This window comes from Onychomys torridus, chromosome 8, assembly GCF_903995425.1.
Source record: "Onychomys torridus chromosome 8, mOncTor1.1, whole genome shotgun sequence".
Classification (NCBI taxonomy): domain Eukaryota; kingdom Metazoa; phylum Chordata; class Mammalia; order Rodentia; family Cricetidae; genus Onychomys; species Onychomys torridus.
The window spans coordinates 97,594,528-97,666,616 of NC_050450.1; the positions used below are offsets into that span (position 1 = coordinate 97,594,528).

Genomic DNA, 72,089 nt, shown 5'->3' on the forward strand with positions numbered 1-72,089 from the left:
TGGGGTCGAACCCAGGGCTCTGCACCTGCTAGGCAAGCACTCAGTCAACTGTGTGAGCCACACAACTTCTTGGTTACCAGCTCCTCATTTGATATCTTGTCAGATTGAAGTGTCCCTTAGCAAATTTACCTTTAGTATTTCCAAGAAGCAGCTGGAGAATGGTGGGGGTTATTGTATTCAAATAGTGTTAGGGACTGGAATGTCAGTACAAAGGGTGATGATGATGATTATTATTATTATTTATTTTTATTTTACATCAACTTGAGATTTATAGATTTTAGGTTTGCTTGGGAGATGTGAGGTGTTTTTTTTTTTTTTTTTTTTTTTTTAATGTGGACCAGGAAGTATACTGTACCTGCATATACAGTAAGGACTTGGAAGAAACCAGTTATCCACTTGATGTTCCTTTATTTACATGGTATAGTAAAAACTTCCTGGGAATAGGGCCTCCACACCTTCCAAGCCTGGCCCAGATCCAGGTTTCACAGTGTGCTCAGAAGGTAGTCTGTGGCCTTGACGGAGCCAGAGCTTGCTAAGAAGATAGAGCCCCAGGCAGTGCACTGTTAAAACAGTGACCTCCATCCAAGGGTAAAGATAAGGCTTGGTAGATCCCACTTGCTCTTTCGAAGCATTCCTGCCTCCTCCCTGAGCTCATGACTTGGCCTCCAGCACCCCAGGGTGCAATGGGGCAGCAGGGGCCTACACACCAGTACCCACTGCTGGCTCCAGTTGTGTGTTCTGAGGTTTCACCCTTGGAGCTAGCCGTTAGCTTGTGAGATTAGCCTGGCCTGAGTCTGGAGCTGACTGCTGTGCTGGGCTATCAGCTATGACTCTCTGTTCCCCATGGGCCTCTATGCAGTCCTCTACTGTCTTAAGGATGATTTGGAGTCTGCGGTCCAGGGCCAACAGATGAGGTTCTGTGAGGACAGGGGCAAGGTGGTCTTCCTGTAGTGACTCCCGCATCACATCACTGAGTCTGTATTCAGCCTGAGCCAGCAGCTGAAGGTGCTTAAGTGTTTTCTTTTTTATCCTGAAGAGACAAAGCCAGTGGAACCAGATCAGCAAATTAAGGAAAGTAGCTTAGCCTGCACTTGCCCAGTACCCACAAACAGCTTTTGCAGCTGGTATTCTTGGGAGATTTTATTTCCAGGCAAACACATTTCAGTGAAAGCCACGTAGAAAAAGAATTAATAGTGGGTAACAGCCTTCATCCAATTGTCTTTAGTCAAGAGTTGCCAAGCTATTTGCACTTGTGTGTGTGTGTGTGTGTGTGTGTGTGTGTAGGGCAGAGGGCAACTTGGACTTGGTTCTTTATACCATGTGGTTCCTGGAGATCAACTCTAGTCTCTCTCCAACTCTATGGAGAACCCTAGTAATTGTAGTGTTATCCATGGTGATGCCAAGCTGTATGCAGTTACTCTGACAGTGATAACAGAGTCAAATGAATGTCACTTAAGTTTTTTAAGATTTAAAGTTGATGGAAGAAGCTTCCAGTAGGTGAATGAAGTTGTCTGTTGTCTCAAAGTCCAACCTCCATGTGCCAACTTCGGAATGTGTCGGGTTCTAAAAGCACAGGGATGACAAGTGACTAGGTCCATTTTGACTTTAGAGTTTGGACTTCTTTCAGACTCGTACAAGCAGTGTAACAGCAGATTTTTGATACAAATGACTGCTCATCCTGTCCGGGAGGAGAGACACTTAAATTAAAGCAGTTGACTTAGGCCACTCACATTCCAAGGGAACAAATGGGATGGTTTTGTTAGGTCTGAATCACATCTTTATAATTAGCGGTAGCTAAGAGGAACCTAATGTCACAAACCTGGCTGAAATGCCAGAGATGCAGAAGTAGGTGTTCTTTAGAGAAGGAGCCAGAGTTGCAGTCTGACCCAGCTTTCCAGACTTTAGTCAGGGTTTGGCTTAGATGGTGATGAAATAGCAATTTTTAAGAGCTTGCAAGAGGGCCAGGAAAAGTGAAGGGCTGATTATTAATATCAAAGAGCATTGATATCTGCAAAAGTGGGTGATTATTTGAGTGGGTTAAGGGTTCAAGTTGGCAACTTTAAAAGATCAGATCTTAACTTGTTTTCTGCTACAGGAGATGTCACTGGGAAATGGCTTCGCCGTGGGAAGCAAGGCAGCTCACACCATTCTGTCCATAATGTCCTTGACCAGGGAAAGCTGACGAAGGCTTTCAGAGTTGGGTTGCAAGCAGGATGAAATGTCTGAATGGCCCTGAATACTTCATAGCATGGAAACTTACATGCAACACTGTGAGAGAGGGGCCAGGATGGAGATTTCGTCCTGGGAATGTCGTCCGAACCTAGGAGAAGAAATGGGCTTCAGCAAGCCTAGAGTCTTTAACACTCTGGATGCTCTCTTCACTAACCCTTCTTTGAATCAGTTGGGATAAGGTGCCAGACAGACTTTGCAGCAGCTGTCTCAATAGCTCCCTCAGTCAGGTCACAGAAGCCTCTTAAGTTACAACCAAGTTCCTCCTGCCTCTGCAGGCCAGCCGCTGAAGCTAAGCCATGCTCTCTGTACCTAGGAAAGTAACAACTAGTGAAAAGACATGGGGAGTTTCAGCCACTGGTGAGCACAAGAGCGCTCTTACACTAGAGAATCAGTGGTACTTAGCAAAGAAGAAGGTTTGTGGAAAATAGGGTAAGATGGAGACAGGTCTGGGCAGTGCAGGTCCTCCTCAGGGCCTCCAGTGTCCAAAGCAGCCACAGGAAACATGGCTGGAGATGGGGAGAACTGGGACATGGGCACTGGTGCTTACCCTCTGGCATTATCAAGATGAATAAGGTACCCATCATCCCCAAACTTGGTGAACATCTCATAATGGTGGCGGTCCATGTTTCCTGCAGTGGAAGGGAAAGATGAGAGCAAGGGTCTGAAGACCAAGGATACAAAAGATCCTGACCTGCCTTCTGGGGATGGAACACAGGAGCCTCAGCATGGGTCACAACCAGCATTTCTAGGTTTTTTACTTCCCTCCCTTCCCCCAGCTTCAGCCTGGCAGCCTACTGAGCAGAACTACGCCATTGTACCTCTTGTACATATCAATGTTGGGCTTTCTCAGCCCACACAGCCTCTAACATGGAGCCTCCTTGCCTGGTCACAATGTGATTAGATGGTAGAATTACTAGCTTGTGGAGCTGTGGCCTTGCTACATACTTATTTCTCACCTTCATACTGGCTTCCTCTCACTGAGTGAAGAGAACAGCTTCAGATCTGATGCCCGTTTGGGCCTTATGGCAGGGTGGTGTATCTGCCTCGCCAGTGGCAACCCCTCCAGCACCTGTGCCACCCACCCCCTTCCAAGAAACCAGGGCATGTTAACTTTGTTTCCTTGGACTTCATTCCCTGAGTATAAGGGAGATGCAGGGCTATTCACCCTCCTGATCTGGGCTGCAATTTTGCTAAGGTCTCCCAGAATCCTAGGCAAAGAAGAGAGTGCAGTTCCGCCAGTTGCCCTGCGTGGGGTACCTACCGATCAAGAAGTCAAAGATGGCCATGTCGATGATGCCGAGCAGCCTGTTGCTGCTGTTGTATGGGTAGATCTGCTTTACTGTGTCACAGTAAAGGGGGTTGAGCTCCCACCTGAGGGGGAGAAGAAGTCCTGGGGCTGGAAAAGCCAAGATGCCAGGGTGTTGGGGGCCCTCTCCATACCATCCCCACCCTCCCAAATCCCTACTTCTCCAAGCCTGCCCTGAGCTAGTGATCTCAGGATGCCAGGTGGTAGCTGGCTCCCCTCAGGAGGACCCTGAGCAAGGGCATCTGGGAAGGGAGGTTGCAGATTCCAGGTGGTGGGAAGGTTCAGAGTCCTTTGACTTTGCTGAATGCTAAGTGGAAGGCTGGGGTGCCACATGCTAGGGGGTGTTGCAGAGCAGGTGGAAGGAAGGAAGGCACCACACCTGGTTGCTCTTGGTTGTCCAGAACTACCACACCCCCCACAACCCCCCCCCCCCCCTACAGACTGGCCTCTGCTACACATGCCCTGCCTTCACACAGTCTCACAGAGCCATGTCTGCCAGAAATTCTGTCAACTTTTCTTCCCATCAGACTGTTGACTTGCCAATGGACCTGTTCATTGAGTCCACTCATTTGGCGTGTCTACTCTGTTAGATATGCTAGGCCCTGGGCATACAGTCAAAGGGTCTTGCTTTGGGTTTCACTCCCTCAGCTCTTGTGTTTTGTTTTGTTTTTTTAATTCTTTTTTAAATTTTTTTATTTTTTAAAGATTTATTATGTATAGTGTTCTGCCTACATGTGTCCCTGCAGGCCAGAAGAGGGCACCAGATCTCATTACCAATGGTTGTGAGCCACCATGTGGTTGCTGGGAATTGAACTCAGGACCTCTGGAAGAACAGCTAGTGCTCTTAACTGCTGAGCCATCTCTCCAGCCCTCTTGTGTGCTTCTTTATTGAGATATGTGATATGTATGTGTATATGTATATATGTTCATGTGTGTGTGTTCACATGTATGCGGGGCCTGAAGTTGATGTCCAGTATCTTTTTCTATCCCTCCCCACTATTTATTGAAGCAATGTCTTTGCTGAACCCAGAACCTGCCAGTTCTCACTGGTCTATCTAACCACTGTATGGTGGGGATCCAGTGTCTCTGTCTCTTGCATGCTCAGATTATAGATGGCTGCCATGCCTGCCTGGCTTTAAGTTTTGGGTATCTGAACTCTGTTCATGCTTATATGGCAAGCACCTCCCCAGCCCCTCTATGTGGTACTTTGTTATAGAATAAACACCTTACAACCTAATATATGAGCTACAGGGAGGAACATTTGATCTGTTGGTCCTAGCATTGCTAAGAGGATGGAGGTAGCTGTTAGGGTTTAGTTGTGGCAACTCTGAAGAGCTGGACTGCAGGGTCCTGGGCATGGTGTTCTGGTCAGCAAGCCAACTCACTCCTCTTTTCCTGACAGTGAGTAGGAGCGTATCCAAGGGTTGGGCACAGACAATCTGGGGGCCAGGTTGAGGGACGGCAGGAAGGCAGAGAGGGAACCCTCCAGCAGGTGCGGGTTACCGCAGACAGCATACTCAGTCTTGCACATATACGGACACTTGGCGAAGAAGCACACGTTGTTAGCTGGAAGTTAAGGGAGGAGAAAGAAGTAAAGTGGGGGCTCATAGGTATGCCATCTTCTGCCCTAAGAAACCCTTAAAGGTAGGATGGGAATTTTGAACTCCCTTCTTGGGAAAAGGCTGTTTGGCCTAGAAGATGCTACTAAATGGAACATCTTGGGTACCAAGTTTCAAATGTCTCAGAGCATCCTATCATGTGATGAACATTCTTTGATAGGCTAGATGGATAATCTCTGAGTCCTGAGAGGCCAGCAGTCCTGGGGATGTGTCTCACACACCTTTTTACTGCCGTAGTTTACGTTTTAGCAGACATGGGTGGGAGTGTTGGATGGCAGCACCCTCCTGCTCCAATAACACCTGTGTTAATGGCAGAGCTCAGACCACTGTTGCACACAACAGTAGACAGGATGCCTTCCTATATACTTAACACCTAGACTATGGCTCTCGCTGATACTGCACCTGGAGAGACAAAGAAAACACTCTGCAGGATTTCATTCTTGGTGACCTCTAGGATTTCCTTGGTGACATTCACTAGCCTCCCCACTGTTGGCGGCACCCGTCGAAAGTCCAGAATCCTGGAAGAGAAGAAGCCTTGTTCAGATTTGAGGGGTAGTCAGGGACTGCGGAAAAGCCCTATATCTGTGCCAACACGTTAGAACCTGACAGTGTGTCTGAATATAGCAGTGGTGTAGCAGCTAAGGACGTTTCTGCTGTGTGGACCCAATCAAGACCAGGGCAAATCCTACCCTGAAAGTTATGCAGGAAGGGATCCTTCTTCCATTGAGCTCCTGGGTGAATGCTCCCACCAACCACATGGTGTCCTGGTCAATATGTCTCAGACTTGAATGTGCATACTAGTCACTTGAGGAACTGGTCCGAATACAGGTTCTAATTTTGCGGCAAATAGTATTGCATTTCTCCAGATCAGGAGTAGGACAAAGGTGATGTCATATCTACCATGACAATGTGATTGTCTTCTAAGTTGTCTCATTTTTCCAGGTGTAGGGGTGTATATCTGTACTCTCAGCATTCAGGAAGCAGAGACCGGAGGATCAGGAGTTCATATCTGTCCTTAGCTATGGAGTGAATGAGAGGCCAAGCTGGGCTACATTACAGTCCATCTCAGCAACATATATATACACACACTATAGTATATATAGTATAGTAAAACTATATAAATTGTTCATTACATTAAAAGGCCTTATGTTTTTAACCTAATAGGCGTAGAAGGAGAAATTAGTTCTGAAGACCCTACACTTGAGGTGAAGAGATGAAAAGCCAAGAGTAAGTACTTCTGAGTTCTTCCCAAAGGTCTGGGAAGCATCCCCTCCCCGGGGGATTGGCCCTTGCAGTCTGTCATCTCCAGAGGCCAGACCTACCTGTCCAGGTGGAAAGCTGCGATCTCAGCATTGTGTCTTTGAAAGTCTATGAAATAGAAGTAGTTCTCGGGCGTCTCTTCCTCTCGCTGCTGTCTGGAAGGAAGGAAGGAATCACGCCGTGGACTCAGCCTTCCAGGGTAAACCCGAGGAGAAAGCCTGTCTGATGCTTTTCATGTGGGTGTAGATGGTGGACCCACAAATTAGGGCTGGGCCTCTCCCTTCCTGAGCGGGGAGGAGACATGCAAAGTAGGAAATGGCAGGCTTTTTATAGGCACCATTGTTGCCAAATTTCCTGTTTAAGCACTGGGGAGTAATGGCTGATTTGCCCCCCAAAAAAAACCAAGGGAAGAAAACCATGTATTCTTGTGTGTTAGTTGGGGCTTTATTAAAAGTGATGGTGGTGGGGTTTGAGATGCCCAAGTATGAAGAAAGGTGAGGTGTGAGCTAGAACGCGGCCAGAGAGTGCTAGAGAACTTAGTATGATTGTGAACAAGGACTGGAAAGGTATAGGTCTGAGGGTGAGATACAGGCGACAGAACTCCTAGAAACTCAGGTGTGGCTTGAGAATGGGCCCAGCTAGAGAGCTGAGGGAGGCCGACATAGATGAAATCGATCTGGTCCCATTTTCAAATCGCCAATGGATTCACCACCCTGCAGAGTGTGCTGGGAGGTGTGGTTCGATGTTAGGGAAGCACTTCTGGCATCCTGGGCTGACTTCCAGCCTCCGTACTGACTTCTTTTGTAATAATAGATGGGGAAGGATGATGATCTTCGAGTAATTTTATGGTACAGAGTGTGACTCTGTTCCAAAGACTGGAGAAGCAAAGGTAGGCATAAACAGAAGTAGAGCCACAAACAGCCAGCCTCCACGCGCCAAAGAGTAAGGCAGACTGCCAGAGGAGCACAAGCCAATTCTGCAGTGAGGCTGCGGGAAGTAGATCATAGAGATGCAGCCAGGTCTAGTATAGCATCCAGAACTGAGAGCATTGCTGGGTGCTGCGTGTCTGTCCCCATTCTCCCATAAGAATATAAATTTTCTCAAATTTTTCATGTGGGATATGATAGATTTGAAATTGGAAGGTTGCTGGGCAGTGGTGGCACATGCACGCCTTTAATCCCAGCACTCTTGAGTTCTAGACCAGCCTGGCCTACAGAGTGAGTTCCAGGACAGCCAGGGCTACACAGAGAAACCCTGTCTTGCAAAACAGAGCAAAACATAACAAAACATCAAAACCAACTAACAACCAAAAAAAAAATAAAAAATAAAAAATAAAGGCTATTTTTACTTGACATCACTGACTTTTCTATTTTGAGCACTAAAGAAAGTACGTTTCATGTGCAATATGTTGTACATTTTACAGTTTGAAGTATCTCCTGTATAGTTGTAAGTTTTCCTGTGTCCCAGCAGGCTGGCAGTTGGGACAAATCTCTCCCACTTGCGTCCCCCAAGTAAACACACAGAGGCTTATAGTAATAATAAATTAACCCATAATTCTTATCTATGTTTAGCCACATGGCTTGATACCTTTTCTTAGTTCTGTCTTGTCATCTTGCTTTCTCCATGTCTGGCTAGTGACTCCAACTCAAGCCTTCCTCTTTCCAGAATCCTCCTCATCTGCTCGCCCCACCTATACTTCCTGGCTACTGGCCAACCAGAGTTTTATTAAACCAGTACAAAAGCATTATCCCACAGCACTTCCCTTTTTCTGTCTAATCAAAAAGGAAGGTTTTAACTTTAACATAGTAAAATTACATATATAGAACAGTTATCAAGCAAGAATTACAGTTAGAATATCTAGTCTATTTGTATTTGGCAAAATTAAAATATTCTATCATCTATCCTAAATTTGTGAGTCTAAACTTTCATATCTAATTTATCTTTTATCATAACCAAGGAAAATTATAACTAGTCTTCAAAAGAAAAGGAAATGATGGGTGATACTGTTCTGTATGCTGTGAATATGTGTTGCTCTGATTGGTTGATAAATAAAGCTGTTTAGCCAATGGTGAGGCAGAATGAGGTTAGGCAGGACATTCTAACTAGGGGGAGAGGAAAAACCAGATCAGAGGAGACCCTGCCAGCCACTGCCAGGGAAAAGCAAGAGGTAAACGTACTGGTAAGCCACAAGCCACAAGCCACGTGGCAAAGTATAGATGTATAGAAACGGGTTAATTTAAGAAGTAAGAGCTAGCTAGTGAGAATCCTGAGCCATTAGGCCATACAGTTCATAATTAATATAAGTCTCTGTGTGTTCATTTGGGTCTGAGCAGCTGTGGGACTGTGGGCCTCGGGAGCCGGGTAGGACCAGAAAAACTTCAGCTCCACCTGGGAGTCAGTGAGATGGTTCAGTGGGTAAAGGCTCTGCCAACTAACCTGATGACCTGAGGTCTGCTCCTGGGTCCCACATAGTGGAGGAAAAGAGCTGACTGCTAGGAGTTATCTCTGACTTTCACACGGGTGCTATGGAGTTTGCACCCAGTCCCAAACAAATAAACAAACAAACAAATGTAAAAGTCTCACCCTCATGCTTAGAATGTATACTTTCCAAAGACAAATTTACATTCTTGTTGCAAGGGGACAAATGCTTTTCACTTTAACTTACTCAGAGGGAAGACATGCATACATTTTAAAAGAAAAAGCAATACGTTAAAAAATGATACTGTATTTGGATTTTGAACTAAATTTCATAGAATTATGGATGAAACTGTGGTGGTATTGTGTTCCCCAAAATATTGTGTCACCCTAATAAACTGATCTGGGGTCAGAGAACAGAACAGCCACTAGATACAGAGGCCAGAAAAATGGTGGCGCACACGCCTTTAATCCTACCACTTGGGAGGCCGAGATCCATTGGATCTCTGTGAGTTTAAAGCCACACTGGAAACAGACAGGCATGGTGACTCATGCCTTTAATCCCAGTAAGTGAGCCTTTAATCCCAAGAAGTGATAGCAGAAAGCAGAAACGTAATATAAGGCATGAGGGCCAGGAACTAGAGCTGCTTAAGCTTTTAGGCTTTGAGCAGCACAGTTCAGCTGAGATCCATTCTGAATGAGGACTCAGAGGCTTCAAGTCTGAGGAAACAGGATCAGCTGAGGAATTGGCAAGGTGAGGAGGCTGTGGCTTGTTCTGCTTCTCTGATCTTCCAGTATTCACCCCAATACCTGGCTCTCAGGTTTGATTTTAATTAATAAGACCACTTAAGATTCATGCTACATGAAACTTTGTGTTGTATCTTCTCTCCTCCTACCTTTTTGCATTGTTTCATTTATCAGTGTTCCTTAGGTGGCCAGCTCTAACTGGTATTCTCCTATGAGTACTCATAATTTAAAATTCTGCTGGCTAGAACCCCATTGATGGAGCTTGTTTAGGGGAGCATGATGTTAAAGAGTCACATGCCTGATGGGGTCTCTGCCCGTGACTGTATGCTCCCTGCTGTGGCTCTGACTTAAAAGCACAGCCATTTGGGAGGCTAAGACAGAAAGATGACTTGAGCCGAGGAGTTTGAGACCAGCCATGGAAAGACTGCATCTCTTAAAGATAAAGACTTAAGATGCAGGGCCTGGGGAGATAGCTCAGTCTGCAAGCAAGAGGACTGATGTTCAGTCAGAACCCATACTAAAAAGAAAGTCTGGCTTTGTCAGTGCTGGGGAGGCAGAGACACTCCTCTACTTGGTGAGTTCTAGGCCAGTGAGAGACTCTGCCTCAAAGAACAAACAAACAAACAGGACTTGAGGAACGATGCCCAAGGCTGTCCTCTGGCCTCCAGACACATGGAAACACCTGCAACCACACACACACACACACACACGCACACGCACACGCACACGCACATGCACACGCACACATGCACACGGGGGGGGGGGGAGAGAGAGAGAGAGAGAGAGTGTGTGTGTGTGTGTGTGAGAGAGAGAGAGAGAGTGTGTGTGTGTGTGTGTGAGAGAGAGAGAGAGAGAGAGAGAGAGAGAGAGAGAGTGTGTGTGTGTGTGTGTGAGAGAGAGAGAGAGAGAGAGAGAGAGAGAGAGAGAGAGAGAGAGAGAAAGAGAGAGATAACACATAGACACACACTTGCACATGTGCACACACATAATATGTTGACTTCGGTGCTCTGTATGTTTGGCTATGAGATTCTCCTCCTGAAACTGTCTTTTGGAAAAGGAATGTTTTTACATTCAATTTCTTGCAAAGTTTACTTTATCTGATGGAGGCAGGTTCATCAGCTTGTGGGATGGTTATGAGCCTCACTGGCAACTGGATTAGACTGAGAACAACCTAGGAGGTCAGCAAAACACGTCTTGGTGTGTGTATGATGGCCTTTCTAGAGCCAAGTAGATCCTAATATGATAGCATTTAGGGGAGGCAGTGCAAGGAAGAGGCAGGGGTAGGTCATTGGGCCCATCTTGTCTCGATCCCACCCACTGTGCCCTTTTCTCTGCCTGCTGAACACTATGGTAAGAACTGTTTTTGCTCCAACACCCCTTGCCACACACACAATGGACTGAACCCTTGAACAGATGATATTCAAATGTTTTATATCACTGAATGGTTGTATATTTAAAAATCAAGTAAACAACTTGGTTTCTGCATTTCTGATGGAAGAAACTCCTTATAGAAAGGGTTCTCAAGGTTACTTGGGCCTTGGGATCATGGGGTTGGGGCTAGAGCAAGCCCACTGGACTCAAAGAGTGGGACTGAGACATTTCATCTGTTCAAGGTTCCAAAGGGAATCCAACATGCAGCATGTTGACTCCAACCCTGTACTTAAAGAGGTGCTTTTGTTCCCTAATTCAGAAGACTGAGACACATTCAGTGCTCAGGTCGCTAGGCTCCACCACCACAACCAGTGACTGCTATTCAGCAGGCTTCTTGGTCGATTGGCTGCAAAGTGTGGATCTAAGTCAACACGAATAAACAGCACTGGAAGGCAGAAAGCTCTGGAGGAACACGTGACTTGAGCAACAGAACCCTTTATGGGGACATTCTTTCTTATGCATGTCATCCATAAGAGAACATTCTACTGGCCAAGACCTTGCACTCTACTCCAAGAAACCCAAACCTGTGGTCCGGAGACCCACTGGGGGCTGGTAGCACACACACATGCATACATTCATGAATGCATGCACATACCAAACTCTGCCATCATTTTACTCATGGACATGTACTATAAAGTCCAAAGACATGGACGCTGTTGTTATGAACAAAATATGTTAATGTGTACATGTACAGGACTTCATAGCAGCCTTTCTCATCATTTAGGTTTTCAGTCAAAGCAAGTATTGTCATGTGAAATAAACTTTGTAATGCCAAAAAGAGGGTGATTGTTGGTCCTTGGTGAAGGTGAGGATTCATTATAAGTAAGAGCAAGTCAGCTTAGCAGTCTGGCTGCTTGGCTGTAATTCTTGGGCCCACTGTTTGTGATGTGGAGTCTGGGGCGATCTGGCTTCTTAGAGGCTTGGTGTATTCACCTCAGTGTGGACATTATAGTTACACTTAGGTCAGGAGGTTTCATGAGACTGTTGATGTCCAAAACCACAATTCATGCAGCATGAGCAACATGGATGCTACTGAGGGCCCAAGTCAATAGTAGGAGTAGCTATTATTGTTTTTAATTATTATTATTGTCACCAAAATAGTTCCATGTGTGGGGCAGACGGGAATGAGGACACTAGGTTACCTTTACTACCTTTTGGTCAATGCTCCCCCAGGGTTGCCACCAGGGGCATGGTGGTGAGGAAGACTTCACTTACCTCATGGGTTTGAACATGGCTTTCCCAAAGTCTGAGAACCTCAGAACCAGCTTCAGGTGGACCCCACTGGGTTTCACAACTGTAAGGGGTAGAAGGATGATATCTAAGCCCAGGATTGTGGCACAATTCATAAATCCAGTCTTTTTCTGTTACTTAAGAAGACCCCCAAGACCACAAGCTTTGCAAAGCCTGAGGGGCAAACCCTGCCATGTCTGGCTGTGTTCAGAAGGCTCAGTTCAGCTTTTCTGCCACTTTGGGAAGAGGTTAGATATTTGGGGAACAGGATTCCCAAAACAGATGCTACTGAACACTCCCCATAGACTGTTTTCCTAAAAGGATCAGCCTCTCTTTGGGTTCCAGTTGTGATCTTAAGATTTCCTATATGTTGTCTGTGGTATCAGGCTTCTGTGTCCATAATGGCTTCCTATTTAAGATTCTATGCCTGGGCTGGGTCTAGGGTTTGTAACATTCTTGTATAAAAACAAGAATTTTTGTTTTGTGGTGCTTGGATCAAACCCAGGACCGTTTGCTTCCTGTTTTAAAACAGTGTTTTTGAGAATGTCATGTATGGACTTGAAAACTCTTGAGTTTGAAGTTTTATCAAGACACTTATGCTTCTTATCACCCTGTCATCTTCAATCCCCTTGTCCCTCCTCCTTCTCCTCTCTACTCTTCTTGCCTTTCATCTCTCTTCTGTATCCTTCTTTCTTCACCCGCTTCCTCCCCTCTCCTCTATTCCCCTCCTCTCCTTCCCCCTCTCCTCCCTTCCCCTCCTCTTCTCTCCTCTCCCCGTCACCCCCCAGCCTTTGGCCTTGGACTCATGATCCTCCTGCTTAAGCTCCTCAAGTTCTGGGATTACAGGCATGTGTCGTCTCATGTCTATGCAGAGATGTGTGTTCAGCACAGCTAGGCAAATAATTGAGGCCACTCAGGGCTGGGGGCAACTTGCAGGCTTCACTATTCAGACCTATCTGAAACGAGTTTGCAGCACCCAGAGGAGAGCCCTGATGTCTTTTTCTCCTGGCTTTCCCATTCTGTCTGACATTTACCCCTGTGCATGTCAACCTTGGTTGCATGAGAATCACCTGGGATACTTTTAAAACATTGCCGTGAGCCTCCCTCTCTGCAGTTGGGCCCAGACATCTGGAGGCAGAGCCAGGCAACAGCCCTCTCTAAAGCTCTCTGCGGAGATGCAGCATCAGGAACCATTGTCCTGTACAATTGCCTCTTGGATCTGCAATCCTACTCCAATCACCTGAGATTCTGTCAACATTCAGATTCTGAAAATCAGAGTAGAGAGGGGGATTCTGTGTTTCTAACAAGCTCCCTGATGATGCTGACCATATGCCCCCCTGCACTACATTTTAACCAGTTTGATGCTCCTTGGAGTTTCTGTGATGGATGCCTTTTACTGTGGGTGGCTGGGGTGAGTGTCGAGTTCTCAGGGACTGGGCAGGGAGAGCCCCTTTTGGAAGCTGGTTGGAGGTGGTGTTAGGTGCCTTACTCTGTGAGCAGTCACAGGCCCCCAGCAAGGCCTTTTCATCCTGGCTGTAATCTGCAAAAAAAGAAGAAGAAGGGGAATGAGGACTTCCTGCAGGCTCCCCAACAAAGACAGGCTCCCAGCTCTGACCCCACCCCACAGGAGGAGGGACTGATGTAGCTTGGGAATCTTAGCCATGAACTTTTAGAGCCCAGTGGCTACCGTCTCTTCCTGCTCCTTCCCAGACTCTGCTTTCTAGCCCTTCCCTCTATACCATTCTTGGTCTTCTGCTAATAACTCCCATGTCACATGTCCTATCATAGGTGCTTGAAAGCACAAACTTGGGGTTCACAGGCCTGTGTTTGAATCCTAGCTCCAGCACTGGCTTTGCCCAGCTTGCTGAACCCTATTTGTAAATGGCAGTGATAATGTTCATGCCAGAAGGATATAAGAAAGAACACATCACTGCTGTGGGATGTCTTTCTGTATGCTGCAAATATGTGTGACTCCCATTGGATAATAAAAAAAGCTGTTTTGGCCTATGGCAAGAAAGCTCACAGCCAGATGGGAAATCCAAGCAGAGATACAGAGAGAAGAAGGGCGGAGTCGAGAGAGAGGCCAGCTGCCGCCAAAGGAGCAACAAGATGTCAGCAGACTGGTAGTGCCACAGCCATGTGGCAACACATAGATTAGTAGGAACGGGTTAATTTAAGATGAAAGAGCTAGCTAGCAAGAAACTGAAGCCATAGGCCATACAGTTCATAATTAATATAAGCCTCTGAATGATTAATTTATAAAAGGCTGAGGGACCATGGGGCCAGGCAGAACTGAGAAACATCCAGCTACACATCACCTGGTACAAAGGATGCACTCAATAAACAATGACATCACTTTCCGTGAAGAGTACAGAACATCTAGGTCTCTGTTATGTCTTAGGTTTCTCTCTATGATGAGATTAATGCTGTAAGATCTCCTTCAAAAGGAGTGCAATTTGCTTCTTATTAATCTTGTATAATCATATATTGCTGGCAACCCTTGACTAGTTCCTGGAGCCTGGCCTGAGTTGGCCCAACTCAGCCTGTGGGAGAAAGTCAGTCCCTCCTGGCTAACCCCGTGAGCCTCACCAGCACTGATGGTAGGGAAGTGTCTCATGTCATGGAGGAGCTTGCTGACGACAGGACTGGACCTAGAGTATAGCCCATGGCTGTTGATCCCCAAGTGGAACTGGACCCAACTGGCCTCTGGTCGGAGCTGCAGTGGAGGATCCCAGGAGGTGAGGTTGAATTGTTCTTTGTATATCTTGTGCCGTCTGGAAGAGCCAGAAGAGTGATTTGGTTGTTAAATCGGTGGCATGAGAATGCAAAGACCAAGGAAGCACTTGTCTGGCCACCCCATTTGTGCTTCCACTCATTCAACAAGCACACCGAGTGTCTGTGACTGGCCGGGACTTATGCTGCGTTTGGGATACCATGGGAACAAAGCATCTCCTGCTCCTCCTTGCCCTCAGAGAGCTTCCAGTCTTAATGAGAAAAATCAAGTTACACAGTCACACACAAACACAAATACTGAATTGTGAGCTGTAACGGATCCTGTGAAAGAAAAGGCAGATGGCTAAGGAGTAGAAGTAGGCGTGTTCTGTATTTTGGGACCCTTGCTGCTCTTTGCCACTAAAACGTCTATTTCTTATATCCTACAATGTTTTATATCCCAAGGAGCAGGGGGGAAGTACAGAGAAGGTAACTGGAGGACAAAGGGAATGGAGGGTGTGGGTCCTGACAGCTAGGAAAAGGATGAAGAACTGTTCACCAACTGATCTTTCAACAGGGTTTTCTGCAAGGATAAAAGAAGAGACTTACAAGGCATTTACAGTCTCAGAGAGCCCCCCTTGGGAGGCAAGTGGTATGGCTGGGGAATGTAGAAAAACTCACCTTCCAACTCCAGTACATTGGGGGCTAAAGCTCCTACTTATGAATGAATTCTGAGTGTGCCAACAGTCAGCACATGACAATGTGCACTTTCACTGTCCACCTCTACCCATCTATGGTGAACACCAACTCACAAGGATGGACTGAACAGTTAATGATTTCTGTCAGCTTAGAAAATGCGGGCCGAAGACATTTCCTCACCTTTAAAGGTCATTTTATTTGTAGACACTGAGCTACTTTCAATCAGGTAAGAGAGCTTTAAAAAAATTCCTTTTAATTTTTTTTAGAATATTATACATGAGTATAAAGTATTTTCATCATATCCACCTCTCCTTTCCCACTCCTGATCCTTCACTATCCCCCAACACCTGACTTTCAAATTCATGTAATCTTCCTCTATAATAGTTACACACACACACATACATACACGCCCTCCCCCCCCCACCACCACCATATTGAGTACAATTAATTTGTGCATATGCACTTTGCTGTGTGGCTGACCATGTGGGCACGGGCAACCTATCACTTGGAGACTTGTCTTTGAATAAGACTGGCTCTCCTTTCCTCAGCAGCCATCAGCTGATGTTGTGGCCTTGAGGGCCCTTCCCTCATCCATGGCGCCATGTTGATTGGTATGATCTTGTGTAGGTCTTGCTCAGGTAACTGAACTGTTTCAAGTTCACGGTGGCAGCATCTTTGTCCTGTCCAGAGGACACTTTCACATCAGTCCTTTGGGTCCTCTGTTTCTTATGATTTTTCTGCTTTCTTTCTCAGTATTCCCAGGGACCTAGTCCTTTCGTGAAGGACATGTTAGAGTACTTCTTCAGCTAAGTGCACAAACGAAGCTCAATGATATGTGGAGAGTGGGTGAATTCCTGAGTAAATTTGTATTGTTGACATTGGTATGGCCATGTCAATGACCCCAGTGCCTTCAATCCATGGCAGTGGCAAGCCCTTCCTCAGGTGAGTCTCAGAGTAATGAGAAAGCCTTCCTCTGGTCCAGGTTTGAGTTTATGAATGATTGACCAGTGTGTGCAAAAACTAGCATGCTCAGCTTCCTCCTTCAAGATGACTACAACCTGAGACTGTTCTACTAACCAACCATGCCTGGCTACCCTGCTTTGTTGTACTGTACATAATAAATACGCTGAATTTCCTGGTTGCATAGTAGGTGCCCTCCATTGGAGTGAGCACAGCCCACCCAATCAGCTTTTTGGTGTGTGTATCTGTCATTTCTTCACTATCTGTTGTTTCTTCATCCCCATGTTGCCCCAGCCATGTTTCCAGGACCTATCCATGTAGGGCGTGGCAATGACACTGGCCAAGAAACCAAAAGTTGCCTTAAAACAGCAATCTGTACTTCCTCTTCCTGGATAAATGAGCCGCTAACTGAAAAGGAAGGCCACAAGAACAAAGACATTCACTATTGTCTTTCATGTTCATGAAAGTGATTTCCTTTCATATTTAAGAAGCCCAGAGGAGGCAATGATAAGTTCAATTTTTATCAGGCTTTCAAGCTGTCAAATGTAGATGACCGTGGAAATCTGGGGCATGATCAGATTGTTCATCTGGGCATGCTCTGACCCGTGAACCAGCCTTTTAGCATCTGGGTTTGGTTCTTCCAAAAGTCAATGATGAGTGACGTGGTTTCCAACTTGTTGACGTTGGATGAAGTTTTCCTTAGTCTTTGGGGGAAGTTCTTAACACCTGGCATTGATAGCCACTCTGACCGCTGTGGGTCTCAGCCACCTTTTGTTCTTGGAATTCACCGTCTGTTTGGTCTTCTGAGAGTTACTTTCCCACCCAGGGCTAAGTCAGGCTGCCTGCTTAGCTAGGTTTCAGTCTTGAGGCTTTGCCATCTTATCAAGACCAGGTCTGTAGATTTCCACTGGCTTTCCTACTACGGGTCTATTGCATCAATCTTGTTCCTTGTGTTCCATTTTCACTGGTGTTTATGACCCTGTGCTGTCCCCAGACATAGCCCGATAGACCTCCATCTTGCCTATATTTTGTCCTTCTGATTATCCTTGGTTTTAGCTCTTTTTTTTTTTCCAGAGTCTTTCCCCAGTGCTCACCCCTCAAAGCTCTGCTGACCCTGATACTTGTGCCTGTGCATTGTCTACCACTTTTTTTCTTTCTATCTACACTTTATATTTTCTGCTATTCAAACTTGATTGTGAAAATAGGCAACTGGAAAAGAGGACCAGGTGAAGCTTATTTTAGGCTGTAACATTTACCATCATGGTGGGGGACATGCAGAAAAAGGTGGAGGATTCGAACCAAAGAAGCGACTGTAGAAGAAGTGTTGTTGTCAAACAATGACATCAAGGTTGAAAAGAACCCAAGGGTGTGTGTGTGGGGCAGCTCAGTTCATGCGACGTTTGCTTAGCATGCATGAAAGCCCGGGTTTGGTCTCTAGCACCACATAAATTGATGTGATGACATGGGCTTGAAATTCCAGAACTCAGGAGGTAGAGGCAGGAGGATCAGAAGTTCAAGGTCATCCTCAGCTGTATCATAGCAAGTTCAGATGAAGTCAGATTTTTATTTGAGCTATGTCAAATTTTTATTTCTTTGTAAAAGGAAGGACAAAATGTGTGTATGTGGGTGCTTGGGAGATGGCTCAGTGGTTAAACCACTTGCTGAACAAGCAAGATGGCCAGAGTTTGGATCCCTGGAACCTGTATAAACACTGGGTAGGTGTGGTGGTTGTTCTATTCTTGCAAGGAAGAGACAGAGGATCTCTGAGGAGCAAGCCAGCTAGATAGACTAACTATGTGAGTGAGCTCTGGGTTTGATTGAGAGATCCTATCTGAAAGAATAAGGTGGGAGGGATCAAGGAAGACGCCTGATGTCAAGCTTGGGCCTCCACATGCACACGCAAAAACAAGAAAGGAGAAGAGAAGGAGTGGGGAAGGGGAGAGGGAGGGGGAGGGGAACAGAAGAAGAAGGAGGAGGAGGAGAAGGAAGAGGAGGAGGACCATAGAGGTCCATCTAACCCAAATGCCCCTTCCTCATGTCTTTTTTTTTGCTTCACATCATTCTTATCAAGTTGTTACCTTTTCATTCTGGAGCCGTGCCAGGGAGAGCATCATGTCATAAACAGACCAGCTCAAACAATCTGTCCATCTCCCTTAGAAAGTGCTTTCCAACATAGTGCCAAAAATCTTCTCATACCCTCCATTAATGTTTTATTTTAGGCTCCTGAAGTTAGGCAGACACATTCCTTTCTTAGAGTATAGCCTTTAAAATATTCAACAATAACTGTTGTGTGGTCTTGGCATTATTCCATGTTCATGTTAAGTTTTGCCTTTTTCCCCCCAAGACTCTTCCAAGGCCAGAGGTTTGTGTCCATCTGTGATCTTAGTTGTTACAATGGACGAAATGTTTCTGTCCCCCAGTCCCTTACAGTTCATAGGCTGAAATCCTGGCCTCCAAGGGATGCTATTAGAAGGTAGAGCCTGTGAAGATGTTTGGGTCAAGAAAGCAGAGAGCTCCTAAATCAGATTAGTACACCATGAAGATACCCCAGAGACACAGCCTTGCCTCTTCTGAAGTGAACAATGATAGCAGGAAGCTAACTGCCTATGAACCAGGAAGAGGGACTTATCGGACATCACCTGGACTGGAATGGTGATCTCAGAAGTTGTTCCAGGCTTTAGAACTGTGGGAAGTAAAATTTTCTTATTTATGAGCTACCTAGTCTATGGTGTTTTGTTACAGTGGTTTAAAAGGACTGAAAAAGTTATGTTTACACTTTCTCTCCTATTTCTGACCTCCAGAATGAAATTTGAGACCTCAGCTCTAGATTGCCCAAGGAAAGGGAGAATGGGGGATCAGTCACTACCCTCATTATAGACAATATTCCTTCTACCATTGTAACCAAAGGCAGGATACATTTTGAAAACAAACAAACAAACAAACAAAAAAAACCCAAAACCTCATAGTGCTAAGAGAATATGAGAACGTTTTCATAGATAGAATTCTAAAGTTGGTCTCACACATTCCATGATCTGGTCCATGATCCCTCCTTGTTATCATGATCATACTAGTATTCCATGACGCAGTTGAATGGAACAAGATCTCTCTGATCCCTTCTTGTCACCAAGATCATGCTAGTATTCCACGGTACAGTTGAATGGAACAAGACTATTAAGCTCTCCCTGCTATATCCCCAGGACCCCTAAAAGCAGAGGTCTTCTCTGGCTGGTGGCATGGAAAAGGCAGGATGACAACAAAGCCTGACGAAGAGCAGGGAACTGCTGTGGTCGGCTCTGGAGAGGGATTGGGTCAAGTGCAAAGACCACCAAGCCGGCACAAAGTGATGAGATTGCTTCCTGGCTGATGGCCAGGTAGGGAGCTCAATCTACCCCCAGTAGGAAGGTGCTCAAAAGGGGGCCCCTTAGTCCCAGATAGACAGTGGCACCTTGATTTTAATCTCGTGAGAAAGCAGTCACATCCTCCTAGACTTCTGACCTTCAGAGCAAAGGGGTACTGCTTAGGTTTCTAAGTTTAAGGTAGTTTATACAAAGTAGCAGAAAATGATGCATACTCTGTTCACAATGAGGAAAAGCCACACACTGTTAATTTAAGCATATGCTTTTATGTAGTTTTAAAATATATCCTGTAATCCCAGCACCCAGGAGGCAGAAGCAGGCAGAGCTCTGTGAATTCAGGGCCAGCCTAGTCTATGTAGTAAGTTACAAAACAACTAGGGCTACATATTAAGATCCTGTCTCAAAAAACAAAACAAAGGCTGGGGGTGGTTGCTCACACCTTTAATCCTAGCACTCAGGAGGCAGAGGCCAGCCTGGTCTACAGAGCGAGTTCCAGGAAATGCACCAAAGCTACACAGAGAAACCCTGTCTCAAAAACCAAAAATCCAAACCAAACCAAATAAAAATATGCCCTAAATACCTTTCTTCTCCTTTCCTCCATCCCTTTCACCTCCCTTTCTCCTTCCTTCCCTCCCTATCTGTCTGTCTGTCTGTCTGTTCTCCCGCTTCAGCCTCTGGAGTGCTGAGAATGTGAGATTACAGGTACACACCACCATACCTGGTCTAATACTTTTCTTCAATGTGGACAACTTAATTAATGTTTCAGAGTATTACTCTTTGTCCCTCAAGGGGTTAACCAACTTTTGGATGGACTTTTTTTTTTTTTTTTTATTTAAAAAAAACTTCTCTGGGGTCACTGGGCAGGAGACCTATAAACTTTGTAACAATCACAGAGAGAGCGCAGACTGATTCAAACGCCTGAAGCAACTGTCTACTCGGGAGTGAAGAGTTCTCAAGCAGGGCAGGCAGCATAAACGGGCAAAGAATGCAGGTTGAAAGCAACAAGGAGTGATGAGGAGTTTTTCAAAGGAGAGAAGAGACTCCCCAGATAAAGGGAACAGCCATGTTCACCTTCAGCTCTCTGTCGTTCTGAACTGACACTACTCATTCCTCAAATGTTTGTTGAGATACTGATCTGTATTTTGGAGCTAGAGCTGTGTATACAATGAAGCAGTTTTCTTTGTCTCGTGAAGCATTTTCTGGGCAAGTAATTTATTTTGAGTTTTCAAAAGGAAGCTAGAAATCTAGATTGTTATCCTAATTGAGCATCTAATTTTAAAAAGAAAAAAAAAAAGTTGGTTCAAAGGAAACACTTTCTCATGCAAGGCCAGACAAATTCACAGTCAGTGTGAGTTGGCGGCCTTACTGGAGAACAAGCATTATCAATGGAAAGTATATACACGAGGGGAAAAGACAGCGAAACATTCTGATTACTTAAGACACTGGTTCCAGGAGCGGAAAAAATGATGGTTGAATCTTCTCTCCTACAAGAGCAAGACCTTGGTGAGGGCTCTGAAGCTCAGGACCAGGCCTGGGACCCACTCCTCTTTTCCCTCCCCAACAAAGGATCAACACGTGCTAGATTTAGAATTACTAAAAATGACCAACATTAAATTTTTCTAGACATAGGATTTTATTTAAAAAAAATCAAGGAAAAGGGCAAATTGTTGACCAGGTCTCTAGCCAACTTTTCCTTTATTAACATTTTATTTTTAGGAAAAGAAGAAGAAGAAGACAAAACAAAACCCCAAATCTGGCAGGCTCTAGTTCCCAGGGCTCTTTGGAGGCTACAGCTGTGTGATGGCTGGACTCTCTTGGGAGTTTTCTGGAAGGAGTGGGAAGTCCCCAGCCAAGTCAGTCACCCTGAACCAGAGCAACAAGGCACATGGGTCGAGGAGGAGTAAGAGTAACAGTTTTTCTGGCCCAGCTGGTTTGGGAATGAAGTGATATTTCTTAAGTGATGGCAAATAGATTACAGCTACAGCCACAGTTGGGGACATGGCATCTAAACTGAAACGCCGTGGTAAATGGAGTGCAGCTTCAGTTCTCTCTCTCCCTGCTTCTAAAAACCATTTACTGTTAGGTGGGGGGTTCGTGCTTCTCTGATTGGCTCTGCTGCCCTTGCTGGAGTCCTACTCTTCTTGGGGTAGTGGTGTGGAGGAGGAAGAAAGGGTGGCGCTGTGAATGTCCCCCTCTGTGGGTTTTTTTAGTGGTCAAAGTAAAGTTGTAAAGACTGATGTATTTCTTGCAGAAGTTTAGCTTGAGCACTAGACAGCTGGGGGTGGGTGGGGTGTGGTTGAGGATGCTGGAGATGGCTTGGACAGGTAACTTGGAGTTGGCTATGAATTCAACCACAGCTGGAGTATTTACACCATGGCAATTGGCAAACGTTACACTTTAGAGTCTTTTTACCCTCAGAGAAGCTAGCTGCCCAGATCTAGCCTGTCTGATGATGGCTGTGTGCTTACAATAAAAATGGTAAACACACAAGAATTTATTTGCTTCCCCCACCCTGCTTGTCAGGCTTGGCGAAGGTTGCAGAATTCTAATAGAGTGGCTCAATAGGGCAGCAGTAAATAAGAGGGTTTGTACCTGAGGGTGAGCTAGCTAAGCTCATCAGACAAGAGAAAAGACAGGACCTGGGAAAAAAGACAGATCTGGCCTTGGCAGGTTCTGATGGATATCCACGAAACCTTCCCGGGGAACACATTCAAGGCACGGTTATCCTTGTACTTATCCTTGTATCTAATTCATTTTAATTGCAACAGACTGAATTGGGAGTAAGAGTAGCTTCTAAAAAGAGCCTCTACCTCTTCCAGGAAGAGGCCATCACAGACCACCTTGCAGACAAGGAGTTATATATGAGATAGCCGAGGAATACTGCAGGGCATCTTGGTAACTGTGTCTCTGGATGGTCAGAATATCCCCTTATGGCTAAACATCCTTGAAGTTGAAGTTAGATTATTCTCACTTTATCATCCTCCTATACCTGTGCAGTAGTGAGGTCTACATCCTCAGAGGACACGATGGCAATATAATGCCCCTGGCTTGGTGGCTTTGCACAGCACTCTTTTTGTGTCAACCACAGGAGGAAATATCCTAAGAGGGAGATCTAGTAACAAAGCCATGCCGTTTGAGCAGGTATGAGGTTAGACACACAGCAGAGAAGCAGCCACATGGTGAGGAGGGATACTTTGGGAGAAGGGTAAGGAAGCCCAAAGTATCAGAAGAAGCAGACTTAGGTTCCGGTTAGCCTTTGAAAGAATATTACTATATTTTAAATGGATATATAAAAGTCAGTTTATATGATGCAGAGGCCTGTGTAGCAAGGTGTATGACCACGAGAGGACCCCAGTTTTAAAGCTAACTCTAGTTTAAGGGAAAAGAAAAAGTACACAGCATGAAATCGAAGCACTAAGTATTAAGCACTCTCTACACGGCTGTTGCTCACATTAATAAAATACTGTAGTTACAAGTCATGTGACCTTGAGCTGTAAAAGCCACTCTCTGTTCCTTTCCCCAGGCAGGGATGGAGTTCCTTTGGTAAATATTCCCTAAAATGCACATCTCTTTTGGATAAAAAGCACTATAAAATGTGGGATTTTTTTGTTGTTATTTAGTTTTGAATAGAAAACATGTTTAGATAATTCAGAACTTAAATCTCAGTCATCTTCCGACCCCTGTTCCCTGGAGGCAAACGATGTTGCCAGTTATCTACTTGTTTTTCACTCTTTGTTTTTACATTTATTTCCAAATATGTGGTGTAGTGAGATGTACAAGAAGCTTTGTTTTTACCAAAAAAATTGGCAATTTTTCAATTCAGTATACAGAATTCTGTCTTTTTCTTTTTTGAGACAGGGTCTTGCTATAATAGTCAAGATGGGGTTGGAAACTTCCAGTTTTCCTGCCTAGACCTCCTGAATGCTATAATTACAGACGTGCACACACCATGGTGCCTGACTTCTCTATTTAGAATATATTTTTTAAGACTATGTTATAGTCTAGTGTGTGGAAATCATGTAATTAACCTGCTATGGTATGATGGTTAGTGTTAAATGTCAACTCACTAGAACCTAGAATTACCTGGGAAGAGAGTCTCTATTGAGGAATGATATAGATCAAGTTGGCCTGTGGGCATGTCTATGGTGGCTGTCTTGATTGTTAATTGAGGTTGGAGGACCCACCCTCATTGTGGGCATGACCATTTCTTTGGGCTGGACCCTGCATTGTATAAATTAGGGAAAGCAGGCTATGCACTAAGCAAGCAAGTGACTAAGCAAGTAAGCAACTAAGGAAGCAGTTAAGCAGGCAAGCAGCTAGGCAAGCAAGCAGCTAAGCAAGTATGCAGCTAAGCAAGCAGCTAAGCAAGCAAGCAGCTAAACAAGTATGCAGCTAAGCAACTAAACAGTTAAGCAAGCAAGCAGGCATGGTTACATTCGCTTCTCTCTGCTCTTGGCTGTGGACATGGTGTGGCCAGCTGTCTCAAGCTCCTGCTGCTATGGCTTTCCCTCAATCATGAACTGTAACCTGGAAGTTTGATCCCTGATAAACCCTTTTCTCTCCTAGGATGTTTCTGGTCAGTGTGTTTTTTAACAGCAACAGAAAGGGAACTCACACATGTGATGTAGGCATTTGTGGCCCCTCCAAATGCATATGTTGAATCCTGTTCTCCAAGGTGATAGTACTAGGAGTTGGAGGTCTTACAAGGTGATCAGGATTTTGTGGTAGATCTCTCAGGACTGGCTTTAATATTCTTATAAAAAAGATCCCAGAGAGGCCGCCTGGCCCCACCACTGTGTAAAGACACAGTGAAATGATGCTTCCTATGATTCACTTGACCCTGGATTTCCCAAACATTCCCAACTGTGAGGAATAAATTATGTTTATAAGCCACCCATTCCATAGTGCTTTATTACAGTAAACCCAATGCACAATCTAACTCCCCCAAATTCTGAGTTGTTTAATAAGCAGTGTTGCCATGTGTGAGAGTGAATCTGTGTGATAAATTCCTAGAAAGGTAACATAACAGATAAAAGTAAGCAGATCTTTGTTAGAGATCCTCAGCTTGTCCCTCCCTGCTATGCATGGTACAGGACCATTTTCGTCACAGTGCTATTGTGTCTTTTTGTCTTTGTCAACTTCATAGGTGAACAGTGGTATCTTGGCGTGTTCTGAATTTGCATGTCTATATCGTTAGAAGTGAGGATGTCTTTTCACATATGGTCAAGAGGATTTGCTATTTCTTCTGGCTATTTTGTATAGGGTTGTTAATTTTTCCACATTGTTTTTATATGATTGAAATGATTCTTTCTATGATTTACAAGTAATATAGCCTGGGCTGTATGATACCCTATCAGGGGAGGAAGAAGGAAGGGACTAAAAACGAGAAGCTGCTGGTGGCCAGAAAACCCTCCCGATTGTTGCCATTGGGAGGAAGGTAAGCAGAGAACAGGATGCCACCGGATGGCCTGGTGGCATCTTTTGTGTATCTACAGTGAGCATGCTTGGACTTCATGTTTGTCCCAATGAAACACAGGTTTGGGTGGGATTTCTATCTGCTGCCCTTTCAAAGATTCATGTCTTCTTGATACGTCCCAGAACAGAATCAGAGACAATGTCAGCTCCTATTCTAAACAGCCCACACCATGGAGGGACAGGGCCAGCCATGTTCTCTACCTTACAATGTCCAAGCAAGGGTCTGAAACTCATTTGCCAAGTCCACAATTATTAAGGACTCTCCACTCCTGCCCCTGCACGCCCCCCCCCCCCCCACTTCTTTCCTCTTGCTATAACCCAGGCTGCTTTTGCAAGACAAGGTCTTGCTATAACCCAGGCTGGCCTCAGACTTCTGATTCTTTGGCTAAGTGCTGGGATCACAGGTGCAGCCTCCATGCCTAGCTTTGGCTTTTTTCCCCCTGAAGCAAAACCACTTCCTTACTCACCTCTTCTGTGAAAGTGAACATGGGAGGCACCTTTCTCATCAATCACAGCACCACCGGTGCATAGCTAATCTTTCGTTTCATCTCCAGACTAAATTATAGTCATTGCTGTCTTTCTCCCTGACAGTCCCTTTCTTGGGAAGGACCTAAAACCAGTCCATCTTAACATTGGTTAACCTTGACAGCTCCTTCAAGGACCATTTCAAAGACCCACATCTCTGTCATGAACCTATCTTTGACACTCTGGATAAAGAATCAACAGCACCAAGCAAAACACAAGGTCTGTTTTTATCTGCAAGGGGACAGGAACGTGTTTGGACCCCTGCTGGCATGAAGAGTGTAGTGTCAAATATACGCCGGAGCTGAACAAGACGTCATCAGGAGTGCTGTCACCGAAAAGCACACAAGCCTGTGTCAAAAAGTGCGGACTGCGGGGCCTGGGGAGATGGCACAGTGGGCGAGGTGCTTGTTATGTAAGCCAGAGGACCTGACTGCATTGTTACCCCAATGGTGAGGCAGAGACAGGAGGATTGCTGGGGGTTGCTGGCCGCTGGTTTAGTACCAGGTTCAGTGAGAGACCCTGCCTCACTAGAATAGGAGTCTCAATTCCTCTTCTGGCCTCCATGTGTGCTTATGCTCAAGTGCAGGCACATACCGCCTTCCCAAGACCTGTGACCTTGAGGGAAGAGCAAGTGCTGTTGCTGTACAACAATGTCTCTGATGATCCTCCCACCCATGGACAATATACCCATTACCCACAGTTTGCAAATCAAACAACTGAGAACAGGACCCAGTCTTAGGATCAGGTGACTGTCTCAGCACTCCTGTTCACCTCCTATGGAGGTCTTGATTGCTACCTCCTGGCACCACAAGGATTAAATACATTAATATACAACCAAAAGATAAGTGTCGACAATAGATTTTTTTCTTCTGTTTTGTGTGAAGCCAGGCTGGCCTTGAACTCATTTGTGTCAGAGGTTGACCTTGATCCTCCTGCTTCTATTTCCCCAGTTCTGGGATCGCAGGAGACACGGTGCCTGGTTTCTGTGGTGCCAGGCATGGAACCCAAGCGTTGTCCGTGTTAGGCAAGCCTGCTACCATTTGAACGACCTCCCTAACCTTTCAGTGCTATTTTTGGCTCTTATTTTTTTTTTTTTTTTTACCAGTTGTAAAGACAAAAAACCAGGAAGGGGATTTTCAGAACCACGATTCTACTAGGTAACTAGAAATGACCTGCTTTGCAAGCTAGAGAGAAATCCCTGAAACATACACAAGCAAGGGGACAGTGTCTGTGTCACAGGGTCTCCCAACCCCAAGCCCCCGCCATTGCACAACCATGCCTTGGCATGTCTTCAGGGTAGAAGAGCACTAGCTGACCTCAGAGTCTCGATGTAGCTTGTTTGTGGTGTCTCAGTATGCAGACTAAATTTTTGTTAAGCTAGGAGAAAGGAACCCAGGCATGTCTGTGCTTGGGACATAGGCGGGGACATCAGGTGGTCAGCCTGGAGGTGAGACTCGGGTGGATTACACAGGACCTTGATCTTCGTTAGCTTTGTGGGATTCACAGAGCTGATGGTGCCAACTAGCACTCGGTTTCCTTCCAGAATCTGGGGGGCAGAGTCACTGGGGTGTGGTACCAACTAGGCAGGTGCTGTGAAACTCTGAGGGAAGATGGCTGTGACTCAGAGGATTCCAAGAGGATCTAGAAGGTTTTCACAGGCTGGGGCAGGCTCCGCACATACCTAGCCACTGGCCACACAGCTTCTGTTCTAGAAGCATCTCCTGCATTTCTTGTCTTGACGAAACAGAGAGGCTAGGATTGACACTCCCAATCCACACTTCATTTTAGGGCACACATATTGCTTTTATTATATGCACAGTTCCTTATGTGCTGGGTCAGGCCCTTTTGAAATAATTTTGGCACCAGACCAGAGAGATATGAACACGAAAGTATTTTCTGATGACTGTTATAGAAGAGACACGGGGGACAGAATTAGAAGGGAAAGACCTCCCCCCACCCCCGTGTGTGTGTGTGTGTGTGTGTGTGTGTGTGTGTGTGTGTGTGTGTGTGTTCTCTTCTGACAGTGTAGAGTCAGCTGTTTGTTCCTCAGATCTCCTGGCTTCACAAGCATCTTTGACTCCCTTTCTGTCCACATTCTATGCTTCTGCATCCGCAGCCTCTTAATTTGCATGTCTTCCTGTAGCCTGTGTCATGATTCAGTTCTCTGCTTGGATAATGGAATAGCCCTGTAACAGGCCTGGCAGAAAGGAAGGTATTCTAAAGAGACTCTTTCTTGTCTGAGTACTAGACTAATGGAACAATGGACCCTAAAGAAATGAAAATTCCATTGGGGATTTAGCTCAGTGGTAGAGCGCTTGCCTAGCAAGCACAAGGCCCTGGGTTCGGTCCTCAGCTCTGGGAAAACAAAACAAAACAACAACAACAACACAAAAAAAGAAATGAAAATTTCCTCCAGGAATCTCATCCTGGGAGAAGGAAAAACACCAGCTGGAGGGGCAACTTTGTCTTTCTAAAAGAGATTTCAAACAATTATAAGGACCCTTATAGGGCAAGATCAGATAATGATGGGTCAGTGGTGGTCGAGACCACACCTTGACCAGGACTGTGTAGAGGTGCAAATCCTTGACTGTAGCAGGAATCTTAAAGGTTCTTATTAATAAAATCAAACCTGAAGCTAGGTATTGGGGTGAATGAAGGAAGATCAGAGAAGAAGAACAAGCCACAGCTACCTCACCTCACCAGTTCCTCAGCTGATCCTGTTTCCTCAGACTGGAAGCTTCTGTATCCTCATCCGAATGGATCTCAGCTGAACTGCTGCTCAAAAGCCTAAAAGCTTAACCAGGCAAAAGCTTCTAGTTTCTGGTCTTCACGCCGTATATACCTTTCTGTTTTCTACCATCACTCCCTGGGATTAAAGGCGTGAGTCACCATGCTTAGCTGTATCCTTCAACAGATGGATTCTGCCTCTGGAATGCTAGGATTAAAGGCGTGTGCTACCATTGCCTATCCTCAATGTTTAATATCGTGACTGTTCTGTCTCTGACCCCAGATAAGTTTATTAGGGTGCACAATATTTCAGGGAACACAATACCACCATACTTGACTCTCTATTTAAACTTTGATCTCTGAGCTGGAGAGGTGTCTCGTGGTTAAACTTACTGGCTGCTCACCCTGAGAACCTGGGCTTGATTCTCAGCACCCCCTTGGTGGTCCCCTACCATCTCTAACTCTAGTTTCAGGACATCTGACTCGGTCTTCTGTCTCCCATGGGCACTGCATGCACGTGGTGTACAGACATATGTGCAGGTAAAACACCCATACGCATAGAATAAAAAGAAACAAATCTAAAACCTTTGAACTTTAATCTCATTCCAGAGCATTGAAGGTGGACATAAAGACTCACTGGCTCTCCTTGTCTTTCTTCCAAATGTGGCCTTACTGAATACATGCCATTTTCCCCTGCTTTTAATTGATAATTTGGCCCTTTTAATTGACTTATTGAGGACAGGTGGCTCAATCTGACTCCGGGCACAGATTGTGACCCACAAGTTTGATAACAGCCTCTTGTTTGCTTGAAACAGAGTCAGATGTATCTCATGCTGGCTCCAATCTGTAGCCAAGGACGCACCATTATGTCCAGATTTATGTGGTGCTGGGAACTGAACTCAGGACTTCATGCCTTCCAGGCAAGCACTGTCCCAGGTGAGCTATATCCCAGCCAAGTCCAGCACCTGGAATAGCCTCTTTACGGATTTTATGATGTCAATCTTTCTTTTTTTCCCCCTTCTTCACTCTGGGTCCCACCACTGCCAAGTCAACTATGTGAAATGTGTCTCCAGGCATGTGCCTTTCTCACAAAATCCTTCCATGCCTTCTCTGATCCAAACCTTTACTTCGATACTCCCCAAGCAGACTCATATCTATGTATGTGTTTACATGTTAGTTCTTCCTTTCTTACCTAAGTTCTGTGTTTCCTCCTGACCTCATGCTGTTCCTTCTTTTACATTTTTACCTCCAGACCCTCCCCCGCCAGCTGTACAGTCCTCTAAACGAGGACGAGCCTTTCCTCTTTCTCCCCTCCTCAAGTTTTCCTGCACCCTCTCTTCATTTCCTGCCTCTCCTTCCATAATCTGAATGATGGCAATTTAGACATCGTTCTTGTTCCTCTTTACAGACACAACCTCCTGTTCACATCTGCAGACATCGTTGAACATAAAATAGCACCTTGTATGCAAAAGGTAGTGGCGTTTCTTGTGGAGATAATTTGGAAGTGATCAATGAGCACTTCAGAACAGCGACTGTTCAAAAGCTTTCAATGTCCCAAAAACTTAGATGGGGTTGCTCTTTCAGATATTTCACATTCATCTATTTATTTACCCTGTGTTCATGTGTATACGTGTGTATATCTGTGTACATATGCACACATGTGTGCATATGTATGTATGCTTGTACACATGTCCATATGTGTATGTCCATATGTACATGCATGTATATACATGTGTACAGTGTATATATGTGTATGTATGTTCATAAATATATATGTATGTGTACACATGTGTATATGTGTGTATGTGTGTACACCATGTGTATGTGGAGGTCAGGAGACAACTTCCAGCTCTGTTCCTCCATGTGGGTCTTGGGGATCCAACTCAAGCTATCGGACGTGGCGGCAAGTGCCTTTACTACTGAGCCATCTTACTGGTCTTAGGATTTCGAGGGGCTCTTGGCTTTCCTCTTGCTGCTCTGGGCGCTCAGCTGCTGTTTCAGTCCCCCTTGGTCCAGCAGGACACACTAGAACCCCCTGGTCTTGTTCCGGCCTCTCCCCCCTCCCTTCTGACACACTTGCACCCACAGCTGCACCTTCAATTGCTGCTTTGATGCAGAGGACACAAATTCATAGTCCAGCCCTCTGAGGTGCTTCTTAAAGCCCAGGATAACACATATTTTAGTTTTGGGGGGATAAGTGATCTGTTTCAACTGCTCAACTCTGCTATGGCAGTGTTGAAAGGAGCTGTAGGCAGTTTGTAAGTGAGTGAGAGGAGTGTCGTTCCAGTACACAGGTTCCAAAGCAGGTGGTCATGGACAGGTTTGATTGGCAGGTCGAGGTTTCCTCACATCTGTTTGAGGAGCACCAGTACTCACCATATTGAAAGCCAAACACATGACCATCCCTCCCTCCAAATCTGGACCTCTGGGCCTCAGGTTCACTTTTCCCCCAGTACAGGCCACATGTCTTGGCTACAGCTGTTTCTGAAAGTCAGTCTGGGGAATGGGTTGACCTATAGTTGACAAATAAATCCAAGAAGAAACTGGTAAAGGAAGGGAAACAGGACAGGTGGAGGAGGCAGATGTGGATGTTGTTATCTCAGGCTTAGCTTTAATTTTAGAAAGCTCCTGAATCGCTATGCTAAAAGCCCATCTTGTCCTGAGTCCGGGTACCCGGGATTTTGGATTCACTTTGGTCTGGCACGGGCTAGCATCGATCTGAGGTAAAATGACAGTGCAGGGAGTGTTTATGTCCTGTGGTTTCCATGACAAGTCACTACCATCTTGATGTCTTAAAGCCACAGGAACTTCTTATCTCATATTTTAGTGGTCCAGGAATCCAAAATCAAGGAATCAGCAGGATGGCATGCTCTCTGAAGACCCTTGGGTAGAATCTATTCATTAATTCTCTTTTGTTTTGTTTTGAGACAGGATCTCACTCTATATCCCCGACTGGCTTGGAACTTGTTATATAGTTTAGATTGGCCTTGAACTTGTTGCAGCCACCCTGTCTCTGAGAGCTTCAGAGTGTTGGGATTGCAGGCATAACACATCACACCCAGTCCCACTCATCAGTTTTTCAACATTTGGAGCTCTTGGAATTCCTTTGCTTGTAGCTACGTCATGTTAGTCTTTGCCCACTAGCATGATCATCTTGATTTCTCTTCTTCTCTCTTATAAGGATACATACTTATGGCAGCATTTAGGATTTACCCAGTCCAGGATTCGCTTGGTCATTTCAAGATCCTTGACTTAATCTCACTTGCAAAGACCCTTTTCCCAAACAAGGAAATCCCAACAATCAGAGGTGTCATGAACCAGGATAGTGATACACGCCTTTAATCACATCACTCAGGAGGCAGAGGCAGATGGTACCTGTGAGTTTGAGGCTAGCCTGGTCTACAGACTAGGTTCCAAGATAGCTAGGGCTACACAGTGAGACTCTGTCTTAACAAAACAAAACAAGTTGTTATGGTTTGACTATGAATACCCCCCTTAGGCTCATGTGTTTGAACACTTGGTTCTAAGATAGTGGCAATGTTTGGGAAGGCTGTGGAACCTTTAGAACAGTTGTTCTCAACCTGTGGGTCATGACCCCTTGGGGGGTCAAACAACCCTTTCACAGGGCTCGCCTAAGACCATCAGAAAAAATAGGTATTTGTTGCAGAATATTTGTGAAGATATGTCACTGTGGTTAGTTTAATAAAGAGCTGAATGGCTAATAGTTAGGCAGGAGAGAATAGATGGGACTTCCAACAGAGAGAAGAACTAGGGATGAATCTAGGAGATGCCAGTGAGACAATGAAGAAGTTAGACATATGGTACAGAAGAGAGGTAACAGAGCCACATGTCAGAATTTAGATTAATAGAGACAGGTTAATTTAAGTTATAAGAGCTAGTTGGGAAAAAGCCTAAGCTAAGGTCAAGCTTTCATAATTCTGACTACAGATATTTACATTATGATTCATAATGGTAGCTAAATTACAGTTATGAAGTAGCTACTAAAATAACTTTGTGGCTGGAGATCACCACAACATGAGGAACTGTATTAAAGGGTCACAGCATTAGGAAGGTCGAGAACTACTGCTTTAGAAGGTGCAGCCTTGCTGGAGGAAATAGGAGACTGTTCTTTCTCTACTTCCTGGCTGTTGACCAGCCTCACACTCCAGCTTTCCTGCCTTCCCAGCCGTGCTGGGCTCATCCCCTGGAGACTGCAAGACAGTGAAAAGCTCTATCCCTTAAGCTGCTTGTATTAGGGTGCTTTATAGCAACAACAGAAAATAAATCAATACAAGAGGCTTCAGGTATTTATTTCCTATAGCTACTTTCCTTAAATGTATAAAGTAAAGCTCTCAGATACTTCTGGATCTTTCTAAGGGTCAGATCAATGTCTTAGCCACCAGCAACAAAACATACAGATACTGGAGGGTGGGTATAGAGCTTGGAAGGGAAACAGCATATTGACCATGTCACTATCCATCTGGTTGAGCTAGAATCCCAGAAGTACCCTAAATTCCCTCCTCCTACAGTGTCTACCATACCACCAAATCATGTAGTTGTTACCTCTTTACTAGTTCTTGGCTCTCTCCACTCCTCTGCTCTCTACCACCATCACCAGAATCTAAGTCAGCTGGACTTCTTCAATAGCATCCTATGTGGTTCTCCTCATTCACACTCTAATTAATCCATTCTTACTGTAGCTGGAAAGATGGCTTTCCCACACCACAGTTCTGGCCCTGCCATCCTCCTGCTCAGAAGTGTTCAGTGTCTCTCTGTTGCTGCTACTAGACAAGCTTCTTTCACATCAAATTCAGTCTGGACCCGGAGCATGGGGCTATTTAAATTTAAACATGTTAAGATTTAAACACAACAGCCGGGCGGTGGTGGCGCACGCCTTTAATCCCAGCACTTGGGAGGCAGAGCCAGGCAGATCTCTGTGAGTTTGAGGCTAGCCTGGGCTACCAAGTGAGTTCCAGGAAAAAGGTGCAAAGCTACATAGAGAAACCCAGGCTCGAAAACAACAACAACAACAAGAACAAGAACAAGAACAAGAACAACAACAAAAGATTTAAACACAATAAAACTGAGTTTGGCTCCACAGCATGGCAGCCATTTCTCGACTTTGTGGTAGTCACTTGTGACTATAGCACAACTCTACCACATGCAGAGTTCTACTGGGTCCAGTGGTCGAGACACAAGGTCTTCTACTCTGGCTGGGGCCTAATGATCCATCCATAAGAAGGGCTTGGCACATGCTTTTTCCTCAGCCTTTTTCTTCTCCTCTTTGTCCTCCTTAGGCCCCTCTCTGTTCTTGCTGTGTGGCTAAGGCTAGTCTGGAACTCCCCATATTGGGGTAATTTGTGATCCTTCTGCTTCAGGCTCCAGAGTGCTGGGATTACAAGTGCACCACCATGCCTGGATCCTTATGTCCTTCTCCATCGGCTCAAGTCTCAGTTCTTGGGTATCTGCATCATCCCCCCAGACAGGTCCCACATCCTCCTTTTTGTACCCAACTCCTTCATATACTTTACACTCATCATTTCTCCTTTGTTTATGATTTTCCACTCCAGGCATTATGGGGCATAGTCTGTTTCTGTTTTTGTTGAACACTGGGTTCTTAGGATTTGACATGTAAGTATGGTTGGAGGTGCCATTGGCTGGTGGAGAGCTAAGATGTGTGTCCTCCTTCCCCATCCTCTGGGCTGGGATTTGTGGACCTTAGTCACTGGTACCTGGGATCCTGAACAGGAAAGAAGGAAGGAGGAGGGGAGCCGACGAGTTTCTTCTAAACTCAGTGTTATCAGTCACCAGGCTATAGCAAAATGGAGCCAGGGGGAAAGGCTCCAGCCCTGTGTCATTTTCTCAACCAAGTTCTAAAGTTCTTGAGGACATGGCTCTGCCTTGGATTTCTTTCACATCTTCTTCAGTATTTGGTAAAGTGCTATGCACATAGTAAATTACCCTATAAGTTACTAGTCATTAGCTGTGTAGGTGAGTTTCCTGATGGATAAACGCTACCCAGTTCCAAGCTTTGGGGGAAAGAATCTCTTGAGGGATGGAGTTCTGTCTCTGTTAGAACAGAGTTCTCTTACTCGTTGAATTTCCAAATGCATTATGGAGAGCTTCTATGGTACTCAGCCTTCAGTTAAGTCTTGCATCTGTTTGAAGGTATTGTAGAAGACACCAGTCAGGAACCACGAAGAAAGTGACTATCTTAACTGATACAGAAATCTTAGATAAAATTAGGAATCCTAGGTTCTTAGGAGTCCAGGTGTGACTTTGTCATGGTTTATCAATATGGCCAGACTTGTTAACTTTGGATGATTTTGGATGGCTTCACAGGTTTGGGTCTAGATGGCTCCCAGATCTAAGGAGATGACTATGGCAAGCTAGAAGGGACATTCCAAGAGCTGGTGTTAAGATTTCCCTCTGTTTCAGCATTGAGATTGATCGCTGGAGATGTGGGTATCTATACACTCTGGAGGAAAACAGTAAAAGGACCCCTGGGGTCTAAGGGACTTCCAGAATCACAACAGGGGACTGGAGATCCCTTCCAGCCAACCTGTTCTCTCGACTCTAGTCCTGTGGAGCTAAGAATCTGGTTAATAAAGATCGCTAGTCCCAGACAAATGATTATGCAAAGTGAAGCTGAACTGTGACCTGGTGGCTGATTGGCAGTGCAGAGAAGACCGGCCAAAGTCCAAGTCCTGAAATGAAGCCTCCTGCTTAGGGAGCACTTCCTGTGTTGTATGCACATTCAATCAATACATGTTCAGGAATGTTGACTGTGAATACTAGCCCAAAGAGCTCTTTGCCTCATTGTGATGTGGTGTTGCCCAGAGCCGGCATCGCACAGCCCCAGACTTGTCATATGACTGTTCTTCCTTTGTACAGGCCTGTGGTTCTCAGCAAGGAGTGATTTCACTCCTCAAGCAAGAGTTGGCAATGTCTGGAGACCCTGGTGGTGGTCATAACCAGTGGACAGAGTGCTGAGAGACAGTGGGAGCATCCTATGATATAATTAATGAAGTCTCACCACAGGAGATTATCTGGCCCCAGAGGTCAGTAATACTGGGGTTAGAAACCCTGGATGACAGCCGCAGAATCATGAGGAATTAAAGCACTTAATCCTCTGATGACAGCCTGAAAACTGCTATGATGGATTTTAGACTCTAAGCAATTTAATATTTTCCATAGACAGCATAAAAGCCTTCCTCAGGGCCCCATATGCTGTATATCTCCTGCACAGCAAAAATTAAAAATGTTACTTAATATGTTTTATGTAAATCTGTGTCAGTGAACATTTAGTTGTCAGGTTTATCCCAGCCTAACAATCATAGGAACAAGACACCAAAACACACTAGTTCCCAAAAGATGCAGTGTTGATGTCCTTAAATGCCAAATTGTATTTCATCCTTTAACTGTGCAATCCTAAAATAAATCACTATATGTTGCACACCCATACACACATATGCTTACATATACACACACTCATATACACATGTATAATACATATGTACATATATATAAATACACACACATAAGTACACAAATACATACAGGTGCATACATATACCCACATACACACAGTCATATACACATATGCCTACATATATACAAATACACCCATATACATTCACACACACACACACACACACACACACACTACAGTTTTAGTAAATGACATTGATGTTGGTGGATATGAGTCCTCTCTTTCCTCTATAATTTTTCTGAGCACAGAAAGCAGAAACGTGGTCTAAAGACAATACTTTGAGCAGGAAACTCAGGAGGTTTAAAAATACACACCCTGACACCTCCAGTAATCAAGAGTTTACTAGGATACATTTGTTTGTCAACAAAAGTTTGAACTTTGCCTCGTCGTCTATTTCACAGGTGTGAGTATTGAAAGAGAACGGTATCTGAACAGAGGGGCTTGCAACAGGCAGGCTTATGGCTTTTTGTGGTTTGTAGGCAAACTTCCTTGTGATCTACCCAGATGAATTTTTTTCCAGTCGTTGGCCTATGCACCAGAGCTAATTTGCATGCTACTATTTTCTACTTGACTGACAAATGGATTGTAATTGCAGACTTGGCCTCTTTCCCTCCTCAACATGAGCAGTCAACCATGTGGCTGGAAATTTTGTGAGAAATTAATACTGGTTTTTTGTCTTCTGGAACTTTCTACACTTCTGTTTGAAGAAGGTAGCTGGGCCTTCATGCTTCCTTGTCTAAAAGGGCAGTTATGATTCAGAACCAACTGAAAGTTGAGAGAGCAGACCAGCTTTCTTTACTCCTTCCTTGTTTTAATTATTTTTTTGAAAGTCTAGATTCAGTGAAGGAATATGCCATGCAGACTGACAGTGAGTAGGAAGTGGATAAAAGTTGGGAGAAGCATGAAGCTTTTTTAAGGTGAGGAGAGGAAAGTTGGCTCCATGGTCTGGTGAGGAGTGCCTGGGTGGTACCAAGGAGGACTCATTTTAAGCACCAGGAATCCAGCCTCAGCCAAGCATCTTATGCTGGAAATTGACAAAGAAGCAACAGTACCATCCACATGCATGTGGTGATGGAGCAGGGATGTGCCTTCTTCAGATGTCACAGTGCCTGGACCCTAAGGACATTGGCCATGAAGGGGTTTGCCGAAGGGGCTCTGTGATGACTGAGATGTAGTTTCTAGCCATCTTAATAGAAAGGGACTCAGATTGCCATTTGATTTGATTTCTGAAAAACAAGTTGGTGTTTCATTTCTTCCATGATTGAGTTGGTAGAACATAATCAATCTACTCGTTTACTTCCTGTGTTAGTCAGACTGGGTTTGGTTCTGATATAGTAACATTTTAATCGGCAAACCTCAGTGACTTACCGCAACCAAGACATATTTCTCAGTTATACTGCGTGCCTTACCAAAGTCATTAGGGATTGTGCTCCATAGAATGACTCACAGCCAGTTTGATGGTCACAGAAGATCCTAATAACATGGACTTTAGGTTCTTCATGGCAAGGGAAGGAACCATAGGGTTCAGCACCGGCTTCCCGGGACTTTGTCAAGAAGTGATGTCAGTAACTGCAACTGAATTCCCATTGGCTAGAGCTGGTCACACAACCCACCTAATTGCAAGGGATCTGTCATGCACAAGACAATATACAGATTTTACTGAACAGTAATGCCTCTGCTGTGGGATTTCTTTGAACTTAACACTTAATGTACATTTGTGTAATGCTCATTGAAGGCAGAGTTTTGGGTTATTTGGACATATTATCTTACTATAGCATTGAACATTGAAAGGGTTAATGTCCACAAGCAGAAGTAATAACAGTTAAGTGGAAAAGGATTTGAAGCTGGGTTTTGACCAGAACCTTTCTCATTCTTTCCCAGTGGCTTGAAAGAAACTGATGCCTTGCCAGGAATTTAATTTGAAGGGCAAGCAAATTAGCATAGCTATTATGAAAATCAGTATGGCAGTTCCTCAGAAAACTAAAAATAGATCTACCATACAACCCAGCTATCTCACTCAGGTATATATCCATGTTAGCACACACAGAGAGTCACTTGAACAGCAGTGTTTGCTCTGCTAGTCACAAGAGACAAGATATGAAACCAACCTAGAGGCTCATCAACCGAGGGGTGATAAAGAAAACGAAGTGCATATGTACATATGTATATGCACATACAACGAAGTTAAAAATAACTTATGTCATTTGCAAGAAAATGGATTTGAAACACACAGCATCATGTCAAGATAAATAAACCAGAACAGAACCATGAATGTCACATTTTTTTTTCATATGTAGAATCTAGATTTGGAAAGAGACTTAAAAGTAGGAGGGAAACTGTTGTGGGGAGTGGGGTTAGGAGGAAATAAGACAGGGTGATGGGAGAAGATTGTTTGCTTTCTCTCATATGTGGAATTAAGGTTTATATATCATATTTGGGGGGATAAAAGAAGTTAATGAGTGACTATGAACAGTGTGCAATGATATACACATATGAAGAGAGCATAAATGAAAACCATTATTTTTGTATGCTAAAATTTTAATAAGGAAACTAATTTGACTTTTTTGGATTTATTTATTTATTTATTTATTCATTCATTCATTCATTCATTCATTCATTCATTCATTTATTTATTTATACCAGAGCTGAGGATCGAACCCAGGGTCTTGTGCTTGCTAGGCAAGCACTCTACCACTGAGCTAAACCCAAAACCCTAATTTGGCTTTTTGATGTCACTTTCTTGAAAACTGTGATTGTGGTGTGGGGGAAACACAGGAGTTTGTCATCTGTTCGCTGTTAGGAAAGCGATGACTGGACTGACATTTCAGTGAAATTTTACGAAAAGGTCTCATTTCCTGACAGTGATAAGGACGCGTTCCTTCCTCTTCCCGGAGCTGTGTTGCAATGGGCTTCTGCACTGCCTGGTGCCGACCTTGTCCTCACCCTGTATGTCCACAGCCCTGGCTCAGCTATTGTGTAATACCCACCCAGAGGGGGCATGGCTTCTGGAGAGGCACCTGAATGAGAATGTGAGTATTGTAGAAGATCCCTGGGCTGGAGACCACAGGGATTTTTGTCTCAGTTCCGGAGAAACCAGCGACCGAAATGAGGCCAAATAATAACACTAGGAAAACTGTACACAGCACCAGGTCTTGTTCCTCACACTGTTTAAATCACTTTGCAAATTTAACCCATTCAGTCCTCACAGACACTCCTTGTGGTATCAGCAAGGTTCTTATTTTCTCTGGTTTAAAGATTCGGGAGCCAGGAACTGGTGCCAATGACTGTGGCACTGCCAGCAGCTGGCCTTAGGACAAAGCTCAAGAAAGACACAGGATTTGATTGGGAGATCCTGCTAGTGACAATCCCCTGTCAGTCATAGGAAGCCCAACACTTTAGGTGTAACAGCAACAACCAGGGCATGTCTAAGGATTGATGATGGCTCTATCTTTAAAGATTTGATGCTCTTTGTTAACCTGATCCCCAGAGGCTACCCTGGTTTACACTTCCATGGAAGTCATTTTGCCTCCCTAACGTCTGAGCCTTAAGTCCTGAGACCACTGGGCGGTAAGCCTCCTGGACTGGTGTTCATTTAGTCTTTGTTTCTAGGACCTGCCAGAGAGCACATGTTGAAGTTAAACTCAGTGTTAAATTTCAGTTCTGAAGTTGAAAAGACCTGACCTGAAATCCAGTGTGTGTGTGTGTGCAGGAACGTGTGAGTATGCTTGTGGAAGCCAGAGGACAACCTTGGCTATGGTTCTTCAGGCACTGTCCACCTTGTTTGTCCTTGAGTCATCGTTCCTCACTGAACTGAGGATGGTTGTTTTAGAAGCCCAGGAATCTTCTTTTTCCACTTCCTCAGTGCTGAGATCATCGCATTCCAACCAACCCCACTTTTTCTTTTATGTGAATTCTATGTGAATTACAACACAAGTACCCAAGTTCCTTGTGTCCGAAGCATCTCCCTGACTCAGAAGTCCAGTTTCTTGTGTAACAGCATGAATGATCCTTACTGTAGTCTGAAAATGTAGATAATAACAGGACCTGCAAACAGGGTTCTGAGGGCTGGACAGTATTATATTAACACTGTTCTGAACAAAAGTGCTGGTGTGTGCCAGCTGCATCTGTGTGGCAAGATCCACAGAGGTAAGGCTTGAGGGGAAAGGCTCGAGATCAGCCTGTTTAATACAAGCTTCATGAGAGGCAAAGAAGTAGGGGGTCCTAGAATCTGAAAGAGAGAGAGAGAGAGAGAGAGAGAGAGAGAGAGAGAGAGAGAGAGAGAGAGAAAGAGAGAGAGAGAGAGAGATATTTCTGAAACAGGTGAATACACTGCAGATATAGACCACTCTATACTTTCTCTCCACCTCCAAGCTCTATCTAGTGTTTGACCTCTCAGTGTTGAGGGGGAGACCATTTCACACTTTCTGTGTGGAAGAGCCAACCTTGGCTAAGTCAAGCTAGGGCAATGACCAGCCTGCAAGTGAGGGTGCTTTTTCCTGGCACGGGGACCACAGACAATGTTTCTTCACCATTAGCCCGACCACCAAACACAAATGGAGAGGGCTGGATATTGACGGGAACCAAATAACTCACATGGAATGTGATTGGAAACCAACTAGTGTCTCTCACTACTGGTGACTCAGTGTTGAAGGCACAGGTGCCCTCACGTCACCCTTGGGATGTGTATCACACACCTTCACACACCAGGAAACTCAGGCCTGAGGAAACAAGCCTCAGGTTTATAGCACAGGGAAGGAGGCCACGACAGAACTCAGGGTTGCCCACTGAGCTCCTTAAACTATCTTGTTCACTCACCCATCCATTCACTAACTCACTCACCCATTCACTCATTCACTCACTCATTCACCCGTTCACTCACTCATTCATTCACTCACCAGATAGTTTATGAGCACCTATACTGCACAAGTGGTATTTGAGGTACTGGAACAAACATGTCTTCATCCTTCTGTGAATGTCCTCTGGCTGCTGCATCTAGTTATCACAAATTTGGTGGCTCAAAATAACATAGTCTCTCACAGCTTGAATCTAAGAGTCTAAAAGACAGGTTTCCAGTAGGGCTAAGCTCATTTTGGGGTTCTGGGCTTGGGTTCATTCTTTGTTTCTTCCAAGACCATCATTGTCACAATGGATGCCTCACTCTAGTCTCTGTAGGCTTGGCCATCTCCTCTGTCTGCGTCTAATCTTCCTCTTACAAGGACACTTGACAATGGATTTGGGGACCATCTTGATAATCCCCAATGAGCGTTCATTTCAACTTAACTAAACTAATCAAAAGTTATCCTTGACTTAATTACTTAGAAGACTTATTCCCCAGAAGCTACTCCCAAGACCCAAGAGTTAGAATGTGGAGCCCTTGTTTAATCCCAGACAACCCTTAAAGAGCTTAGAATCCAGTGAGGTTATTGTTAAACAAGTCAACAAACAAGAGTATAGCAAGCTATGATTGGCACCCCCAGAAAAGTAAAACAGGGCTGGGGAAAAAAGCACACAGGGTCCCCTCTGGATGGCGAGATAGAAGTTCTCCTTCTATAAAGAAGACCTGGAGAACAAGAAGAGCCAACCGGAGGAACCCAGCTCTTCTGGTGCACCTGTTTATTACTACTTTTTAAGGAGATAATACTTCCAATGAGTGGGGCATAGTATCCCTCACCAGGAGACTGGGGAAGACATATTTTCATGTATGTAGAGGAGATGGCTTTACTATCACAAAGTACAAGTTATTTTAACAGATCATAGACTCCATGGTTACCAAATAAAGGGGTCGTGGCTCATATAAATATAATCTATAATTTTAGAAACCCAAGCTTGTAGTTTGGCTGGCTTCGCCTGTCTTTTAATGGGGTTATAGCTAATAACAACAGATGTTATCCACTGTGGATAACTGGGTGTTTGCTTAGTAATGAGTTTAACCTAGAGAGGCCACTGATGCATTAGGCATTCAATGATTGCTTTATTGATGGTTTTCATTTGGTTATAATCGATTTAAATTTTTTTCCAGCTCCTAACTTTGTGGCCATATCCATGGCATATTGATTGATTAATTACTCATTGGCCCATCCAAGCAGGCCCAAAAGTATAGTCTGAGGAGAATCTAGCTGGCCTGGGGACCTGTGGTTTCCCTTTGGACAGAGGTCAGTGACTGCGACCACTTACCTAGGCTGTTTAACTCTATGACCTGCACAAAGGCCCTTTTGTTTGACTTCCAGCTTCAGTTAATTACAGACTCTGTTTCTTTGCACTAAATGACATCCTTGAAAAGCTGCAGCCCAGGTGCTGTTGGAGTTTAATCTTAATGCCACTGTCACTCAAGTGCTGATCAGAGGCTCTGTTGCAAAGGTAAGCCTCATGGAGGGTGGTCCAAAGGATGTCTGGTGCCCATTGCCCTGGAGCCTCAAGACTTTACCTTCTTTCCAAAAGTGAGACAGAGGCTTGAGTACCAGGACACTAGTGTGGTCTGGGTGAATATAATTCCACGAGGCTTATCTTGCGGGGTGGCTCTCCTAAGGATGTGGAGGAGGATGCCAGTCCTTATGCAATGCTATGACTTGTGGTGGTGGTGGCAGTGATCTGAGGAGGAATTGAGGTCCTTGGGGAAGATATTTCTTTGCTGAGTCACCCCAGGAGTCACTCTGCTTTCCCAGGCCTCTGTCTCAGAGACACGGATGGTGGTTTCGAAGCAGAGCTGACTCTGGCACGTTTTCTTGGCAAACGTGAGAAACTCCTTACAACCCACTCCACTGATCTCAAGTCTCATTTTCTCTTTGACCTATTTTTCGACTATTTTTTATTTTTTGTTGCAACAGATCATGATTATTTTATGATATATCTGGAAGCTTATCTAATGGATGATCTTTGATTCTCTTTTATCTAAAAGGTTTAAAAAACATTTGAAGAGATAACTACATAGAGTTTGTATTTGTAATGTAATATAGCTGTCCTTGGCTGAATGGTTATTTCCCAAATGCTATGTTCCTGGCCTGCACCCTGAGCTTGTAAACAGATCTTCATTTGGCAACAGACTCTGTGGATGCAACTAAGTTAAGGTTCTTGAGATGAGATTGGATTATGCAGATGGGCCATGAATTTAATGATAAGTGTTTTGGAGGGGAAAGATAGACGGGGAGGAAACATGTACAGACAGATAGAAGGGAGACATGTACACACAGACAGGAGAGGAAAATGGTATACACAGAGTCAGAGGAGGAGGCGACATGTACACACAGACAGATAGGAGAGGAAACAGGTACACATAGGGACAGAAGAGGCAGAAATGTGGCCTTGAGACCTATTGTAGAGATGGCCAGAGGGCGTGGGATGCCATCGGCCCCTAGAAGTCAGGTGAGGCAAGGACTAAGGTCTCTGGGGAGCTGCTGGAGGGAGGCTTCTGGCTGGTACCCAGCCTGCATCACTCCAATGCTGCAGGTAGCAAAGCATCAATGGCAGAGAGGACGGCAGCTTCCATATCAAATACAACCAATACCTGATTTCCTTTTGTTTGGGAACTGCAAGGTGATCCCCTGGCTCCCAACAGACTAGAAGTGTGACACCTCAGGCACCAGCTGGGACTGAGTGGATCCTGAAGAGTTTCTCTGTAGAGGGCTCTAGGCTAGGAGGCAGAAACATTTGTAGTAGAAACTCCACCTCAGGTATTTTCGTTTTCTCATAGTAAACTGCACTAGGAGACCCATTCCTTGTTTCTCACCACTGCACTAAATATTATTATATATGAGAATAATGTTGTGATTATAACTATAAACACAGAGCATGCATTTTCTTCCATATTGTTTTGATGCTGTGGAGTTGCACTAAGGCTGTTTTTTCTTTTTTAATGGTGTGATGGTTAATATTGTTAGGATCTACACTCACCTAAGAAACAAACCTCTGGGCAGGCAGTGAGGCAGCTTTTAGGTTAGGTTCATTGAGATGGGAAGACTCACCTTAAATGTGAGTGACGGGATTCCATGGACTGGAGAATCTCCAACTGAATGAAAAGGAGAAAGCAGGCTTCACGCCAGTGTCCATTTCTCTCTACCTCCAGGCGGCACATGTAATGTGACCATTTGCTTCAGGCTCTGGCTGCCATGACCTCCTTGACATAATGGACAGCATCTTCAAACTGTGAGCCAAGACAAGCCCTTCTTTCCCTAAGTGTCTGTGCTCCCAGCAGTGCTTAAAGCAGAGACTGCAAATGAGGACTTCTCAGAGGTGTGTGGTCTCTGCAGGGTCCTAGCCTGATGCCAGCACCTCTGATTCTCACTGGATATTTTCACCAGGGGCCCTACGCAGAGATGGCTGCAGCTGCAGGGACAGCCTGGGCCAGTGGATGGTAACTTCACAGGGAACTGTGAACAAGCTGGTGGCTTTGCAGGGGACTCCTCAGGCCAGTCTTACTGGCTGTGCAGACCAATACTTTGCTTGTTTGAGATAATTTATTTTTTATGCTATGTAGCCCGGGTTGTCTTTGAACTTGTGATCCTCCTGCCTCAGACTCCTTAGCGCAGAGGTTACATGCGTGTGTATCATGCTCAGCTTCAGACCAATCCTTTCAGTGGGAAACTGATTACACAAATAACTCTGCATGTTCGTGGCGTTAATGCCGACAATTATTACAGGTTGAATGTCCCTCACTGAAATATCTGAAACCCCAAAGGTTCCAAAATCTGAAACTTTCTGAGCAGAGACTTTTGATGTCATTTAGCAGGATATGGTTAAAACCAGGAGTTCTAAATATACTGTGTAAAATTACCTTTAGGCTATGTGTACAGGACACATGTGTAACAAAAACAGCAATTTGTATAGACATGTTTCCCACCCCCTGCATATTTCATTATATATATATATATACACACATATAATATATATATATATATATATATATATATATATATATATATATATATATATATATATATAAAAACTCCCCCCTCAAAGATATCTGAAATCCAAAATGGTTTTGGCCTCAAGCATTTTGCCTCAAGTCAGGCATTGTCAGCCCAAATCACCAATGTCCAGCAGAGAAATGGACAGACCATAGTCTTTGAGAGTTCTGTTATAAAACACAAGCTCTTCATAAACTTCTTAAAGAGAGACAAATTTTCATTATTTTTTTCTAAATATTACATTGGTTTTTAAGGAGAAGTGGTATGGTACATGGAACCACAGCGTCTGTTAGTCTTGGATACTATTATTATTATTTTCAGATTTATTTTTAAATGTTTTTATGCGTATGAATATTTGCCTGTATGGATTTATATGTACTTGATGAGTGTCTGGTACCCTGAGAGGTCAGAAGATAACGATGGATTATTCCCTGGAACCGGAGTTATAGGTGGTTAGCTACCGTGTAGGTGCTGGGAATTGAACCCAGGTCCTCTGGAAGAGCAGCCACTGCTCTTAACTGCTGAGCCATTGCTCCAGCTCTGAGGACTAGGATTATAAGAAGAGAAACACAAAGATCTAGTTTTGTGCTTCTGATCTCAAAGTTGAGGGGGGGCGGTGGTGGGGAGGCTCTAGAAGAAGCAGGACTTTCCGTCTATCTGTATGAACAAGTAGGTTAAAAAGGGGGTAAGTGGAGAGGAGGTGTTTAGACTGTCTAGGAGGCAGGGAGGCTGAGCAGGCTCAAAGAAGAGAGGCCAAGGGGCCCCTGGTTCCCGCTGGAATGTGAGCCTCAGGAAAGGATGCACAGAGGAAAGTGCGGAGAGCAAGCACTAGACAAGCAGGGCCAAGACAGGCAGGGGAGCTGTGGTGAACAAGAGCAGTGACCATCAGAGGTTGCTTCTGTGTGTGGGGTTAGCGCTCTCCTTCTCCCAGCTCTTCCTGAGCATCCACTTTTGTCTCTAGTCTTGCTTGAGCTACCTTGAGTTGGATTTCTAATTCACTAAAACCAATGCATCCTGATGAACGCGAGGAGCACTTTGCAAGTATAATGAACTGTTTCCTAGGAGGCCGAACATATGCTCAGAATGCAAATTTTGCATAATTTAAGGGAAATGTGGATCCTACCTGAACTCAGTTGGATACAGTGACCCCAGTTAAAATCCCCCCTGCAATGAAACTTTGGTTAATATAGGAGGCTGGATTTGATTATAGAATTGGGGTCACTCAGTCTGACTTTTTCTTTTCTGAGTGCTCAGGGGAACACAGGATGTAGAAATAAGGAGCATTACTGGTGATGCATAATTCTTATCAGAGTAATAAAGAGCATGAGATGAGCTGTGAGAACAGATCTGAACTTTCCCTACAGGGTCTATGAGTTTTCTGCTGTTAAATACAGAAATACACATATGCTCTTCTCAACTGCTGAAACTGAGACCCTCTAGGACATGTGACTGAGCCAGGAGAGATGATCTGTCCCTTTGCGTAGATTTTATTTTGGTCAGCACCATGCAACATGTTTACCTATGACCCAATGCTGGCAAGTGAAGCAGTTTTGCCGTCTGAGGGCTGTGCTTAGCTTAGTAGATGAACAGCTCTGCTTTTCTTTGGTGTATGTCTTGGGCTCAGTGGTGGATGATGTGCTAGGTGAGGGATCTAGCTTGGGTTTGACCTCCAGTATTGGAAAATAAATCCAGGCCATCGTGCTTTTTTTTTTTTTGTTGTTGTTGTTTGATTGTTTGTTTTTCGAGACAGGGTGTCTCTGTGTAGTTTTGGTGCCTGTCCTGAGACTCCCTCTGTAGAGCAGGCTGACCTTGAACTCAGAGAATTCCGCCTGGCTCTCCGAGCACTGGGATTAAAGGCATGAGCTCCCACTGCCAGGCTCTTTTATGTTTTTTATGATCCAGTTTCTTAGTCACATGCTCCTGTGCTATCGTGTGTGTGTGTGTGTGTGTGTGTGTGTGTGTGTGTGTGTGTGTGTGTATGTATGTACAGGAGAGAGACAGAGACAAAGACAGAGAGAGACACACACACATGTGGTGATATCATGTTCCCCAAAATATTGTGCACCCTAATAAACTCATCTGGGGTCAGAGAACAGAACAGCCACTAGATATAGAGGCTAGAAAGTGGTGGCACACACATCTTTAATCCTAACATTCCAAAGGCAGAGATCCGTCCAAATGTCTGTGAGTTCAATGTCATACTAGAAATAGCCAGGCATGATGACACACGCCTTTAATCCCAGGAAGTGATGACAGGAAGCAGAAAGGTATATAAGGCGTGGAGGACCAGGAACTAGAGTCTTGTTAAGAGTTTAGGCTTTTAGCAGCAGTTCAACTGAGATTCATTCTGGATGAGGACTCAGAGGCTTCCAGTTTGAGGAAACAGGATCAGCTGAGAAGTTGGCAAGGTGAGGTTAGCTGTGGCTTGTTCTGTTTCTCTGACCTTTCAGCGTTTACTGCAATACCTGGCTCTGGGTTTGTTTTTATTAATAAGACCTTCTAACAATTCATGCCACACACATACAGAGAGAGTGAGTGAGTGAGTGAGTGAGAGAAAGAGAGAGAGAGAGAGAGAGAGAGAGAGAGAGAGAGAGAGAGAGAGAGAAATGAGAATGTAAATGAATTCAGAGGTCAGAGATTGACATCAGGTCTCTTCCTCAGTTGCTCACCACTTTATTTATTTTTTTTTTTTTTTGAGAGAGGGTATCTCACTGAACCTAGAGCTCATCCAGACTGGCAGGCCAGCAAGCCCCAGGGACCTCCCTGTATCTGCCTCCCCAGTGCTATAATTACAGGTGTGCACCACTGAGCCCCAGGGTTTCACGCTTGTGCAGCAAGCACCTTTCCCACTTAGGCATCTCCCCGGCCCCTCAGCCAGCATTTCTCTATTTTGCTGAGTTTATTACAGGCACCAGGCTTCTTAGGAACCGTAGTCCTTTACTGTGCTGTTTCCGTGGCTCCACAACTTTATTATCTGGTTTATTATTAGTGACTCCAATAAAACAGTCCCTTTCTGGGATTTCACTTTGTCTCTTGCTGCTCCCGCCAAATTCTCCTGGCTGCCCCCAAGGCTTGGCCCCTAAAGCCAAGCTCCATGGTTGGAAAGTCTTGGACATTGGCCTCTCCCCAAAGCCCTCAAACTCAGTTGTGTCCTGATTTCCCACTTCAGCCACAGGATGTTGTTGTGCCAAGTGGCAGGGTACAAAGAGAGCTAAGTGTTTTTTCCATACTTTGGTTTTCATTAGGCACATACATGAGTCCCTGCCTATAATAACAGATAGTCATTTATGCCCAGTAACTTCTGCTTCACTGAAGCCACAGCTGTTTAGAAGACTGTTCCCACTGGGCTTTAAGCCATACACAGGCATACTTCAGCAGAATCCGCAGCTTCTCATCAGCTTCCAGCTTAATGAATAATCACGAGAAAAGTATAGGTGGGTACCTGCCAAGGGGCAGGGCAGGGACCATTTTGGCAAAGTCAAGGCCTCTGTGTTTCCCATTTTTATTCCATGCAAGGCTTCTTGGCTACTCTTCTTAAGAAAGCAGAAGACGCTAAAGAAATTCCTTCATCTTAGCAAATGACACCTTCTCAACTTTCTCTATTGCTTCCTTCTCAGGTCTGAACTTGATTTTCTTCAGCTCCTACCATAGGAAGTGAACCCAGATCCAAATCTCACATTGCCTCATCGGGGTGTTTGTGCTTTAGACTTTCACAGGAGAGGAGTCAGGAAGTCACAGGTAGGGTGGCATTATAGTCAGGATCTATTGTATTCAAGGCCTTTTCCATAGGGACCATCAGCCACTGATAGTCCCCAATCCCAATGTCATTTCTTCACAATTATGCATTCCACAGATTTACTAGTGATCAACCCCATGGCAAACAATGAGACAGATGTATGGGGGTGATTGCACACAGCTGGGGCTTTCAATGCCAAGAGCAAGTGGCCATTCATCTTCATGCCTCACTACAAGCTCCATGAAGGTTGAGCATAGCAGATGATCATGCAAAACTTGGTGGCATGTGTGGAGAGAATGCACACAGCCACAGCAGAACCAGGGTGGGGACTGCCATCAGAAGAGGCTTTCCTCAAGAGTCCAGGTGATGGCCTCTGGACATCAAAGGACACCAGGCAAGGGTGTGGCTGCGGAGTTGCTAGGTACAGACATGGTTCTGGAGCCATCCCCTCTGAGTCCAAAACCTGACATGGTTTGCTTTCTGCCTGACTTTGGGCAGCTTGTGTGACCGTCTCATCCTGTTTCCTCCACACAGCAGACTACACAGTAGCAGTGTGTTCCCTTTCTATTACTGTACCACAGATCATCACAAAGCCAATAGGTTAAACCCCTCCCCTCCCTACATTGTCTCCCAGTTCCCAGGTTCGAGGCCTAGCTCTGAGTGGATCTGTGACCTGTGTGGGGTCACACCGGGCTGAAATTAAGGTTCTGACTGAGTTGGATTCTTATTTAGAGGCGCTGGGGATTGTGGAGTGGGGGGTACAATCTATCTTTGTTTCCAGGCTCATTCCTGTTGACAGAGTTCATTTCCTGGGGGTGGAAGACTCTATTTTCTTGCTGTTCATCAGCAAGTGTCAATCTGGATTCTGAAAGGTCATTTACATCCCCTCGAAACAGTCTCCTTTTTGTCAAAGTTGGCAGCAATAGTCAAACTTCCTGATTCTCCCCTTGCCCATAAACTCAAGGGATCTTGATTTAAGGATGTGTGATCAGGTCAGCCAAACCAGTTAGTTTCCCTGTTCTGGACATTTTGCAAAATATATTTACAGCAGGCATATGATGGAATTAGACTGAGTTACTAGAATAGGTGTGTGTGCATATGCCAGAGCTGGAAATCATGGGCGGCCATCTTGGACTTTTGCTGATCACATGTCTCTACTTCTACAGAACCTGTGAGGCCCAAGTGGACAAGTTTATGTGAAGGAACTGGCATGAAACAAGTGTGCTTCAGGTAGGAGGATTTACACATGAAAAATCAGTCACTTGAGTTTCCAGGGTAGATGAGAAAATGGTTGAGAAGAAAGAAGATGGTTAGGTGGCTGGTGGCTCTTGACTGGGGGTCTTCGTTGTGATCTGTTTGGAAACAGGGTGTGCCACCTTCCTTGGATGATGGGCATTGATACTTCCCTGATTTAGTTCTTGGTTGAGGTGAAGGCAGTGAGAGCCAGTGTGCAATGAGAGGGAGCCTGAACTGGCCTTCTGGACTAACTCACTCAGAAACCATCTGCCTGTGGCTTCTGAGCAGCTTGAGGTCTCCAAAACCACCAAGATAATAGCTTTTCCCGAATCAGCCCAGCCAGGCTCTAATTAAGACGGATGGCAATGAGTCCCCACTCCAGTTGCTCACCACATGTAGGCCGTGGCTGGAGAGCATTCCGCAATCCTGGGAAGCCATTTCTCTCTTAGCCTGGCATTGCTGAAAGAATGCTCAGATAAAGACCAAGGTCCTGTTGACTCTGGGAGGAAGGTAACCGCCACTGTCTGTGACTGTGCTCCTGGATTTCAGTGCACCCCAAAGGCTGAACTGCTTGTGAAATATGGGCATTGCAAATGGTCTGGAGTAGTCACGAGGTAAGCCAGAAAGATAGGAAGGCACCAAGGCGTGGAGAGAAAGAATGAAGAGATGCTGTTGCTCATTGCACACGGCCGTGGGAGGAGGGAGCTAATCTTTTGAGAACTCTTGGCTAGACTGTTCTTATTTCCAGCAGCACTTTTTTTCTCCTCTCCTGGCCTTTTCTCCCTATTTCCCTCTGTCAGCCTTGTTTCTGCATCTTCTCAGAGCTTCCCTCAGAAAAACTTCAGCCAACTTATTCTTCTCGAACAACTGTCATTTTTGAAAAGCTGCCCAGTCTCTTCTAAAGAGAGACTTTTGACCAGGGTTCCTTTCCGTGACAACAAGGAGGTTGGAGAGGGGAATGGCAGAAGCTTGGGATGGGGAGATGGCGTGCGTGTCCGCATGTGTGTGCATGCTCGTGCGTGTGGCAGACAGACAGACAGACAGACAGACAGACACGCATGCACGCACGTGCGCGCGCGCTTCTGAGAGATGCTGAATCTTTGATTGCTGGCCAGTATCACTTCCCTTACATCAGAGGAAGACACATAGGAAGAAAAGCGGAGAGCAGAGGACTCATACTTGCATTACAGCTGCTGAAGTTCCTACACAAGGGCAGCATGACCCTATTTGACCTTGACTACTAAGACCAGAGGATTACAGAAGAACTGACCAAAGATATGTGGGCGAAAGGCCAGGCCAAGCTTTCCAGTTTTGACATGTCTGTCTACAGACCAACATTCTCTGGCTGGGGAAGCTGTGGACCATAGAAGAAACTCGAAGATCAGCCATTAAGAATGCCAGGATAGCCCCAAATGTGAACTGTTACCTCGGATCCAGGTAAGCCTTGCCGCCACCATGGTGCAAGATGGACTAACAATAACAGCGGGACAGTTCTGTGCCGTTAGTTATGGCCTGAAATAGCGAAGCAGGCACTGCCTGTCCTGTCTTTTTGATATTCCAGACAGGTGCCAGAGGTGTCCTCAAGGCTGATGGAGCCTGGCATTGGCTTGCTTGCTGTGATCAACAGCTGACAACCTGACAGGAACACTTTCCCTGATTACATTTTAAACTTGGACTGTACCGTACTCGGTTGCATTTCAAATGAGAGAGGCAGGCAGCAAGACGAGAACTGTCACAGAAGGAGGTTTGCCCAATCTTCAGGATCAGAGGACACACAGCGTCGCTTCCACACTTCAGCCTAACTAAAACACTGCCATCCAATAAATTGTCATGGGATGAGAATTGAAACATTCAAGATAGTGCACAAACTCCATCTGGTACCGTGTGAAATCAAAGAGGAACTGTTCAGGGGTGGGGAGGGGAAGAAGTCATTATGTACCCCCTACTGGAAACTAGCTCCAGTTAGTTGTCAACAGGCATTTTCTGACCAAATACCATCATTGTAGTAGTAAAAAAATAGGAATCACTGAGACTATAATGTTCTCTTCCAGGCAAGCGATGAAGAATGCTGACTTGGCTATTTTATTGCCTTCCTCTTTCCTACTGTGGTAGGTAGTTTGCTGATAGGTTTGGTTTTGGATAGCAATTAATGTTACATAATTATTGGCAGGGAAGCACCACTTGTATATCACTAGCTTTTAAATGCTAGCAGGGTTATGGCTACAAAAAACTTGTCTGTGCAAGACACAAACAATTGGCCAGGTCATTCATTATTTCTCCCTCTGTTGCCCATTCTAAATGCCAGTTTGAGGGATCTGGATGCTTCCTTGGTCCTGTACCAAGGTTCTCAGGGTTCATTAACACATCCATAGATCCTCATAGTCATCAGGATACAAACATCAGTAAGGGTTAGTGTTATTACAGTAGAACTTCTGATATGATTAAAATCCAATGAGTCTTTTAGGTTCCATGCATTTGGAGAGAAGGTCTAATATAGCCCAGACTGGTCTCAATCTCAATGAGTAGAGGAGAATGGCCTTGAATTTCTGCTTCTCCTGAGAATCAGGATTACAGATGTGCACCAGTACACCCAGTTTGTGGGGTTCTGAGAATCTAACTCAGGGCTTCATGAATGCTAGGCAAGCACTCTATCAACTGAACTATAACCCCAGGGGGTTCCGTTTTTAACACTGGTGTTAACTCTAACACATTTGCTTATTAATACCATCCTGTTGATGTTTACAGCACTCTTCAGATGGAGGGGATGTGTTTTCTGCCTCAAGGTCAAAGTTCAACACTATTAGGCGCAGTTGAACCTTTCACATCATCCACAGACCTTGCCTGGCAAACTGCTACTTTCAGAGATCCTCTGAAGACAGACAGCAAGGTCAGCAGCCCCCATTGATCCCTTGTTACATGACCAACATCTCTGGGCAGTAAATTGTGTGTCGACATGTATCATTGTTAAAAAGCAAGCTTAAAAATCAATTACTCTCAGCTTGGCAAGGAAGATTTTTGCTCTTCTCCCAAAATATTTCCATGGAATTTCCTTCAGGGCCTAAGTAACATAGGGAAATTGAAGGTGATAGAAATGAGACTTGGCAAACATGCATCTGCATTTACAATAGCAAGCAGCTTTGTCCACAGCCTGTAATTCTTAAATCTTCATTTGATGTGTGGATAATTTTTCTAAGGGCAGAATTTCCTAGTTCACTGATTCATGATGCTCCCACATTATTGATGAAATTAAAGTAATATTGAAAGTGACAGCACTTGTGAGGCAATCTTAAACTGCCTTTTTATTGCTCGCAATTAGTAGTAGAATTGAGAATCACTTTCTAATATAAAATCACCAGCCATAGAGGTTGCAATTGAAATTCACTGTAGTGATTTCAGCCGATAAGTCTCAACGTCTTTCTCTTCATTTGCTGAAGATCCCCCCCTCCAGTTTTAGCCCCACAGAATAATGAGAAAACAGTTAAATTGGGCTAGCAGAGAGTTTCAACTGAGATTTATGGCGTTCGCATCTTCCCGAGGGATCATAAAACCACCCCTGACATCTCATTCTGTAATCTCTTGTGTTAACAGATGGGTGTGGCATGAAAAGGGAACTGTGGATTCAAGTGACAGACAAGTTCTATACTTTGAGAAAGAGTCCTTAACTCATATGAAGGCTTTCTGCTATCAGCTGGGGACCTCCCCAGCAATCATTACCACACCATCTCCAGCACACCCTCAAAACATTCTTAAATTTACCTTAAATGTTTTAATATTTCGCTCTAAATTTTGCTTTCAGTTTACAAAATTTCTAGAACACACAGTTTCTCTGTCTCTGTCTCTTCCCCCAGAAGCCTCAGCCGAGATCAACACGATAATAAAAGATAATAAACTGCCCTTCAATTCAGAACACTGCCCCCAAACCGACAAGCCACGTTTAATGAGCAACAGAGATTGGCCATATCAGAGCTGAGTTTAACTCTCGACCCAGCTGACCTCTTCGGCCTCCAACCCTGAGCAGAGGGAGAAAGACGGGAAAAAACTGGGTCTTTGGGGATCTGGCATAGCTTTATGCAAAGTGCTCAGGTTTGACCAAAGAGCAGAGGTGAATGCTGAATTCCAGCCAGCTCTGCTCTGTGTTGGGAAACCTCATTCTGAAAAGCAAAGTCCTAACAGCAGCTGTCCACATCTGGACGATGACAAAGGGGCTTGAGAAGGCACTGGGACCAGGAAAACAACTGGATAGAGAACCCGAGAACTCAAGGGGAGTGGCTGGGAGCATTTCTTTGCTCTGGCAAAGAAATTATTTCTCACACTGAGATCTTACTCCAGGGCTGACATCTGAAGTCTGCAACAGCTGCTGGGGGTCCAGATGGGGAAAGAAGATCAATGCCAGGCTGTGAGGGCAGGGTGAAGCCCCCGCAGCCCAGAGAGGTAGTGAATGTGGGTAGCCAGCGCTTGGAGAGTCAGGCTAGGGAGCTCGGCACCCAGGGTCCCCTGGCAGGGTCCTCACCTGTTCCAGCGGGCCACCTTCCTCCGGTAGTACCGCAGCGCCTCCTGGCTGGCCAAGAGCCAGTCTTCGGGCCCCAGGAGAGGCGGCTCCTCCAGGACTTGGTAGAGCGAGTGTGCGAACAGGGCCTGCAGCTTGGAGCGCGGGCCAGGGTGGCCGCGGCTGGGATGCTCAGCCCCCGACCGGGCTTGGGAAAAGTTATGCGTGGCAGTGCCAGGGTCCAGGGAGGCTGCGGCCAAGTGCAGAGACTCGGAGGGGGCGCGGCCGGAGCACGGGCAGCCCGCAGGGCTCTCGCCGGGCCGTAGCTGGCGCTGCACTTGCGGCCAGAGGTGGAAGTAGAGGTCGGCGGAGAAGAGCGCGCCCAGGAGCAGCAGGGCCAGCAGGCGGTCCCTGCGCAGCCCGGGCATGGCCCAAGCGGAGATCCGGAAAACACTTAGGGTGCAGACAGAAGAAGCTCCAGGAGTCCTGAAGGGGCTGGAATGTTCACTGCGGGGGATTAGCTCCTTCTGGAAAGGTGTCGCCCCTGAACTTGGGGACCGCGTGCAGGAAGCTCACAATGTTGACAGCGTCGCCTTTTCTCGCCCAGTAGAGACTCGGGGTTGGGGTTCCCTGGATACCCGCTTCTCGAGCCTTCTTTGCCCAGTGTTTCCCCCGCCCCGGGCCCACGCAGGTGGAGGTCCCCGAGGCACCGGTGCTGGCTCTGGTGGCCGGTGGCCGGGTAGGGGTGATCACTAGGAGTACAAGGGAGCTCTTTCCCCTAGGAGGAGGCTGGAGCCTACGTAGCCCCGGGTGTCTCTTCCAAGGATGCTGTCGCTCTGCAGCGGCTCCTCCTGCAGGCGACAGGGACTCCCCTGGTCCCGGCTGGCAGGAGGGGAGGGAAGGAAGAGTTGACGAAGCAGGGACGCCCCGGGGCGAGCTTGTCTCTGCCCCTGCACTTCTAGAGGCAGAGGTAACGCCTGGCCTCCCCCCTGCCTGGCCTGGCCTGGCGCCGGCACCTCCGCCCACTCTCAGCTGGCACCTGCCTCTGGCGTAGCTTGCCAGCCAAACTCCCAATCCCTCTGCCGCCGGCTCTGCCGTTCCACCTTGTCATCAACCCTCTTCTCCTCCCCCTTCTCTCCTTTTTGCTTCAGGCCTCCTACTTTCCCTGCTCAGGGCTCTTCATAGATATTCTGGTGGACTCAAGTGAGGTGGGCTGGAGCCCTTTATTTCCATTTTTAGTTTTTAGGGTGAAAAAAAAAAAAGAAGACAATGCTAACCCTTAAAAGCCTTTCTCTTGTAAGCTTTGCCAGATGTGTGTATGGGGGGGTTTGGATCTCATCTCTCAGCATGCTCCCTGCAGGGCATAAACATAAACAACCACGTGCCCAGAGCAAAGTAGGCATTTGCTCTGCAGACATCCACTTTGTGCACAAAGAACTTGCCCTTTAAAAATAAGGCTTTAAAAAAAAAATACCTAGAACCTGGGTGATTTCCTGTTTGGATGGAGTTTGACTCCAAATCTGCCAGTACTTTGAAAAGAGGAAATGGTAGGGAGGGAGGGGCTCCAAATGACCCCACTCCGAACTCTTGAATGTAGCCTGGTGTGAAAGTAGTCCACCCAAATGAATCACTGGAGGGCCCGCTTACTTAGGTTTTCTCCAGATACCCTGTGAGGTCATTTACACTTCTCCACCCCTGTTCCTTCCTTCTGAGGAGCGGGGTGGGGGTAGGAGGTGGGGCCGCCCTGAAATCCTGGCTCTCTCTGTTTTAGAATCTGGGAGTATAGTAAAATGCGAGTCGGCCTGGGGAGGTAGCCCCACCCTGGAGAATGTCCAAGAAAAGGCATCCTTTCTGCCAGCTGTTGCCTGTCTGGGCAGCAAAGCGTCTACGTATGCTAATTTTATTGGTTAAGGATCTTCAGTCTCTTGCGGGAGACTCCATCCTGACACTCTCTGGAGATTGTGGATTCACAATGGCGTTTTCCTTGCCATTAGTCAAATATTTCTTGTGGTCTCCGCTGTCTTCTTACCTTCAGATGAGTGTGTGTATGTGTGTGTGTGTGTGTGTGTGTGTGTGTATGCATGTGTGTGTATGTTTGTGTGTGTATGTGTGTATGCATGTGTGTGTTTGTGTGTGTGTATGTGTGTGTGTGTGTATGTGTGTGTGTATGTATGTGTGTGTATGTTTGTTTGTGTGTATGCATGTGTGTGTATGTATGTGTGTGTGTATGTGTGTGTGTGTATGTGTGTGTATGTTTGTTTGTGTGTATGCATGTGTGTGTATGCATGTGTGTGTATGTGTGTGTGTGTATGTGTGTGTATGTATGTGTGTGTATGTTTGTTTGTGTGTATGCATGTGTGTGTATGTGTGTGTGTGTGTATGTGTGTGTGTGTATGTTTGTTTGTGTGTATGCATGTGTGTGTATGTGTGTGTGTGTGTGTGTGTGTGTGTGTATGTTTGTTTGTGTGTATGCATGTGTGTGTGTATGTGTGTGTGTGTATGTTTGTTTGTGTGTATGCATGTGTGTGTGTGTGTGTGTGTGTGTGTGTGTATGTGCGCGCGCGCGCATGTGTGTGGAGGCCAGAGGTCCACCTTGAGTGTCATTCTTCAGGAACCATCCACACTGATGTTTTTAAGACAAGTTCTTCCACTGGGACCAATGCTCATGAATTAGACTAGATTGCCTGGTCAGGGAACCCTAGAGATCATCCAGTCTCTGCCTCCCCAGAGCTGGGATTATAAACCTATGTCACCCTACTAGCTTGGGTTTTTATGTGGATAATGGAGACTGAACATAGGTCCTTGTGTTTGCATGGCAAGAAGTCCACTAATTGAGTTATTGCCTCAGTATCCTGTAAATGAAAGTTTTTCCACGTTAGGTCATCCTGAGGCCTAAAATGAGTTCAAGTATATAGACTGCTTAGAATATTCCCTAACCCATGCTAGATAACTAGGAGACATGTCGGCTGTAATGACTACTTCTTGTTTCTTGTAATGCACTAGGTTAGGTTGGAGACTATTTGTGATTTGAGAGGGAAAAAAAACCCAGAAAAACTTGGAAATACAAAACACCAGGAAAGGACTAGATTTCTTAAGGCTGAGCCCAAGTCAGAAACCTCAAGATCCATCATTCCCAGACAATTCAATGAGCTAATGAGCTGGATGTGGTCCATAAGCCTCAAGAGGCCAACATGTGGGATGTTGACATTTTTATCTAGAGTTAAATTTTAGCAGGTGGTCAGTTTCTGAGAAAATTTGCAACTTTTGTTGTGTCTAATTAGGCATTATGCCCAGTAGATTAAAAAACCAGGTAGTGAATGATGGTGCAGTATTTACGATAATAAGCTGGTTGCATGTTTCCAGACTGGCAAGCACACCATAAACCTTATGACTTTGATTCTCCTCAGCCAATGGGGTCACACTTCCTCAGCAGACATTTTCATCTGGCCCCAGTATAGGAAGTGCTATTTCTAACTTGCTTGAAGATTATCTAAAATACAGGTCAAGGGCAATACTGTGCATAGAGGTCAGACAGGAAGTGAGCATGAAGCTAGGACAGTACTCTGCATGTAGGACTGGTCATAGCTGCTATTTTCAAGGTATTCCCCAAATTTCTCTCTCTCTCTCTCTCTCTCTCTCTCTCTCTCTCTCTCTCTCTCTCTCTCTCTTTCCAGACGGGGGTTCTCCTCCTTTGCTTCTTCATTTCATGTCTGGGCTCCCAGGTTTCCTGACCAGCCTCAGCTACATAGTCTCAATCAGTGCTGAAGCTGTTCTAAGTGGTTTTCCAAGACCTGCCATCCTCTTCAGCTTCCCATCTCCCCTATTCCATCTCTATTGCTCTTGGATGTATCCAGAGCTTCATAAATTTGTAGATTTGTAGACAAGCAAGTCTTGCTTCTTGGCTTTCAGTAAGGCTCCATTTCAGTGCTCACCCACACTCACCAGAATGGAATTCTAGCATGTAGATACAACCAGGGTACTACCTATCTTAGCTTTTTATGCCCTGAGATCAGGACGTCCCTTGTGATACAGCTCTTCATGTTCTGGCTTCTAACTTCCTTTCCAGTCTCATTTCTAAATAACTCTCCATCCCCAGTCTTCACACCATAATGGTCTCTGCAATTCTTCAAGTGCTTTGCGTTCCTAGAGACACTCTTCAACAATGATCCTTCTTTCTCCTTTCTCAACTTGAAGAACATCCATTTATCCATTTTCTGCTGAAGCTTTGGCCATGTGTCCCTTGTCCCCTAATGCATTCCCTTGTGCCCATTTAACTCAGTGCTATCAGCTTTCACGTGCCCCCCCCCCCCCCCAGCTCTTTGTATAGTTCTGTGCTTTCACATTGCCCATGCTGTATTTCATTGTTTATGTGTGTTTGGAGTTGAAATGTGCCCTCTTCTCAGATTGGTATGCTGAAACCTTAACTTCCAGTATCTCACAGTGTGATCATGTTTGGAAACCAGGTCATTCCAGGGATAGTAGTGTCAACCTGGGGTAGTTTGGGTGGGGGAGATGTGCAAATCTGGACAGAATTAGGTAAAGGTGAACATAGAAATTGGGACAGTGCAACTACAAGACAAAGCATCATGAAAACTGCCAGCAAACCCCCCCCCCCCCCACTAGGCAAGAGGCATTGAGCAAAAATCTCAGAAGAGACCAACTCTGCCCACCCCTTGAGCTTGGACATCTAGCCCCTAGAACTGTGAGCTAATACATTTCTGTTATCTGAGTGAGCTGCTTTGCCATGCCTTGTTATAGCTGATCCTGCAGGCTAATGCGGTGTGCATGTCAGTTCCCCTCACGGAGCACCACCCCTGGGCACAGAGAAAGCAGAGGACTTATTAACAGACACAGATCTCTAGGTAAACAGACTTCCATTTGAGAGAATGCTTGCTGAGTGAGGAACAGGCATCCTGGAAATCTCTGCCATTACAGCATTTCACACAGGGCCGAGAGCACCATAGGGGATTAACCATTGGTGATGATAAAATGACATCATTTTGTACCCTGTAGGAGACCCAGAAGAAATATCTGACACAGTTACTTCCTGCCTTCAAGCATCTCTTATGATCACTAGAGAGACAGATCCATCTGTACCTACAGGCCAATTAAGAAAAAGAGAGAGGCCATGCAAAAAGCAGATTAGGGAATCTGTACCACTGTATGCCTCACCAGGAGCAAATGCAAGGGGCACCTGTGTTCCCCTTTGGTTTTGTGAAATTCTCCTTCCAGGAACTAAATCATGAAGAGAACAGAGGCAGTATTTAAGTACAGAAGCTCTTCATCTGTGAAGTTTGTACTCTTTTTTTCCCCCTCTTTTTATCACACACATGGTTCACATATTGCTTAAAACATGACATTATTTCTTATTTGTATGGATGGTTTTCTATGTTAAGCCATAACTTCACAACATGCATTTTTTGTCCCCCCACACCCATCTTTCTGGTCTTCACAGGATATCATATATAGTAAGGCCTATGGATGAAAACTAATACACTTTTTAAAAGAACATTGTGTGTGTGTGTGTGTGTGTGTGTGTGTGTGTGTGTGTGTGTGTGTGTGATTGTTTTTGTACTCACATGTGGAAGTGGGGAGGGGGTGACATGGAATTTTATTTATTGGAGGTCTGAAGAGATCACTGAGCAGTTAAGAGGAATGGTTGCTCTTGTAGATACACTAGATACAGAGGCTAGAAAATGGTGGCACTCACGCCTTTAATCCTATCACTTGGGAGGCAGAGATCCATCTGGATCTCTGTGAGTTTAAGGCCACACTGGAAACAGTCAGGCATGGTGACTCACACCTTTAATCCCAGGAAGTGATGGCAGAAAGCAAAAAGGTATATAAGACATGAAAACCAGGAACTAGAAGCATTTGGCTGGTTAAGCTTTTAGGCTTTGAGCAGCAGTTCAGCTGAGATTCATTCTGGATGAGGACTGAGAGGCTTCCAGTCTGAGGAAACAGGATCAGCTGAGGAAATGGCGAGGTGAGGTAGATTTGGCTTATTCTGCTTCTCTGATCTTCCAGCATTCACCCCAATAACTGGCCTCAGGTTTGATTTTATTAATAAGAACTTTTAAGATTCCTGCTACAGCCTAGTATAATCTTTTTTTTTTTTAGATTTATTTATTTATTATATACACAGAAGAAGGTGACAGATTTCATTACAGATGGTTGTGAGCCACCATGTGGGTGCTGGGAATTGAACTCAGGACCTCTGGAAGAACAGTAGGTGCTCTTAACCTCTGAGCCATCTCTCCAGCCCCAGCCTAGTATAATCTTAGTGGCCCTATCTAAGGAGGAGTGGGTGAGAGAGAGTCTTTAGGGAAACAAGCATCCATGTCCCCGCGGTTTTATTCCACAGCAGGTGTATTCGAGGGCAGTGCTGCTGTACCTGCCAGGCCTCTCAGCCATCAGTGAGGGGAGGGAGGCATTTGAAATGACCTTGCATGGCAAATCCAGAATGGAGTGAGACTGAGTTAGTGTTTACCAGATCCAGACAGTCTAGAATTCCCTTCTTTTGTGTGTGTGTGTTGGGGAGTGAACATCGGTCCTCATACACACTAAGCAAGCACTTTAACACTGAGTATATTTCTAGCCCCCCTTTTATTTTTTATTATCAGACAAGTGCCCTCTAAGTTGTAGGCTGGACCTGAACTCACTCTGTAGTCTGGTAGCCCTTGATATCCTCTTCCCTTAGTCTGTATAGTAGCTGGACCACCTGGCCTCCCTTTTTATTCTGAGTTTGAAACTCTAGAATTTTCTACACATAACTGAGACATAGTGCCTCAGTAGAGACTGAAGGTTTCTCTTCAGTGCATGCTATGTGTCGGAAATACCTGTCATGTTTATAAAAATGAGAATTCCAGGCTGTACCCTGGATTGGATGGATTAGGATGTTTGGAAGTGGGTTGGGGCTGAGGAGACACCGCAGTGGACAAAGTACTTGAGACTCAAGTGTGAGGAGCTGCACTTGGATCCCCAGAACCCGCAGAAAACTGAACACATGGGGTATGGGAGATAGGGAATGGAGACTGGAGGGTCTCCAGAAGCTCGCACTCCAGCTACACTGGGGTCTGCATCAGGAGTGATGAGGAACCTTGTCTCAAGCTGCACAGTGAGGACCAATACCTGAGGTACCCTCTGAACTCTACATGTATGACATGGACTGTGCATGTCTGCACTCACTCAAACATGCAGGCATGCCCAAACACACACACACACACACACACACACACACACACACACACACACACACACAGACCGACAGGGACAGACAGATAGACAGACAGAGAGAGAGAGAGACAGAGAGAGAGAGAGAGAGAGAGAGAGAGAGAGAGAGAGAGAGAGAGAGAGAGAGAGAGAGAGAGGAGATGTACACACATGCACAATATTTGGAAAAGGGCAGGCGGCAGCGGTGGTGGCGCACGCCTTTAATCCCAGCACTCGGGAGGCAGAGCCAGGTGGATCTCTGGGAGTTCGAAGCCAGCTTGGTCTACAGAGTGAGATTCAGGACAGGTACCAAAACTACATGGAGAAACCCTGTAACCACCACCACCACCACCACCACCACCACCACCACCACCACCCCCAAAAAAAGAAAAAAAAAAGAATGTTTGGAAAAGGGTATGAGCTGGGAATGTGTAATTTCAACAAGCCTATTTTAAAAGACTTATTTATCTTATGTGTATGGGTGTTTTGTCTGCATGTATGTCTGTGCACTAGAAGGTGCTGGATCCTTTGGGACTTGCGTTGTAGAAGATGGCTGTGAGCCACCATATGGGTGCTGAGAATCAAGCCTGAGTCCTCTGGAGGAACAGGCAGTACTCTGTAACTACTGAGCCCCCAAGCCCCCCAGCCCCCAAACCCAGCCTATTTTTAGAGGCTTGTAAGAATCAGACACACAATGGAGTCTGGGAATCACTGGCTGGGAGGACAGTGCTAATGGCGGAAGAGGCAGAGATTTGATCCCAGGTGTCCAGCGAGGCTGTACCGTCCAGTGCTGCTCATTGTAATTGTGATTAGGACGTCCTAAGGGGCTGAAGGAAGTGTGTTGGCTCGGCATGAGCCATCACTATTGCTTGGGAACACAGATGACAAAACAGCTTTAGCCTGCTGCTCTCTACAAATGGTGGGTCTGTAGTATGATTTGGCTGTTAAAAAGTCACGGCTCTAATCAATACAGCTTCTTTAGGGGACTGCATTGCCTTCTCTGGGCCTCATTTTCTGTATTTAAAAATATGGAACACTGAAGCTCATGATCTCTAAAGCCCCTTTAGTTCTAAAAAGGGATAATTTTACATTTTTACTAATAAGCAAGTAAGAGTCTGTTTTTGCATAAATTTATTCCCAATATAAGCCCAATAATTGAAATAACAAGTTAGGACATATATAGAGGGGAAGAGTATAGGCCTGGGAGTTAAGGAGTTAGCCCACAGTCTGGGCTCAGCCGTTAACGATCATGATGGCATGGGTTACAATTATTTAATGCCTCTGGGCTTTGCTTCACATGCAAATGAGTATTTTGAGCTGGACAATTTCAAAGTTCCCTCCAGCATTCATTTCTCTCAGGAATGAAGATTGAAAAAAAGAGTGAAGAGAGTTCCGCCCTTGCAAATGTTAGAGGGAATCTTCAGAAGACAAATACTTCCAGAAGGAAGCCCATAACATCAAGGATGAAGGAAGAACAGACAAATGGTAAATATCTGAGTAAAGGTAATAGATTATTATTTTTTTAAGCTCTTGAAAACATGTGGTGTGATGGTTGGCTTTAATTGTCAGGTTGATACAATCCAGAACCATCTGGAGGATGGTCTTAATGAGCGATTGTCTATACTGGGTTGGATTGTGAGCATGTCTGTGGGGGATTGCTTGAATTAAGCAAATTAATTAAAATAAATCTAAAAGTAAGGCCAGGTATCGTGGTGCCTGCCTGTAACTTAGTACCCTGGAAAGAGACAGGAAGATTCTTGAAATTCACTGGCCAGTGACTCCAGGCCAACAAGAGATCTTGTCTCAAAGAAGGTAGAAGGGGTCTATCTTTGGGGATGATACTGGAGGCTGTCCTCTGACTTCCACATGTACACTCATATACATGCATGCCTACTTGCATACATGTGCGCGCGCGCACGCGTGCACACACACACACACACACACACACACACACACACACCTTAGTATTAAATGTTTAAAAGAATTTCTCTGTGCAGAGCTGCACATACCTACAATCCCAGCACTCTGAAAGTAAAGGCACGCCAACAGCCTGGAATCTACAATGGGAACCCACATGATAGAATATGACTTAGTTAGATGAAGCGATATCACATTGAGACACACGGTAGGAGGATAGATCTGAACGGCATTGTGCTGAATGAGAGAATCCAGTCTCAAAAGGTTGTATGCTGTTTGGCTACAGTTATATGATGTCCAAGAAATGGGCAACAACAACTAAGAACTATGGCATTGTCATTGTTAGACTGTGTCATTGGTTGCCAGCTAATGGGGTGACAATGGTTGGACTATAAACTAGTGGTGTTAGGTAACTGGATGATGGAACTGTTCTACATCCTAATGGCCATAGGAATTCATGTGTTTAAAAGTAATGGACACGCACATTAAACAAATGAAGTCAACAGTATTGGTTATTTACCAGTTAATGTCAATTTGACAGAGCCTAGAATCACGTGAAAAATGTCTCAATTGAGTAATTGTCTTTGTAAGGTTGGTCTGTGGACATGCATGTGAGGGATCATCTTCCTTGTTAACTGATGTAGGAAGGCCCAGCCCACTGTGGGTGGCACCATTCCCTGGGCAGGTGCCCTTGGGCTGTGTAAGCAAATGAGGGGTGAGCTCTGATCTTTCATCCTCTTAAACATGAACCAGACAGCAAGCCATTAGGCACTACTTCTGTGGGGTTCTTGTCCCCAGGTCCCCACCTTGAATTTCCACTCTGACTTTTCCTCAGCGATGTGCTGTGACCTGCAAGTATAAGCCGAATAAGTAAGTACTTCATCTGTAAGTAGCTTTTGCTCAAAATGTTTTTCATCATGATAATGGAATAAAACCAGTACAGTTTATTAATCAAATAGCTACAGGTTAAAACCAAAATGGATTTTTAAAAAAAGGCTGTATGTGTTTCATTCAGAAAATTTTTACATGTTATATGGCTTATAGTAGCAAAGAATTTAAATAAAAAGTAAGTATTCATCTATAGGAGCGTAAGTTAATAAGCTGTGACATGGCCACACAGTGGGAAACAGCAGCTAGGGTGGAGGAATATAACTACACATTTTTATGTTGATGCATCCTCAGGTTGTATAAAGATAGAATGATTCACGACGTGTGCATGAGTGTGTAACTGTTGAAATATGTGTTGAAATTGGAAAAGTAATTCTTGATATTAAGAAATAAATACATATGTAGTAGAATGATGAAAAATATGGATGAGAATGATGACTGCTGTCTTAGCTTGGGTGAGCTTAACAAATATATCACTGGCTGGGTGGCTTAAACAGTGGCAATTTCTCATAAGTCCAAGACGGTGCTGGCAAGTCTGGTGTCTGGTGAGGACTGTTCCTGGTCTTTGGATGGACATCTCATTGTAGCTGCACATGATAGAGTAGGTTAGCTCTGACCTCTTATCCTCCTATAATTCCCTAATCACATTCATCAGTGCTCCATCCCCATGACTCCATTATGCCCCAAATACCAAATCTTCAATTGCCCTCTTTGGGGGTTTTGGCCTTGACTTATGAATTGGAGTGGAATACATTCAGTTGCTAGCAAGGGCCAAATTCAACATGCATTGCCCTGTGTGACTGAAGTGAGAGACAGGGATTGTCACAGAGTTCTGAAGTGCCAAAGTCTGACAGAATTGAATGGCTGTCCATGGCTATTGCTCATATCATTCTCTACATGTGTTGGTATATTAATCATATTTCATTAAGAAGCTTGACTTTGGATGGGGAGGTGGCTGTGTTGGGAGAGTGCTTGCCTAGCGTGTATGGGTCCCTGGGTTAAATCCCCAGAGCTATGTAAAGCTGGCCATGATGGCATAGGCATGTAGCCCTAACATTTCTAAAGAAGAGGCACAAGGATCAGAAGTTCAAGGTCATCTTTGGTTATGTAGCAAGTTTGAGGCCAACTTGGGCTACCTGAGACTCTGACTCAAAAAACATTTAAAAAGCCTAACATAATTTATTCCATGGCATTATATCCTGGGCTATTTTAATTTTTTTTTGCTTTAAATTAATTTTTTTTTTTGACATAGCATTTTGCCCTGTAACCCTGGCTGGTCTTCAACTCACTCTGTAGACTGGCTGGCCTTGAACTCACAGAGGTTTGCTGCCTCTGCCTCCTGAGTGCTGGAATTAAAGGCATGTACAATCATACATAGCTAAATCAATTTTTGATGGGCACATAAAGCCACAAAATGTGCATTTTATGGGATGCCATGTTATTTTTTAAAATTTATTTATTTTCCTTTATTATTATGTGTTTTACATTTTATACATCAGCCATGGGTTCCCCTGTCCTCCCCACTCCTGCTCCCACCCCCACCTACCCCCACTCCCTCCTCTCCATTCCCATGTCCTCCAGGATCAAGGCACCCCTGGGGATTCATTTAAACCTGGTGGATTCAGTACAGGCAGGTCCTGTCACCTATTTCCATACTGAGCAAAGTGTCCCTGTGTAAGCCCAAGGTTTCAAACAGCCAGCTCATGCACTAAGGACAGATCCTGGTCCCACAGCCTTGGTCCATCCCAAACAGATCAAGCTATTCAATGGTCTCACTTATCCAGAGGGCCTGATCCAGCTGGGGGCTCCACAGCCTTTGGTTCATAATTCATGTGCTTCCATTCGTTTGGCTATTTGTCCCTGTGCTTTTTGCAATCTTGGATTCAACAATTCACGCTTTTGCAGACCCTCCTCTTTCTCGACAGTTGGACACCCGCGCGGTACTTATAAGTCATGTGATTTTTTGATGCATATAAACATTGTGTAACGTTTAAATTAGGTCAAACACCTCTACCTTCTCAAATATTTACCCTATTTTAGTTTATTAAATTGATATCTTCAATAGTGTTGGGTTTTAACGGTAAGGAGAAACAAGGTTAATAAAAGTCAAACATTTACTCCATTTCCTGAGGAGATGTACAACAGAGGGAAAAAGCCTGCAAGCAGGAACACTTTTGACCTAAAGCAGTTGTCTGAGAAGAAATTCACAGACCCTTGCTTAGCAGACTATTCCCAGACCTGGTGAATCTGGGCTGCACCCATGCACGTGTTAGGTGAGGAGCTTCAGGTGCCCGGGTGATCCACAGTTGTGTCTCCCTGTCCCACTTAAACAGCACATTCAACCCATGAAACAGGAATGGATATTCTGGCTCAAAGTTCAGTCCAGAGCGCCAACACAGCTAAAACAAACAGACACCACTCCAAAGAATTTTGACAATTAACATCGGCTTTCGCAAAATAACTCCACCTGCTTGTATCCACTGAGCCATGATGCCAGCCCTGCAACATGTTTCTAAACAGCCTTAAGTCTCTCTCTTTGCAAAGCCTTCATGCTCTTTTCCTCCCTTCCTCCTGTGATCCTGTATATTCCCCCATGCTGCTTCCTCATGTATATCCCCCCACCATGCTGCTTCCTCCTGTGACCCTGTATGTCCCCCCATGCTGCTTCCTCCTTGTGATCCTGTATATCCCCCCATGCTGCTTCCTCCTGTGATCCTGTATGTCCCCCCATGCTGCTTCCTCCTGTGACCCTGTATGTCCCCCCATGCTGCTTCCTCCTGTGACCCCGTATGTCCCCCCATGCTGCTTCCTCCTGTATATCCCCCCATGCTGCTTCCTCCTGTGATCCTGTATATTCCCCCCATGCTGCTTCCTCCCGTATATCCCCCCATGCTGCTTCCTCCTGTATATCCCCCCCATGCTGCTTCCTCCTGTGACCCTGTATGTCCCCCCATGCTGCTTCCTCCTGTGACCCCGTATGTCCCCCCATGCTGCTTCCTCCTGTGACCCTGTATGTCCCCCCACCCTGACCCAGTCACATGGAGGGTGAGCCTCTCTGGTCCCACCCCTTGCCATTTTCATTTCCACTCCCTACACAGTAAGCAAAACAGTTTTCTATTGGCTGTGCAATTAAAAGGTTCTTTTTTTCCCAGAAGAAGAACTTCATACATGTAGAATGTGATCATGTACCATTTAGAATAGTAAACTGTGAAGTTGGCTACATAAAGTTAATTGGATTCTGTAGAATCATGATTCAGAAGATCATTAAGAGTAACTGGGATGAAAAAGATGACATCATCTTAACTCTCATACTTCATTTATTTATTTTTGATTTTTTGAGACAGGGTCTCACTAGGTAGTTCACATTATAGACCAGGATAGGATGCCCTTAAATTCACAGAAACCCATCTACTTCTGCCTCCCAAGTGCTAGGATTAAAGGCATACACCACTACTTCTAGCTAACTTTCATAGTTTAAAATACATTTAAGGGGCTGGAGAGATGGCTTAGAGGTTAAGAGCACCAACTATTTTTCCAGAGGTCCTGAGTTCAATTCCCAGCACCCACATGGTGGCTCACAACCACCTGTAATGAGATCTGGCGCCCTCTTCTGTGTACAAAATAAATAAATAAACTTAAAAAATACATTAAAAAAAACCCAACAACAAACAAAACCAACCAACCAAAACCAAACCATGCAACCTTCATCTGAGAAAACTCTAGCAGACACAAAGGCTGAGCTCCCACTGTCCTTTGGGGTTCTAGAGGTACCAGACACAGAGCTCCATTGGCGCCTGAGGTATTTCTTTCTAGACACGCCATTTCTGAAGACAATTAGTCCTGGCGAGAAGGGTGGCTTACTCTCCTATGTGTTGCCACACCAAAATACCAGAGGCCGAGTATGTTGTAAAAAAGGGGACATGGGACACTTATTTTAGTTCGTGGCTCTGTCTACTGTCAGTGAACACATCTGATCAGCTACTAGTAGGGTACTGGAAGAAAAGAAAAGTGGTCACGTGGTAAGCACGGACAAGGAGGGGAAGCTAAGGATGCTGAACTTACACTGGACAATTGTCTCTTCCTATGACTAGTCCTGTACTGTGAGTCCTAATTCAGGCTGGAAAGAACTATCCCAGCCTCTCAAGGAGAATATTGACCCATTCATGGCGTAGGATCCCCATGGCCCCAGAAGGTCTTCAGGGTCCCGCCTCCTCAGTCTAACAGTAGGAAGTTGTCTCAAAGTGAATTAGGGTGATGATGGCACTCACACCCTGGCAGCAGCTCCGATGACAGCAACAGTGAGCAGTAAGAGAAGCTCATTTTCATGACATATTTCTCTTTTATTCTACTCATAACACTGGAATATTTTCTCTTCGTAGAACATTCGAGTGACATACACCTTTTTATAATAACAATTGGGTCTCCCTTCCTCCCCTCTCTGTCTCTTACATTGTTGCAGAATAATCTTTTTGTACACTGTGAGGTCGTGTCACTCTGATTGGTTTAATAAACAGCTGAACAGCCAATAGCTAGGCAGGATTTGGGGGGCACAGAAGATGCTGGGAAGAAAAAGCGTGGAGATGCTAGGAGATGCAGAGCAAGCAGGATCGGACACTACGGAGATGAGGTCATATAGCCGTGAGGCAGAAAATAAACTAACAGAAATGGGTTAATTTAAGTTGTAAGAGTTAGTTAGAAACAAGCCTAAGCTATTGGCCAATCTTTTATAATTAATAAGTCTCCATGTCATTATCAGGGAGCCAATGGTCCCAATCGAAAAGTCTGACTATATTACAACACACTTTCTTTCCTAGAAGTAATTATTTCAGTGTGCCATATATTCAGCTTTCCCCATTTCTAATGAATCAGAGAAATTAGTTAAAAGCAATGCATAAAGGATCGTTTCCCCCTTACATTTTCATTATAAAAAAGAACGAAATTGGTTAGGATTGGAGAGAATGAAGTTAATTATATTGATAATATTCAGTTAGGACTCAGAAAGCTCACCAACTATTTCAAAGGAAAATTTTAGGAGATATAATTGTTATCAATAAAAATGATGAGGGGATACAGAAAGAGCAGGTGGGAAACGACTAGGAAGATTTTCGCACAGCCAGCCCAAGACTGAAATGCAGACAGTGGACTTGCCATTGAGCACTAAGCCCTAGATGAGAAAGACACTTTCCAGAAAGCAGATCTTGTCAATCTGTAGATGGAATGAAAAGACAGAGCTTGATGCTCTGACCTAAACTCTGCACAGACATACGTGAAGGCAAAATACCCATACACACAAATAAAAATAAACCTTCTTTAAAAAAAAGAAATAAAAAAACCAAGACCTGATTAAGTAAAATAGTGGTTTATGCACAAGGTATATGTATACTTATTGTTTGTCAAGAATGTGTGCTTATCTATTTAATTTTAAATAGTTATTTTATTTTCTGTGTATGTGTGTACCTCAGTGTGTGTCTGTACACCACCACATACGTGCATTGGATCCCCTGGAACTAGAGTTCCAGATGGCTGTGAGCTGCCATGTGGGTTCTGGGAATCAAACCTGAGTCTTCTACAAGAGCAATCAGTGTTCTTAATCACTAAGCTATCTCTCCAGCTCCACATGTTGATTTTACTAGATGGAAATATGTTGATATGAAACAATTACATTATGACCCATTAAGACATGTTTCTATGTATACGTCTGTGTAAAGTTTGGTGTTTACTGGCTCATACGTACATGACCTTGGTTTCATAGGGTTGTTGCCATATCTTTCTCTAGAGCTGCCACAACAATAGAAATTATTTGTCCTGCATCTCTGGACACCTGGAGTTGACCCAAGCCATGCTTCCTCTGAAGGCTTGAGAGGAGAGTCTGCCCTTGCCTCTTCCAGTTTTTGAAGGCTCCAGACATTCTTTGGCTTGTGGAAAAATTACAGCCATGTCAGCTTCTGTCTCCATGTGCCCTTATCCTCCACCTGCTGTCCCCCACCCACTTATAAGAGTTTTTGCCATTGGGTTTAGGGCTTGACAGATAATTCAGAATTATGTCATTTTGTGATCTTTAGCAGGATGATTTTTACTTTTACAAAAGTCTTTTGTTCCCAAATAAAGTTATAACAACTCGTTCAGAGTGGACTGGCCTTTAAATGGTATGGTTAGGGGTGAGTAGCATTTAACCTACTGATTATATAAGTAAATGTATAACAACCTTTCAGGGGGGGGGGTCTTTCTTTCTTTCTTTCTTCCTTTCTTTCTTCCTTTCTTCCTTCCTTCCTTGCTTTCTCTCTCTCTCTCTCCCTTTCTCTCTTTCTTTCTTTCTTTCTTCCTTTCTTTCTTCCTTCCTTCCTTCCTTGCTTTCTCTCTCTCTCTTCCTTCCTTCCTTTCTTTCTTTCTTTCTTTCTTTCTTTCTTTCTTTCTTTCTTTCTTTCTTTCTTTTTTCGAGGCAGGGCTTCTCTGTGTAGCCCTGGCTGTCCTGGAACTCACTCTGTAGACCAGGGTGGCCTCAAACTCACAGAGAACCTCCTGCCTCTGCTGCCCGAGTGCTTAATCCCAGTACTCAGGGATTTCTTTAGGTGATAGGATTTGTGAACAAAGTTTTATTTTTTTCTGGTTTTGGGTTATCAGTATTTTTATGACTTTTATCCAAAGGTCTCTCTCTGTGCTACCTTTGGAGGTTAAAAAAAGGAAATAAATGCAAAAGGAGTCAGTATTTGACACACCAACATGGAAAACCATATAGGGCAAATGACCTTGTGGTTCACATGACTGAAGTGATTTTATTGTTTTGAGGAGACAGCAGAGGGAAGTTAAGAAGCGCAGGGAGAAGGGTGAAGTCACATAGAAACTGAATTCATTTATGTGCTACAATGAATATCGGGCACCCCAACAAGAGAGCTGACACAGGAAGTTGCCAGCACAAGCTTAGCCTTGTGGGTATCTTTGAATCCTAGCACACTCCGATGCTCTGTGTACTTGCCATATACAGCAGAAGATTAATTTGGTTTCTCCCTACATCTCTTTTGCTTAATGTGGAATTCTCTCTTTAGCCATGATTCATTGATAAATTCTTAGAAGATTGGTCATACTATTAAAAATAGGAAGATCCATGACGTCAAGAGATCTGAGGCTGGAAGGCATTTAAAAGGTTGTCATCTTGTTTTTAGAGATGTAATTTTCTAAAAGAGAAGAGAGGAATATGTAATTACTTTCCAAGTTAAGGAATAATTACTTTAAAAAGTTTCTCTTAAAGTTTTAGCTGTTTGATTTCCAGTTTTTGATGATGGATCTTTTTACTATTGTTGTTATTGTCCTAAAACTTGGACCTGTAGTCTAAAACATGACTAATCATACCAACTGTTGGACTCAAGACGTTAGATGCTATTCGGAAGAAGATAACTAAAAACCTATATAATTAGAAATAATCATCTAATAAAGCAGGGGAGCATGCATTACAATCTTTTGCAAACATTGGTTTCAGATGGATGTTTATATATGGTGGCGCTGACACGTTAAAATGTTAATGAAATAAATT

General features: G+C 44.8%; 1 protein-coding gene across 3 annotated transcripts; it reads right to left on the bottom strand.

The window, feature by feature from the left end:
* Positions 1–379: 379 nt before the first annotated feature.
* Positions 380–55,582, bottom strand: Fam20a (FAM20A golgi associated secretory pathway pseudokinase). Of its 3 annotated transcripts, none has more exons than XM_036194455.1 (11): positions 54,569–55,582; positions 14,830–15,014; positions 13,730–13,780; positions 12,226–12,304; positions 6,480–6,572; positions 5,560–5,675; positions 4,924–5,104; positions 3,494–3,603; positions 2,780–2,861; positions 2,261–2,320; positions 380–1,030 (listed from the first exon to the last, which is right to left on the bottom strand). In XM_036194455.1, exons 1-11 carry the CDS (start codon positions 54,970–54,972, stop codon positions 766–768), a joined length of 1,626 nt encoding a protein of 541 aa, XP_036050348.1. In that variant the 5' UTR covers positions 54,973–55,582; the 3' UTR covers positions 380–765. The 3 variants fall into 3 exon arrangements, with proteins under 3 accessions (XP_036050348.1, XP_036050349.1, XP_036050350.1); XM_036194456.1 differs by having other exon boundaries at positions 963–1,563; XM_036194457.1 differs by lacking the exon at positions 380–1,030 and adding an exon at positions 1,501–1,678.
* Between the last annotated feature and the right edge of the window lie 16,507 nt (positions 55,583–72,089).

Excerpts from the sequence above, each read along its gene's own strand:
- Fam20a (XM_036194455.1), bottom strand. The coding sequence starts at position 54,972 with ATGCCCGGGCTGCGCAGGGACCGCCTGCTGGCCCTGCTGCTCCTGGGC. Across the intron at positions 5,105-5,559 it reads TGTTTTCTTTGTCTCTCCAG|CTAACAACGTGTGCTTCTTC; the intron begins GTGCAGTATCAG and ends CTTAACTTCCAG. Across the intron at positions 2,321-2,779 it reads CATCTTGATAATGCCAGAGG|GTTCGGACGACATTCCCAGG; the intron begins GTAAGCACCAGT and ends TTCTTCTCCTAG.